Source organism: Trachurus trachurus (genome assembly GCF_905171665.1).
Source record: "Trachurus trachurus genome assembly, chromosome: 5".
In the NCBI taxonomy this organism is placed as follows: Eukaryota; Metazoa; Chordata; class Actinopteri; order Carangiformes; family Carangidae; genus Trachurus; species Trachurus trachurus.
Window position 1 is genome coordinate 27,663,648 of NC_139896.1, and position 60,948 is coordinate 27,724,595.

General features: G+C 41.1%; 2 protein-coding genes across 3 annotated transcripts; one reads left to right on the top strand and one right to left on the bottom strand.

The window, feature by feature from the left end:
* Positions 1 to 7,490: 7,490 nt before the first annotated feature.
* Positions 7,491 to 45,563, bottom strand: LOC310986407 (SLIT-ROBO Rho GTPase-activating protein 3-like). 2 transcript variants are annotated; one of them, XM_083972293.1, is made up of 22 exons: positions 45,335 to 45,563; positions 38,038 to 38,233; positions 32,582 to 32,744; positions 30,293 to 30,355; positions 26,314 to 26,505; positions 25,865 to 25,993; positions 25,540 to 25,761; positions 25,318 to 25,419; positions 21,898 to 22,095; positions 21,701 to 21,785; positions 20,329 to 20,356; positions 17,564 to 17,594; positions 17,162 to 17,222; positions 16,026 to 16,103; positions 15,547 to 15,681; positions 15,094 to 15,199; positions 14,793 to 15,020; positions 12,588 to 12,661; positions 12,323 to 12,503; positions 10,510 to 10,656; positions 9,684 to 9,999; positions 7,491 to 8,426 (listed from the first exon to the last, which is right to left on the bottom strand). In XM_083972293.1, the coding sequence occupies exons 1-22, from the start codon at positions 45,399 to 45,401 to the stop codon at positions 7,965 to 7,967; spliced, it is 3,264 nt and encodes a 1,087-aa protein (XP_083828419.1). In that variant the 5' UTR covers positions 45,402 to 45,563; the 3' UTR covers positions 7,491 to 7,964. The 2 variants fall into 2 exon arrangements, with proteins under 2 accessions (XP_083828419.1, XP_083828418.1); XM_083972292.1 differs by lacking the exon at positions 17,564 to 17,594 and adding an exon at positions 18,586 to 18,688.
* A 6,321-nt stretch (positions 45,564 to 51,884) lies between these two features.
* ptgis (prostaglandin I2 (prostacyclin) synthase) lies at positions 51,885 to 59,078 on the top strand (the record flags this gene model as incomplete). The annotated part of the gene is made up of 10 exons (XM_083972169.1): positions 51,885 to 51,955; positions 52,344 to 52,467; positions 53,010 to 53,185; positions 53,286 to 53,432; positions 53,521 to 53,633; positions 53,771 to 53,976; positions 57,319 to 57,481; positions 57,812 to 57,993; positions 58,162 to 58,313; positions 58,919 to 59,078. The coding sequence occupies 10 exons, from the start codon at positions 51,885 to 51,887 to the stop codon at positions 59,076 to 59,078; spliced, it is 1,494 nt and encodes a 497-aa protein (XP_083828295.1).
* Between the last annotated feature and the right edge of the window lie 1,870 nt (positions 59,079 to 60,948).

A 60,948-nucleotide genomic window follows, 5' to 3' on the forward strand; every position in this document is an offset into this window, starting at 1 on the left:
CACCGTGACCTTCCAGGAGTCAGACCTTCCTGTTTTGGCACTTTGGCGTCCGCCTCCGGTCATCACTTATTATCTGACTGTTTTCTCCAAACTTTCTCTTGGGCCAAAATTCCCATCTCCTGAAAGATCAGAGCCCCGTGTCTCCTGTCAGTTACTGCAGCACCTTCCAGTTGTTGTAATACCCAGCAGAGCCAGGGAGCAGATTGGAGCAGAGGGGGGGGAGTCACCCCACCATGCCCCCCTGATTGGAAACAGACACCTGGATATTGGTGCCTCTCAGAGGTTGCATGGCAGGACTCATTCCATTCACATTTCATCTCTAAGGTGTTTTAACAAAAAAGAGTCAATATTTTCAACTATCCTCGTCTTCAACTTGACTTCATGCAGTTGTGTGACCTGCATAGATTTGATTGCCTCTTCTCCTCAGCATAGCAGTGAACAAAATAATAATGTCTCCGCTCTTCAGAGCTTCTTCATAATGTTGATTTTTTCCCCCCAGTGATGTTAAAAAAAGTAAAGAATTTTAGCAATTAACCTTATAACCATCTCCCATTCACAATTTGGCAATCACATGCTAAGTGATTTTGTCCCACTAGTTGTATGACAAGTCTCATTATTCATTGTAGCTTCTCTTCTAATTAGTTTGAATAGACTTTGTTCCAAAAAATTCTGATGCAGCACCACTTTAAAACTCAACAGAGAGGTTTTATATAAGCACATTCCCATAAACGCTTAGCATTTGATTGTAAATGACAGTGTTTGGACAAATTGGTTTGAAGATTAACATATCACACCAGCAAATTTTTATAATGTACGATTTATAACTGTGTGATCTGTGAGGGTTTCCACAGCTATCCAACCGTACAACAAGCAGCTTGACCTGAGTGTTGCTAATCGCCTTAAAAGCCTCCTGTTCCTGGCTCCGTACTTAACAAAGATAAAACGTTATTGATCTTTTAATCTCATAAGAAAGTGAAGTATAGCTCTTAAATTGTTGAACTATTCCTTTAAACTGTCAAACACTGGCATTTATCAAAGTCTGTGTGTTGCTACAGTGAACTGATACAGTTGCTTTTTCACATCAGCTTCCTCTTTTGTTACCTATAAAGCCATGTTTAGGTTGTTATGTTAACGAATATTAACATCATAATAATGCATTATACCAGTGATTACGATTACGAAATGCTTATAAGATCAAGTATTATAATACTTGATCTTATAAGCAATTATAAAATGCTCTATGATGTGTTGTGCTTATTGTTATAAACCCTAAGGATAATTTCTGAGTGTTTATAATGATAGTTATACATGTTTATAAGCCAATTTACAACACATTATAACTATATTTATGATGCATTATCGATGTGGGCATTGTCAGCGAGTTACTAACGATTATAACGTATTATAATACCTGAGCTTATAAGTTATGATTATTGTTATAAAGCATTATGGTCATTTTTGAGTGTTTATAACTATAGTTATACAGTGCTATAACTGCATTATAACTCATTATAAGTATGTTGGAATAATTTAGTTTTCAGTCGCATTCCTCTTTTGATTCATATTATAAAGGTTGATTGTGGTTTAATTTCCACAGTGATATGCTTGAAAGCGATTGATAGAAGATATGCAGTTTATTTATCAAGAATAAACCACTTTGTCACAAGCATTTCACAAGATACAGTATATATCATATTCAATCATTAATCATTAATTTCATTTCATTCATGTTGTCAGGTTTCTCAGGTTTCAAAGTTTAATTTACCCAAAGATCTTGAGAAATTAAGGAGATAAAACGTATGAGTCTATGGCCACTATAGGCTTCCATGTATATTGATAAGGTATGTCCCAGAATAGCTTTCTGTTTTGATACTAAAACTGAAGGATAAGCCTGGCATGCCTAAATCATTAAACATCTGCATAATTAAAAATGTACCTTCATTTTTCTTTCTTTCTTCATTTCTTTTGTTCATCCCTGTGCTAAACTCTCTCATATGAATATTCTTTAAACTGCCTATTGTCTCCATCTGTCCCATATTGTTTGATTGAAATGATTTCCACAGCCTTCCAGAGTTATCTTGACTTTCTCAAACCGTCATTCTACCAAAATGTTGTGATTTTTGCCGACTTGCCTGGTTGAATAAATGTTAAACAAACAGATAGACAGCAGATGAAGACTTCCAGCGCTGACAGCAGCTTCGTGTTAAGGCTGGCTCGGTCAGCCAGTTAAGGAGGACAGAGATGAAAGGGACCATCCACAATTCAGACATGTTACTGCAGGGATCGGACCTGCTAACAAGACCAGTGTTGGCAGCTGTTTCTGACCATGACTGAAAATCATACTGTTATCCTCCTGACCTCCCATGTAGTGTAAAATACAGCCTTGACAAGGGAATGTATATGAAATTAGATACACTGTGCATCAGTCTGCATTCAATTTTCAGATCATTACAGCCTATATTCAGCATTTTGCAACCTTCCTGAAAAACATGGGTTATATAATAATCACAGAGGGAGAAGGGAGGGAGTGGGGGGTGACTGCACTACATATGCTGCTTACAGATAATGAAAGAGATAATTGAGGTAAATTATAAGGAGTCTAAAGAACTACATACATTATCACAGCACATGTTCTGAAGCATACCATCTTACAAAATATGGACAAACTCCCCAGTCTGTCAAAGCAGCCAGCGTGCAGAACAAATAAGAACAAGAAACAAAAGGAATGTATATAGCACCCTGCGAAAGTGTTACCAAGTTTTTCTGGTAACACAGTGCTGATGGTGCATTGTGTCATTTATCGTGCTCGACCGTGAGGGTGAGGCAGATGAAGTGTAACAGTGAGCACACACACAGGAAATGATTGATGCAAAAAGTTCGGAATGAGTCACAAAGTTGATCCGTGATCAACAATTAGTTCAGGTCAGTTGAGGCTATACGCTCCAAGGAAACCTAATGGTGTAGAAGATGGGATGTCAGGACCCAGGACCTGCCAGGAGGTGGGAAAACAAAATCCCCAACCTGCACAAATTGTTTCATTGGTTCACGTTGTTGAGGGGAAGTAAGTGAAACATAGTAAGTTGGACACATTAGAAAAAAAAGAAAAATGAAAGAGTCTTCTTGTTTTAATCATTTCAATTACTTTGAGGTTCGAGTGTTACAGTATGTGAATCAGAAACCCCTTTTTTTTATCCTGTCAGGTTGAACTTTGTTAAAATTGCACTGATCAAACATCCACGTGGAGTTAATCACATTTATGACACTGAGATGACTCTGGGGTATTTGAACTGGAGTCAGTTAGACACGATAGACACGTTATACACTGCACAACGGCATGAAATGGGAACAGCTGTGGGGAAGCACTTTTTATCTCAGTCATGTGTTTTCAGGAACAATCAGTGCAACTCTAATTCTGTAACTTACATGTTCGACAAAAAAAACTTCCCTCTGCTTGACCTGTGCTGCGGTGATTCTAGATGTAAATAACAGTAATGTTATGAGCAATCTGTTTTCATGTGGAACACTCAATTGAATTTAGTGTTTTATATGAAATCACTGATTAAACTGGAGCGAACAGGCAGCTGAATATTACAAATAACAATAACTAACTTAATAAACGAGTTTCCCACCTCGCACCAGAAGCTTTAACTGAAACCGATGTCTATGTGTGGGACTGTATGAGTTATGAACACGTCACAGTCTCACCTGTTAATTAGATTTTGAGAAGCGTCTTATCAATCAGTTGTGTTATAGATGAGCACAGCGGGCTCTATTGAAAGTCAAAAACTGACTGCTTGAATACAGGCCATTGGAAACCTGCGATCCCCCATGCCTCGGGGTCAAACAAATGCAACAACAAACACAAGCCTGCCTCTGAATAACATATAATCAGACCAGATCTGATTGCAAACAGATCTGATACAAAATAGAGAAAATCAATCGGAATTTGTAACAATTTAAAAATGATGTGGCTAGATGGATGGCTGGATATCTCAGGGAATTGATTTGCCGCAGCCTGTGCTACCATTAAAACTCATTTATTATCACAAAGAGGAACATATTATCAGTAGATCCCAACTGTTTTAGGGAAATGCTTCACAAGGAAATATATGCTTCATATGAAGGAGGGCTTTATCAATACAGTATGTTCATGTTCACAGCAGGTCACATGACTATTTGTGTATGAAAGAGGAAGCTAGCGGTGATAGACCAATACAGAGACTTCGCCCATCTCAGATACAGCAGAGACACAAATACGCCTCCAAACGATGCTAATGTTTTTAATTAGTTTCTATTTCAACTCAAAAAGTGCCAGAGCGTCAGTGTTGTGGGTTTCCACCTCGTGCTGCCCCCCGGTGGTCAAAATCAAACACAAAATAAAAAAATAAACTATGTAACTACAAGTTAATTACTATCAACTACATAAATGTAAAATAAATGCTTTTCATTTCTATCAAGTATACCTCAGAGAGACGGGTGCTGTCATCCCTAGCTCTCATGCAGTACATTCTGTGACAGTGTTGTTATTTCTTCTTGCACCAAAGGGATTGTTCATATGCAAGATACATAAATAAAGCAGGAAATTAAAATCTTGTAATGAATATTAAAATGTTTACTGAAACATTTTTCTTTTAGCCAGCCATTTATACCAAATGACCCCACAGAGCATGTTCTGTAACAGGCCAAGAGGTCACACAATAAACACATCCAAATACTTTATTTACTCATTTGTGCATTACAACATTTAGAAGCTAATAGCCTGTTTTCTGAGTGAAATATTGTTTGGGATAGTGAGAGGATTAATACCACAATCCCCAACCTCGTGTCAGCTACAACTCTGGTGGCCTTGTTAATCATATCAAAGCTTTAATGAAAAGGCCTTTTGAACTAGGAAGCAACAGCCGGAAAGCTGGGTGTTAGTTCATGGGTGGTCCGTTCCCTCTTGGCAGCCATTCAGGCCCCGGGCAAGGTCATAATCTGATTATATTCTCACTTTAATCTCAATAAATACACCAAAATGAATTAAACCTGACTGCAGCTGGCCATGGAAGAAATAAAAAGTCAACCAGAATCACCTAGGTCAGGATATGGAAAACAAAACATGTGAAAAGACAGGTTTCATTTTGTCTTAAGTTGTATTTGTTTTATATATTCAGATTGATTTCAATGCAAATTGTGTTTTAGATTTAATGGTAACACTTTACAATAAGGGTCCCTTAATTAACGTTAGTTAGTACATTATTAAGCATTAATATAATGTGTTAATTAATGCTGAGTAATGCATACATAATAACTAATTACATTATTCAACTTTTGTTATATCATTTATTAACTAACTTTGAGTAGTAAACATTAATTAACTGCTTACTAATAGGCTACATTAATTAATGTGATTCCTAATCCTAAGTAATACATAATAATGATTGTTAATATATCTGAAAACAGTTAATTAATGCTTAATAATGTACTAACTAACGTTAATTAAGGGACCCTTATTGTAAAGTGTTACCGATTTAATAACTCAGTAATAATACATTTATTCTGTCAGGTGTTTTATGTGACACTGGACCGATAAATAAAAAGTTTGGTTTTTGAAGCAGCAACAATAATAATCTAATCCATAATAATTATTAGGTAACGTAGTAATCATTAACCATCAGTGCAGCAGCCCCCCAGTCTCAGCCCTAATCAGCACAGAAAGCTTTGGAGACATCCTCTGTAGACCATCAGCCCTCACTCTTATCTGCAGGGCCACCCACCAACATTATGGTTTTACCATGAGCTCCTGCCAGGCCGTTTCTTTTTCACTTGCTCTCGTGGTGACATTTTTAGTGAGCACTTACTTATATGGTAAAATATTTATTTGGAGTTGAGACGGTCTGTTCAATCAAAAGACCAAATGATGAGACTTCTTGTTAGAGCACTGATGCTGCAATATCAGTCCAGACATCGGCTATTAAAAACAAAATCTTGGCTAATCTGCATTGAGGCTGATCTGGTAGCCTGTGTTGTGTTTTATGTGTGCCTTGTCCTAATTGCCACAATTATTGTTTTTCCAAGCAGAATACAGTGAAATCCACACTGACCACTGGGTGGCACTGCAAAACCACACAAGTTGAGTACATCCTGCGGTGAAGAGAACGTATATTCATGCAACCTGTAGGACACTAAAACTTCATAATGGAATAAAACTTCTAAACTACTGGTTGTGCGCATATGTAATAGTGTGGTGTCATTGTCATAACTGTCACTGGCTGTGACTCACCTTCATCCTGCACCTAACATTTCCAATCACCGACATAAAACAAAAACTTTCCGTGACGTTTCGTTTCTTTATTGTTTTGTTAATGTTTGTGCAAGGATAGGAATTACAAAAATCTACACGCTAGAGATGATAATATATCCTGTTCCTATCATACAATGTTATTTATACAAGTAACCTTTAACAGTATGTATATATTCATTCTGATGTACCTGTTACACTTTAAAGATATATTGATCATCCTCATAAGACAGACAACAAACATCACAGACAGTAAACAAGTTCATCTAAACACCCACAGAGCCTGAACTCACCGTGTGCAACCTAGACAATATGTAAGCTTCAATGATGCTGATGTGCTATATCATGTTTCTAGTAGGACTTCATCAAAATGAAAACATAGAAACTGCAGATGCAGCACAGTTCCCTGTAGTGTGTATAAGTGCATTAGTCACTTGAAGGAGAAAATTTTGCTTATTTGTTGAGGTAACAGAGCTAATTCTTTTTTTATTATTATTATAAAGAGACTATATTATAAGAACCTTTTTTTCTGCTTTACACCTTTATTTCCATGTATTAGTTATAGGAGTGGCATGTCTATAAATGTCCATAATAATAGTAACTGTGTTCTGGTTTACTTCTGCCGTCCACTGACGTAAATGAGATTACTGTAATGAATGGAGAAAAAAAAATGTTTTGGCTGAGATAAGTTCCTTGTCTCCTGTTATCACACTCAAGCAGCATGTTTTGGAATAGCTCACCCTTACTGACACAATAGTATGAAGGGCTTGTATGAGTCCTGAGGATATCTCAGTTTGTTTAAAGCCTTTTATGTGTTGAATTGTTAATTATTCAGTCGGTGTGTGTTTTTGTTTCTACAAAAAATGTCAAACCATAAATCTCAGTTCCCTCTGCTTTTTATATTAATATATATATATTGAAGGGTGCCAAGATTAGATTTTTTTTTTATTATTATTCTATTCTTAGTGGCTTTACTGTAACACATTAGAAATGTCCTCTGTAAGCAGCATCTGGTGGCCGTTAGAAGAACTGCAGCTTCAGGCCGTTCCACTCTGGTGTCACCGTTCAGTCCCGTGATCTGAATGACAATAAGTGGCGAGGCTGTCATTATTCTCTGTCATTGTAAGTGGTGCCTAATAAGTCACAGATATAATAGACTGCATGGACCACCAGCACACTACATGATGTGATGTGATGAAGTCCCCCCCCTCCCCCCTCCCCCACCGTGATGGCGCAGGAAAACAGACGAAAAAGTCGAAGCTCACAACAACTTTGTAACCTAATGACATTTCAATGAGATGTTCCACTGTCAGAGTTCAATAAACAGAAGTGTTTTTCCAGTGCATCCCTTTTTTTTTTCTTTTTCTTTTTTTTTTTAATCCAGCATGGCTATGCAGCATGGTAGCATCCTATAAAATAATTCTCATATATTTAAATCCCATTTCTGTGTAATATTTATGTCATTGTAATACAGTACATGGACTCCTCCAGCGAAAAGGTCAATGTGTGGGCAGGAACCAGCAGGAGCCATCCTAGGATTATACAGGAGTAGTGGTAATATTCATCGTACCGACCGGGTGTCTGGTGTTGCGTTGCTGTCAGAAGGAGGTGTAGGGGTGTGAACCGCAGTCGCTCAGTATCCACAGTGTTCTTCATCCACTTGGCTTGTGACTGGCCGCAGCTACATGTTACCTTGTTTGTCCGAGGAGGAGGAGGAGGTGGACGGCGACGGGGACGGAGCCTTAGGGAAGACCCTGTCGGTGGGGGTGATGCCCGGGCTGCCCAGACCCGAGGAGCTGGAGCTGCTGGAGCGGTGCGGCCCCCCCTGCCCCATCACGGGAGCGGGTCGGACGGGTCTGACGGGCGGGGGCCGGAGGGGCGCGCTCGGCCTGCGCGCCGACAGAGCGGGTTTGAAGGTGGTCATGGTCTCGGAGGAGGAGCTGCTGCTGCTGCGCCGCTGGGCCGCGTCCGGGTCCCGGATCACCATGGTGTGCAGGGGGCTGCCGGGCGGGTCCGGGGCTCCTCCCGGGTGTTTGAGCGGCTCCAGGGTGTCCAGAACAACGTCGGGGGCGTGTTTGGCTACATTCTGTCGCTCCAGCTCCCGCAGCTCATGAAGAGCTGTGTTCATTGTTTTCTCTATGTCCTGACAAACATGAGCAGAAGGAAGAATAGGACAGACTGGGTGTTAATAAAACATCAAATACAAAAACAAAAAATAATTTAAAAGCCCAATAAAAGTAGAATTAGTGTATTGACCCTTCAGAGTCTATGGCATTTTCTTCTGTATTTCTCTTGCCTGGTTTCTTTGTGTATTAAAGGAATATTTCACACAAAATCGATAATTCACCAATTTTCTACTCACATCATGCCAAGGAAGGGTTTGGAGAACTTTCAGAGTTATCAAAACGCTTTTGTCCTGAAGCCACCACATGAAAAAGTATTTGGATGTTTCATAGTGTGTGTTTTGGACGATTCAAAAGTGAGCTCTATCCACTGCCATTATATGAAAATCCCCCCCCCTGGAACTCCAAAAGCGTTTTGATAACTCCGAAAGTTCTCCAAACCCTTCCTTGGCATGATGGTGAGTAGGAAATTGGTGAATTATTGATTTTGGTTGAAGTATCCCTTTAATAAGTAACTAACATCTGTTTTTTCAGGACAACCTGGGCTTTCAGAACATTCATTCTGTAGTGGTGTCAAAAAGAAAGGAAAATAAAAAAACAAAAAATAATTTCACATTTATTTGTTGGAAACACAGAAAAATGATTATAAACTTCTTAGACACTATATAATTGTTCTTTGAGGTCTTGGGGATTAGGGGAAAATGAATAACAGCCCTAACTATGATACAATATATATTATTTACAAAAATTCCCCACTCTCCTGGCATGAAAACAGTGTGTGGCAGAGAAACACATCACACGCCTGACATTTCAATTGAGGTGCAGAGGATTTTTTTCTTGTTTCCTGCACTGAACAAACTTTCTCCTTCCATATGATCCCATGTCTTGGTCTTAGCTAGCGTAAAATCTAGGCATTATTTATTGCATTTATGGCTGATTTTCCGATAATCATGATCATACAAGGCAACAGAACAACCGTCTTGATGTAAATGAAAACTCGCTCCTATTGGAAACGGATGTTTGACGCTTCTGGGTGAGCTACAGACACATCAGTGGACTCTTTGTAAAGGCCAAAGTGTCCCGCTTCCAATAAAAAAAAGCATTCAGTCGCTATCATTCAGCGTTCCGGAGATAGACATGAAAGAGTAAAACAATGCCATCATACAGTATACGATGGCACAGACCTCAGAGGGTTGATAATAAAAAAGCAATTTCACACTACAATTCATTGAAAAAGCAGCACAAACACTCACTCATCACACTCTTCTGTTGCTTACCTCGGCCAGAGCTTCAGCTTCAAGAGTTTTGTGGTCTCCCAGACTGGCATGCCGGGTGGTGCTGGGTGAAGATCTCTGAGAGTGGCTGTCCACAAAGGCCTTTCTGTCAGGGTGGTTGATGCAGCCAGCGCTGCCGAAAGTGGTGAGACGCCGTTTCTCTGGACTGTCCGCGGGGCCCCTGCTGACAGAGACTTTGTGTGGGCTGCAGGGCCGAGGCATCACCCTGGGGGGCTGGTCCGCTGCCCTGGTGGGGCTGTGACTGTCGGCGCTGTTCCTGTGGCGTGGGACTGCAGCTCCATCTGATCGCACTCTCACTCTGACAAAGCGATTAAAAAAATGTACATTTAGAATGAATGACCAGCTGGATCCGTGTTGGATTAGAATGTCCCCGGCCATGTCATTTATACAGGATTGTATGTGATATACTGTACTGTATGTGTTTGTACATGTATAAGTATGAATATATATATGTGTGCGCGTGTATTTGCGTGAATATGAGCGTGTCCATGTATTTATGATGTGTGCACACGTAGGAACATATGAATGTTTTTTTTTTTCTTTAGTACATATACTATACGTATATGTGAGTTTACGTCAATATGAAGATACAGTATACACAGTACATTGCATTTCTTTTTTTATATGTTTATTTATTCATTTATATATACATTTTCTTCTTTGGCCTTGTGGGGAGTGGGTGGGCGGGGTTGATGTGTTGTTTTATGTTCTGAAAAAAGTCTATAAATAAAGTGCTTAAAAAAAAAAAAAAAACTTTATCCATGGTTTCAATGTTGTATTTTTTCTCACTAGTTGGACTACATCCTACCTTCCCAGTGCTGCTACAAAGCGGTGCTCAGGCGTGTGTTCACAGGGGGACTGACGCTCGTTGCGGGACGGGGCTCTGTCATCATGTTGCACTCCGCTGCCGGCCTCACTATCAGTCCTGTGATGGCTATCGGAGAAGGCATCATCTCTGATACAGGCAGACAGCAGAGGGTTGATCAATGGTCTCTGTCGTCGCTTTCACTTAAAGACACTCGACTTCAACGTTCAATCTCTTAAACGAATCCTTAACAACCACGTACGTGCAGGGTAACACGTATGTGAGCAATATAATGCCGTTATTTTTAGTGGAGGAAAGAGCAGTTAGAATCATTATGTAATAGAGCTGAATTTAGAAAACATACCAATATTTTATTCCTTAAGTCAGGGTTATTGGACTTAAGAGGTAATAGAAATGCAGAACACTGTTAAGTTATGTTTAAAGCCAAAACAAAGTAATATAAAAAAAATTGTTTGTGTTCACATCAGAAGATGAAAATCGTAGGAGGAGATTTGGTTTCAAGCATCAAGTTGCTCAGACCACCTTAAAACAAATGTGTACTTCTGTTGTCGGAGAAAAACTTGGAAATTCTTAAAGACCCCCTCCAATGAAAATCGTGTTTTTCGTGATTTCACATGTTCCTGTGGCATTTTTCTGATGTTAGAGGACATATCAGCAGAAAAGTAAGTGCAAAATTGCATTTCTGAGTTTTTCTGCTTTCAAATTGCTGTGAACCAACGGCAGACACAAACGGGCAGTTTCAGGCAGACTGGGGTTGACGGCGTCACAACCCAAGGGCGGGGCATTAGTGCTACAAGCTCCCGCCCCGCTCTGCATCTGGCTCAAAAGTGACAGGCTGGGTGCGAGGTGGGTGGCTGGGGGGGTGCAGAGCAGCGCAGTCTCCGCCCACCACTCAGAGGTGCATTGCTAATGAGCTGCTGGTGCTGTGCAGAAGGAGAGCCCTGGGAAATGGCACAGGTTTTGTGATTTTGGCTAAAAACTTCATAATCACAATTTAAAGACCACAGAGAATGTTTTAAAATAACCAAAAAGGGTCGTTGGAGGGGGACTTTAACGGAACGATTTGAAAAGTTGTATGGATATTTTTCATTTTTTTAAAATGCATAAAGAGAAACAAATTAGAAAATATGCATTGGAAATTTGACTGGATGTTTAAATTTTGAGTTGTTTTGGTCTGTTTTTTTGTTGAGGTAATCAAGGGTGTAGATGAGTGTGTAGGTAACTGGAAGTGACAGATCATCTAAGATTCTTTGAGTTTAAATTAGGGGCAGACATACATAAGAATTATATTCTTCTTACTGCTCCTTTCCAATCATTATCGCCTTGATTCTAATGTAATTATGGATTTTTTGTAACACCATATTGTATTGTACTCTACACTTTCATGGAAGGAACAAATAAAGAATGAAGGTATTACTGATCATTAATCACCACCACCAAAATTAACAGCTAGTTGGAGGTACATACATCACTATTACTCTTAATTTTGCTGTAATTTGGTCACCTCCTCTGAGGGGTTATCAGGAAACAGGCTGTTAGAAATTAAAGGCGGCATTTGAGTGATGTAAGTATTAGTAGTAAAAAAAAAATTGATTTGATTGATTTTGTCACAACTTATTTTGTAAAATGGGATGGACATGGTTCATAAGGCCAAGCACAGGATGGTTAGAGCGAGCACAAATAGATACATTATGGGAAAACAGACAAGTATAAATATTTCCAAGCACACAGTAGCTCTGGTTTGTCCTATAGCAGATCCAAGACACTGACTGCCTCACATATGGATCTCACTTACATGTCTTGCACCACAATGTACTGATGTGGGATCAGCCCGTCCACTCCGTTATGCCGGCCCTCCCACCAGTCCTCTGAGGCCCTCAGGTACAGTAACAGAGAGGCCCCCTTCTTGAAGGAAAGCTCTCGAGGACTCCGGCCCACGTAGTCGAACTTGGCTATGGCCTCGATCTGCTCCAGCTCTGCAACACAAAGAATACGGCAGAACCCCCGAGCTCAGTGTCTCTGCACCCGCTCACATAAGTGAAGAGAGAGGTACAACTCACCTTCATCACTAGTATTGGGCCCCGTACCATTGTCTACCTCATCAAGAGCTCCCGGCTCACTGTGGGGGCTCTCACTGTGTGAAGAAATGTTGAGTCAAGAGGTTAGAGATAAAAAAAAGAAACTACACAACACATAAATGATACATGAACTCTTATTCCCAGCAGTATAACGAAGTGCAAGTGAAGTTCAGTCTCTGAAGATTTCTCTGCCACTCAGACTGCAGCAAAACTGAAGAATTATTATCTGTCTATGAATTTCATCTCTTGCATCAAGCTGAATTAGGAAATTATCTCTTCACTGCCAGGAATTATTACAGCAATAATAACTCTTTCAATGTACACATGGGAATATGAGTGGTGTTGTAAGACGAACTGGACACATCCTTTTAATATGAGATATAAATATAAGAAACAAACTTAAACACTGGATTTGTCATCCAAATCATAAACACATATAGGTATCATGTAAATATTATGGGCCCTAGTTTCTTAGACCAGGTGAAGTCTAAGTTCAGCGCAGCTTCGCCACGCCAACTAGGCGTGTCCAGGTCCATTTCGCAAGTTTGCTGGACAGCGCAGTCCGACTTAGACCAGCGCAAGCCCGCCCCTCGTCCCTCCCACCGGCGCAAACGGCAAAGGGGGAGGAGAGAGGGCGGGAGGGAGACAGGAGGAGGAGAAGTGGGATTAACACAGCCGATTCGGATCTTCACCAATCAAAGGAGCTCCTCTCCTCACCTTTAACTGCGCGGCGGGCGATGCGCGCTGCAAGTTTGTCATTTTATACTTGGACATGGACGGAGGAAACAGCGACGCCAGAGGCCGAACCTCTCCCCTGAGGAAACAGCTGTTTCCCCGGAGGTCCGAGCTCAGAGTGGCCGAATAATGAGTTTACTAACATCCTTAATCAGGTTTGATCTGATACACTGAGAACCGGTGCTCAGTGTAGCCTAAGAAACAACAACTAATAAACTAATGAAGAAACTCACATTTATTCATTTCAATTTATTATTCCCTGTGTAAGACAGATGAGAGGTGTACACTAATCACAACATAAACAAACATGCGGGATGAAATCAGCGTAAAGGACGCTCTCTCTCTCTCTCTCTCTCTCTCTCTGTCCGTCTCTTTTTTTCTCTTTTTTTTTCTGTGATAGAGATGCTGAGTATAGGCTATATACTGACTATCTGATAGCGAGGCTGTTGTGGTGGACTAAGAGAGATGATGATTTGTGTTTTGTTTTTCAATACGGCTGCGTGATGCGGTAAATAAATAAATAAAGCGATCATCACAACGACACAGTGCGTATCTCAACACGGCAGCGACATGCAGTCATCCACCCTCAGTCCTGCTTGGGACATCCACAGCTGCTTTTCAGTGCCAGTTCGTCCCTGCTGTGTTAATTCAGGTGGAGTTTCCTTTACGCACCGACAGCCTTTGATCTCTGCTTTGATCTGACGTCAGATGTGACGGGACAATCTATATAGATATAAATCCACGTGTTGATTCCGTTAGTTGCATTAAATAGTGGTTATTGTGGATATTTATTGCATTGAAATGTGTCTGGAACTGTGGAGATCTGCCTGTGAGGTCTTGGTGACGTGTGTGCACTGCAGGTCAGTCAGCCAAACTTCCACTGCACCTGCTGCGCTCCGCCCTGCGCTGAGAATAGACCTGGCTGGAGGTGGCGAGCTTTCAGCGCAACCTCGGCGAGACATTTTCGCACAAAACTTCCACTGCACCAAGCTGAATCTGTGACGCCTCCCCCTGCTGCGCGGCCACGCCTATCTCAGCGCAGCGCGATCTACAAATCTTCCAATCTGACTTTGCGCTAGGCTGCGCTGGTCGAAACTTGCATTAGACCGGCTGCGCTACCTTGCGCCACCTGCGCTGCGCCAAGAAACTAGGGCCCTCTGTGTCATAGAAATAGCAGTAAAGCATTTTATAATTACTGAGTGTACAATAAAGTACAGTAGTAGTTGTAATGTAGTCCATTCATTCATAGATTCATAAAATAATGTCTTGATAAATGTATTCATGCCTGTTTTTATTGTGCAGTTATTCATAAAAGAATGACAGGCTTTACTACTGTGACATTTGTGGTTTTCCATGGAATATGAATTTATCACTTAATGTGCTTCACACAATTAATCACTTTATAAAAAATAGTTTCACCAGCATGCATTTGACACGTGGCCCTGTACTCACCAGTACTCCTCCCCTCCAGCCATGCACTTCTCATACACGGGGCCGTCCAGCTCTCGCTGGCTTGGGAAGATGACCTCATGGTGGATGATAATGGTCTTAATGACCTCGTTCACATGCGCCTGACAGGACACGGGGTCCTGCTCGTCCGGGATGGGCATCAACGTGGGGCCGAAGCAGATAGCCAAGTTGTAAGGGTCCATCATGTTCTCGTCACTGTACTGGGACAGACTGGAGAGGCCGCAGCAGTCAGTATAAATGATTCAACGGCGCTGAACACTTGGAATTCAGTGACGGGACTTACTGGTTTAGAAACGCAAACAGGTATCTCATGACGATGATCACCGGCCGCTGGAGAGTCACGATGATCTGCTGGATGTGGTGAGCTCTCTCTCCGCCCGGGTCAAGCTCTAAAAACAACAACAACAAAAAAAATTAAATAAGAAAGTGGAAATTACACTGAATAATTCTTTATTTTCCCGATGTTTTCCTGCACTCTTAGAAATAAAAGTGCTAAGTAGAACCATATAAGGTTCTTCGGCTTGTCCACATAGGAGATCCCTTTTTGGCTCCTGGTAGAACCTTTTATAAAGGTTCTCTGGATCAAAATGGTTCTTACTGGAACCCTTAGTGCCCTTGAAAAACCCTTTCTTCAGGAAAGGGTTTTTCAGAAGCAAATGGTTTCAGGTAGAACCCCGGCCCTTCTAGAAGAACCCTTTTTGAACCCTTATTTCTAAGAGTGTGACACGTGACTCACTGGTAGTAGATATGAGATCGAGGAAGCGCTCCTTAGGGAACAGTGGGTTTTCCAGCCCCCTGAAGTAGAGCTTGAGAACACCTGCCACGGAGTTGATGTCATGATCGCTCTGATCGTCCACCAGAGGATCCTCTCCTATAGAAAAACATACAGCACACTGAACCAACCCATTCATCATCCACTGCTGTCCATGTTCACGTTACATGGCACTGATGCATCTTTTATGTGTATTCCAAGTGGCACGGGTAATATAAACATTAAAAGTGCAGTTATGTTTGCTCATTTATTATTAGCCCAAGATACCGATCTCATGTATTATGCATCTTAAATGGTTTACATGTGCATTACAAGGTTACATGTCACATGCATGCTCTTTATTTGCACTTTAGAGGCCTGTGGGAGCGGCTGTGGCCTTTGAGGTGGGCAAAACGCAATTTAAAATCAATCAAGAGAAGATGGCTGAGCGCGCTGCGACTAACCTCTTTCAAATGCATTTTTAATGTCATTGACTTCGACCTGGGAGCCCGGAACCCGAAATATACCTTGCTGCTGAAGACCTGCAGACAGACGGAGGTGTTAGTGTAGAAAAGGAGAGCACACCCACACACAAAATGCACCATCATTAACTTCATATCATCTCTCTTCTTCGTGTTTAGAAGGATACTAACTAAACTGAAAGATGCCCTCATAATGCTGTATATCTGCAGTGATTAATAACATACTGACTGACGTGCTTGGAAAGCAATTACACACACAAACAGATTCATGTTTGACAGCCTCTGTGAGACCACATATCACAGCTCCACTGAGTCGTTACAGGAAAACAATAAGCACATCTCTGACTACACTCTCATGTGGTTGTTCTTGAGACAGTGCTGCATATTCATAATGTAGCAACGTACCACAGACCCTTTTTGCCATGAACAATTTGTTCTGAGCATCATGATGACTGTTAATAATTGTTATACAATATTATATTTTTACTTTTTACTTTTATTTGTTTATTTTCACAGGGACAGCGCACATTAATAGACTTTTCTTTAAATGCGCCAGTATTAGCGAAGTAGCTAGTTCTAAACTGTAGTCCCTGGGCAAGATGTTAACAGCCAACTGTAACTGTAATTGCATGGTATATCCCTAAAATAAAACATAAAAGCACATACGGTATGACTATATATTAGTGGATAGTTAAACAGGAACGACAAAATAAAGATTTTATCTCACTAACTCAGGTCATGTCTCTCCACCACTAGATGGTAGTGCTACAAAAATATTATGATGCACACTTTTTTTTAACCCCTAACTGGGTGTGTCATGAGTGTGTGTGTGTACTGTATGTATGTTTCAAACTGTCATTTATGTATTTTATGTATATTAAGGCAGCTTTTACCATGCACTTGAGTCCACAACAAATTTTCCCTGTGGGACAATAGAGTTTATTCTATTCTATTCTATTCTATTCTATTCTATTCTATTCTATCACACTACAGTCTGGTGTAATATTTAAGACTTTTGAAGATGGAGTGATCAACAAGTTATGCAAAAGTACAGATTCACACACACAACTGTGTGCCGGTTGTAGGAGGGACAGTATATCAGCATGATGGGGACCTACCGTACAGATTGATGTATCGAACGCAGCTCTCGACAACCACAGGTATAGGCTGACCTGAGTCCTACAGCACCAAAGAAGAATCAACTGATTATTATGCTGAATACATTAGCAAACAAAAAATATTCATGCGAGCAGAGTGTTATCATCACAAGCCTCTGGAGAATTAACTTCACAGAGTTGAGAGAAGTTTGTTTATCATTTAATGCTTATTACATAACTGATATTTAGTGCACAAAACAAAAATAAGCAGAACAAATGGTGTTAGTGTTGCACCACGTTGTATAGCACTAGCACTACGGTATTTTCACACATCAGAAATCCCGACAGCACAGAGGCACAGAAATGTTGGTTAGCATACTGAAAAACAGTGCGATGATCCCGCCCTGCTATAAGACAGAGTACCTGACTCCTGGCACGGACATTCCGTCTTCCCCTGGGCAGAGAGCAGTAAGGCACGTAGACAGAGGAAGAGAGGCAACAACAACCACAACAGGTTAGTGAGAGAGACAGATCTTACAGAAAGAGAAAAAAAAGAGGAGGTCTGGCCTCAGAAAATAGCCGAAGCATCAGTGCCTTGTGGGGTGTGAGACACCAGGACATGGCTCAGAGGAGACAGTGTAGGAGGGAGGGTGCTAACCAAGACGATGGGGGTGGGGGGGCGGCATAAAGCGTTTTTCCATCCAGAATGGACTGTTTGACCAAGACTGAAACTCTGCAACTCAAAGCTGAATTATATGGTTGCAACTAACAATTGTTATCATTATCAATAAATCTACTTGTTATTTTCCAGATTAGATTGATCATTTGATATGGATCTATCAGGAAATAGTGACATTAATTTGCCCCTACAAGCTAAAAACGATATTCATATTTCTGATTAAAAACAAGTAAAAGGAGAAAATCCTATCAATTTAATAATTGATCAATTATATTAAGTAGTAGCAGATTATTTAATTTCTATTGACAAGCCATGCAGGCTCTACTGGATTGCGATACTTATCTCCACTGCTGATGATGCACATTACTGCCTGTCCCCGTTTGATCGAGCATTAGAACGGCCATGTGTTTATTTGCATAGCCTAACATGGCTGGTGCACGGCCAACTGACAAACATAAAGCCAGATTCATTCAGTGTCTTGAGTCGTCTGGGTTCCCAATAGAGTAAAGCGTATCTAGCAGTGGAGTGCTGTGATGTTTTATTCCAGTCATCATCAATGCAACATGTTTGGTGGGTTTTCATCTGACCCTAGCTGTCTTTCTTTAATTGGAGGACTGTGGCGACAAGGCAATGAGCAAGAGGAAAGTCAGTGCATGAGTGAGCCAACGTTTTGGTAAAAGAGTGATAAAAGGCAAGAGAACCCCCAAGGACTGCTAGAGAGACAGCTGAGCTCACGGAGAGACAAAGAGCACAGATGGGCTAATACCTGAATGAAGGCCTCCATATTGCTGTTAAACAGCTTACGCTTAAAAATGGAGCGAGGTCTAGACTTCCGCATTCTCTGGGGTTTAGGGGGAAGAGTGGGGGGCCTGGGGAGATGGTGGGGGGTGTATGGTTGGTATATGGTAAATATGAATAATATTGCAGTTAGTATGACTACATATGAAAATACTGACATTCATTTACTGAAACATTTTTAGTGCCATATCTTTACCTCAGTAATTGAGGAGACTTACACCACTCTTATGTAGCTATACTATGTACAATAAATATGAAATCACTGCCAACAGTGTAAGCTAATTCTTGAGCACAACAAAAAACATAGTAAAATGATGTGTTTTACTAGTTGATTCAAGCTAGCTTTCCTGGTTGATTCTCTGAATTCAGTGCATTTTGGTTGTTTGACTTTTGAAAACGTTCAACCCTGTAACAATGACTAACAGTGTTTTTTGTTACAGGGTTGACGATGTTGGCTAAAAGTAGCCACAGATCCTTAATTAGCCAAGGCGATTAGCATCACATGACTTAGGAAATCATTAAATTATAATATTTTTTTCTACATGATTGTTTGTTCTTTCCAACTAACTATTATATATTCATATAATTGAGTTGAAAGGTTAGGCTTGACAATGTCAAGCTCACTATAAATCAATGTTAGTAAAGATACTAACACTTTCTTCTCTTTACAGTATGTTCTTCAAAAGACTTGAGTGATGTCACTCGTGTCCTCAATGCTGAGGATGTTGAACTGAACCATTATTTTTAAAACGAGAGAATTGGTATGTTGTTACAGGGTTGAACAAAACTGGGAGACATGATAAAATATTGCTATTGCTATAATCGATACATTTTTTTTCAGATTTTTGTATGTTTTACAGTAGTTGAAGAAGTCAGGGATCTTTTTATATTTACAAATAAATGTAGGTTAATTGCAATTTTTATTTGTTTTAAATTCAATGAAAAGATTATTCTGGTTAGCGGGGATATACAAATTTGGCTGTCTTCGACTCCTTAGCAACCTTCTACTGTTGTTTGTGTTTTATAATCCAAAGACATGGATCTCTCAATTTATGGCTTTAAAATGCAAAATAAATTTTACATTATTCGAAAATCTTTGAGGTAAACCTGAGGGATGCAAAGTGCACCGAATTCAGAGAATCACCCTTTCAAGCTAAGCTAAGCTAAGCTAAGAGGCTGTTGTGGTATCTTCACATTTAGAGCACACATCTCTTCACAGTGGTATCAGTTCTCTAACTTTACTGTCTGCAAGAAACCAAATGAGCTTACTTCCCAATATGTCACCCTTTATGAAAGACTACAAGGATTTATTACACATAGAATTCAATACAGATTTAAATGAAATGTTCCATAGATCAGAAAGGCAGACCCTTGTATTCAATTACTCATGAGCCGGCCTTGTCAATATTTGTTTTCTGCTCAATTATTTATTCCTTTTCTTTCAAAGGAAAAACAACAGGACATTATCCATCTCAGTGGCATTTCATTTCTTAGTGTTAACATACTTCTATAGATTAAAAGTAGGAACAACAACCTTGAACACTACTTTCTCTAATTAGGCTCCGACCCATTATCCAACAAGTAAGTAAGACGGAGGGACTAAACTCCTATTCCCACACTGTGGTCTCATTTCTGCCACATCCAGGGACTCAGGAAGGATTTTACACATCATCGCCTACTTTATTCAACTTCTTGTCAATGGACATCTTACCTTGTTGTTCCATATTCAGCCCTCTCCCCTAAAAGGAAAAAAAAGAGGAGAAAGGCTAAATTAGTATACGCTAGTTCTACAATCACAGAAGTTGGCGGTAAGGTTGAGTGCTGCTGGCTGACTATACAAGGCTGGCAGATGGAGACGGAAAGGGGTGTTATGAGAAAACGGCATCCATTCAGACAGCCTCAATGGGGTGAGCGCGATGGCTGCGTTTGACTCACTGCCAGGCAGCGGTCATTCAGCGGTCGCCCTAGAAACAGCACAAGAGCCCCAGAAGGGGATGGCCTGTCTACTCTGCTCTGCAAAGTGAAAACGTATCCAGGGGCAACCGGAGTGCGAGGCTGTGGGAGCTGATTTGTACAGTGCGATGATTTCATGATATGTGCGCCGCATTCACTCGCACGTCTCACTGTACGCAAACAAATTAAGGCCTCACTTTGATCAGTCAGTCAGAAATGTTGGTTAAGGGATCACGTCATGTGCAAAGCAGCTTCCAGCACAATCCTACTTTATGTCAAACACACATTAATTCCAGTCCTAGAGCAGACACAGGCATGAGTTAAATAGAAACACAATGACATAGAGCATGTTTGAATTCAGTGTTTGGGCTGAGGTTAATTTTAGATACAAGGCTACATATGAGGAATACATTAAAAAAGGTAGCAACAATAAATTCCCTTCATATACCGTGTTACAATTTCATGTCTATTCAAATTGTGTGACCTACTCGTTAAAAAAACTGTCAAGCTATCAATTGAGCGACAACTTCAGTATAACACAATTTTGTATTTCGTTTTCAAAGGATGAACAGAAGCAAAATTGGATCATTTACATTCCCCAATCTCCCTGCTGTAGCTAATTATCTCATTTTCCTAAGTAAAAGCTTCTGTGTGTTTTGGTAGGCAGCTTGAACACAAAGCAGTTATTTCTGTCTTTGTTGGCTGAAACCAATGCTTTTATCATTGAAATGATCATCCCTGTTCGTGGAGGCATGAAATATTTGACGATAAACAGTGGGGACTTAGTCACCGTTTTGGCACAGGTTACTGACAAACTGTGCGTATAAACAGCTACAGTATGACCTAGCCTTGAATGTGTGAAATATTCAACACAACATAACATTGTTTTCTAGCTCCGAAAACAGAAAGAACATTACATAGATGATATAGGAATGAATACAGAGCAGAATCACATCTGTGGTTTATTGCTCTTAAAAGCATCCATCTGAAATCCTTATGGCATCTGCATATAAAGAAGAAAACACCCAGAAACTCTCAGTATAGTCCTGATGACAGGTTTTCTGTCACTGGCACTTCACCCACTAACTTCGTAATCATAGGAGAGGCATTGTACAACACAAACATCTCACCTTCTCCCAGCGTCTGCTTCAGAAGGTCATGCTTGGCCTGCAGTTTCACAATGAGATTGCTGCCGTTCAGGTACTCCTTGTATTTCTGCGGATGAGACAATGACAGGGTTATCTGTAGCTATGCCGTGTTCTCTCCACGTCGGGTTGACTTTTTCGCCCCCCCACCCGCCCCCCGCCTCGCTTGTCTGCCGACTCACGGTGAAGTAGAAGCCCTCGGTCTCTTGCTGATTGGCTCGTCTCTTGGTGATGTTGGCCTTGCTCATGTAGGAGTCGGAGGAAGCCGATTTGACCGACTCCGTGGATTGGCTGTGCTGGAAGGCGTCCGAAACGTCAAAGTCTTCCACGGTGAGCATGTCCTGCAGGGTCTGCAGGGTGGCGTCAAGAGTCTTCCTCACCTGAGACACAAAGCAGCAACACAACTGATGTTAGGTTATATCCATAGTTCAAATCAAATCAAACTTTATTTATATGGCACTTTTCTTTTTTTTAATTTACCCTTTTATTGACATTCTGCAACAAATATGACATGTACATCTATTTCAATTATTAGTCATAGAGTATCAGCATGAATGTCCCTTTTCTAGTGATAAAAGAACATAACAAAAACATGAACACGTAGGGAGTGAAATATACAGTAGTTATTGCTACACACACAGCATATTATCTAGAGTCAAACAAGTCAAAGTCTGGCCTGTTGGTGTTATATAGTCATTCCATTTCTTCCAATGTGAAACCAACAAGTCCTTCTTTTAATTCAAATCTGCGGTTAATTTTTCCATCCAATGTTGGCCTCTCCTGTGAAAGCCATTTTCTCGTGAGGGCCTTTTTGCCTGCCACTACCAGAATACTATATATGGCACTTTTCATACTCAAAGTAACACAAAATGCCTCACAGAGGCTAAAAACAACAAAGAAGGAAACCCAACCCTTATGAAATCTTTGTCTAATACAATATCATGGAATCCATCAATTACTGACTGTGTGCATGAAAAACAGAGAATATTATAAATATTAGCTGTCTCTTTTACACATTTTAAATCTTTTTAACAGTGGCACACCTATTATATAGTGTTTTTATTTTGTCAGGCTTTTATTTTGTCATTTCTTTAGGCTTAAAATACCATAGGCCAGTGGATTTCACTTTTACTTTTATGTTATTATCATTGGGTGGGTTGTTTGTCACTGTTTTCTCCTTGTTTTTTGTATCTTAAATTACTTTTATCTGTACAGCACCTTGTCACTTTGTTAAGACAGGTGCTATATAATTAAAGTTTATCATTTATAATTATAATTATAATATACCTAGATACATTTCCAAATGCATTTTTCTCACTGTCACAAATGAGCACAGTCTATGATTATAACACTGCAGGGCCCTCGCACAGCAGTTTGACAGACACACCGTAAACAACAGAGTAATTAGCTTCCTAGCATGATGCGTCGTGACATGAAAGATTAACTAGGCTCCTTCCATGTGAAGCAGACAGGAAATGGGAGTGTGCCTTTCCATATTCATGACAGACAGCCACCGACACATATACACACCCCGGTGACCTTTAAACAGGTCTGTATGAGTCACGGGGGCCTCGGTCGACCGTCACTAGACCACCAGGGCCAGAGCTGCTACTGTGGGACCTCCAGAGGGAGCGAGACCCCCACAGGTCAGTGTCAGGCTGCAGATGTATATAAATGCAGGGTGACAGTCCTCGAGAGCGCTCACATGTTCGCGTGACGGATGTGAGGGTGTCGGCTGCCAATCTGGGTTTAAAATATAGCAGAGGCAGGGAGGCAGCCCCTCAGGTGCTGGAATGACCGAGAGAAATACAAGCCGACCGATGAGTGGTGCACTGTAGGACTGATCGATACAACTGCTCTGCTGCTCGGAGGGAGCCCAGAGAGAAGATTGATGTCGTTCTCATGTCTCCACAGTAAATAAGAAGCCACCACCAGCATCCTGCTGCCAGAACTCAGCTTAGTATAAACATTGAAAACGGCTAACCAGGTTTTGTCCAAAGGTAACTTAACTTAACATTTCAGATTGTGTTCTTTCTACCAGGGGAACCATTGAGAGTGGGTGCATCACTGTGGGTGCTTTCGGACGGACACGGTTCTGGCTCTGGCTCTGGTTCCGTTCTGGAGTCTCAGAGCCTCGGTGCTTTCTGTTGAACCAACAGTGTTCACACCAGTTAACCTTCGTCTTGTCAGCTTTCTGCTCCCATCTATTCTGTTAGGGTCGGTTTTGACCCGAGTCTTAAATCAGCTGTAAAACACACTAAAAACAATTATTTATCATCCCATTTGTTTCTCATCTCTTGGTTACGTCGTCAGGCTTCCTTATCCATGAAAAGCTTCGTTTTGCACTTATGATTTCAGTTTTAACTCTCATTATTGTTCTTATCGTTATAACCGGCCCGGGTCAAAACCGACCCTAACACCATAAATGTCATAATTTTAACCAGAGCATTTTAGAATTTTGGGGGGAACAAAAAGTTTTATTTTGTTTAAATACAGGCTCCTGACAAAGTCAAAAAGCCTTGATGCAATAAACAAATCTATGTGGTACTTTTATGCATTTAAAACGTCTTCTTCTTCTTAATATTAATATTGATTATTATTATTATTATATTATTTATAACATTTATTTTCAGGTTTGAGACAAACGACTTGTCGATTCTTATGTCCTAGATACAGAGATACCGAGTATTGACAATAAATATCTTTAAATCTTATCTGCACACATTTAGTGATTTTTAAAGGCACTGACCGTTAACCTCTGGTAAAAGTAAGCAGCTGTTCGTGCATATTCAATGGGCAGACATTATTGTGGCTCTTCTATCCGAGCCTGCTACGTAACACTGAGTCATGTGACAGACTGTTCTGCGTGTAGGGCTGCAGATATCCATCTTTAAATCACCTTCCTGTTCTGCTGCACCGTCGCACTAGATTGATGGTTTGATTGATGAGACACTGGATGAGTATCTTGCAGTCATCTATTGGCAGGCAATGGCCTCTGCAGTTCTACATTTTACCCAACAACTCAGGCTTTTATGTGCAGACCATGTCACCCTACAGCAAGCAAGGTTTAAGGTTTTTTTTTTCTTTTTCTTTTTACTTCAGTGTTCAAGCTGAATTCAACTGATTCAATTTCTCATTTCAGTTTCGGTGCACTTTGGTAGATACCGCTGAGGCACAACAGGTCTTTTCATCTTTGTTATCTGAAATACTTTTTTTTCCCATCCGTAACATTACAAACATTTGAATAAACCTTTATTCCACATGGCTACATCTAATGAGCGTATCCATTGTTTAGGCCATCATCTGATACAGTAACTAATGGTTATCATGAGACAGAATGTGTCAAGATTTGGGTGACTTGCAAAACACAGCTCGAATTTCCTGGCAGACCAAGTGTCTAAAAATTATGTAAGGACCTTAAGACTAAAATTAAGGACTAGCATATAAATATATAACTCTGTATATCTAACCATCTGCTCCTTTCTCAGCAGAAAAGGCTGTAACTCTGAACAGCACATTTGCAGTGAAGCGTCCTTCATTTTGAAATGAAATGCTGACACTCCCAGCTCTTTTGAGACCTGCGCGCACACAAAACCTCTCACCTCTTCATTTTCTATCTTCAGCGTGGCCAGACGAGACTGCAGCTGGTGGTAGCGCATCAGCAGCTCTGTCTGAACGGGCTGCTGCGCGCTCACCTGGCACACCTGGGGGGCAGGAGAAGGAATAAAGGAGACTTTACCCGGGGTGATTTAACACAGAGACGATGCACTAAGACCAAACAAACGAGCCATTCTCACGGTCCCGCCCTCTCTGCGGCGACTCACCTCGTCGCCCATGTGCGGCTGATAGTCGAAGCGTGCTGGAGGACAGAAGATCTGGCTGTGCGTGTCCATAAATTTCAGCTTGTCCCCCCTGATGTCCATAGCGTCTACCGCTCCCTCTAGCAAATCCAAGCCCTCGTGGCGCGACGTCTCAAGGCTGTACTCTGCAGACAGGTAGGTTCTCATGGTGCGTGCCAGGCTCGCGTGGAACCCTAAGTCGCAACACTGAGGACAGGAAGTGGAATATATCACAGTTATGAGCCAATAAAAAGCACAAAGGACTAATTTAACAATATTTGCATTTGTGATTCTGTCTGTGTTAACTCACATCTATCATATCTGATACATCATGGATGTAGTACTTTGCCACCAGGGCATTGGTGGCTGCCAGATTGAGAAGATAATCGTTGCGGGCCTTTGTGCATTTCAGCTTGTTTTCAGAGTACTTGGCTTGTCTCTGGGGTGAGAAGAGAAGAGAGTGTCCCATCATTGCAGGATGTAAAATGGATTTCTAGTGCACTCAAAGAAGCATTATAACAATAAACAGATTTTATCTTATATAATCAGTCAATATGTGTAATATTCTGCAAAAATGTGGAAATGGGTTTCTTGAGGCTTTAACCCCATCACTGGTGCAAAGGCCTTCAGCAAGTGCCGAAATACAACTGTTAAATGCATTTGCCGGCCATTTGCACCTGAATGTGGGCAAAATGCCTGTAATATATAATTGCATACTGTATGTCATCATGGTGTATGGACATGTCAGCCGGGACAGACCTTCTCTTTCATTTTCTCCATCTTCTTGACGGAGCTCCGTCGCTGCGGACGCTCGTCGTGACCGTAGCGCAGCAGGCCCACACCGATGTCGTTGGCCTTTCCGATGTGCTTCTCCTCCTGTTTCTCCGCCTCCTTCAGCTTGCTCTCAGCACTGAGACTCTCAGTGTGGTACATGTGGTACGTCTTCATCACCTGTGACGACATACATCACATGTCAAAATCCAGTATTATGGGCTCTACATTCAAACTAGCATGTGATTTGTTAAAAAAGGGGTAAAAAAAAAACAAAAAAAAACAGCAATATTCTCATGTGAACGAGTCAAAGTGGATTAAGTGGATAATCAGAACAGTCGTCTATATGTGCATCATAATGTGGACCATATTGTGGCTTATCAACATTATCTCATTATTTCTGACAACAACATCTGCCACAATGTACAGCATCATATGTTGAAATATTACATTATATCAAGTGTCCAAGTGCAAATGCATTTACACTGTTATATAATATAAATTGACTTCTAATGCTCAAACATGTCTTACAGCTTCTGGAATAAATCCAAACCTCTTTCTGTTTGTTTTATGTACCAGTAGGTGAAGATATAGGCCTATTCCTGTTAGCATTAGCTTGAAGAGGATGTTCCTGATCTTAAACAACTTTTCAGTGTGTCTTTGCAACGTCAGAGCTGAGCTTAATGACCTGTCCTTTAGATAAGGGAATGCCTACTTCAAAAGTGGGGAATATTTTCGATAAAATGATAGGGTTAAACTTCATGCTGTGTTGTTCAGTTATCAGTCATGTGTTTAGGATGTCTATTACTAATGGTTTGATTTGGTGTTGCGTTTGTAAATAGCAGTTTCAAATAAAAAATGTATGGAATTTTAATATACAGAAGTTTCAGACTGTTTTCTCAAAAAAAAAAGAGTTTTTCTTACAACCAAGATATGAAATCCCCATTTCCCTAGTACCTAAACTCACCAAACTTTCCACATTCTTCCTATCTACAGTATATCCTGCTTCTTTTGACCGAAGGGTTTGTTGATATATCATTTTATACCAAAAACATAGTGAAAATTTATTTTTTTATGACTATAGACGGTATTCCTGATGTATGGGCTGATAGCCACAATCCCTTTTGTAAAAGGATTCTTGTGGAATGTATCAACTAAATGAAACCAAGCTATGGAATCTGGCATCATCCAATCTGGGTGATTCTGTTCTTGGCAATATATGCAAATTAGTGCATATTTAATGAGTTAGCACCTAATTTGCATATATAAACATAAAATTCTGAAAACTTTCAATACATTATTTCTTAGTTTCTATGTACATAACAAACAGGGAAAGTTTCATAGTGATATCAAAATAGTTAGTTTTTTTTGCCTATTCACCTCGCCTTAAATGAAATATGCAGATTATTTATACAATCATATGATTAACTAAAAGACAAAGCTGTGTTCACCCTGACTTTAGTAACACCAGAGTGTTTTTTAGGATATGTCAGCATTAGAAGTGTAGTTCGCGGTCATCCTGCTCATGGGAGCGTCACACTTTTGATTGACATTTCCTGTAATGTGTCCTCACTGTCCTGTTTGTTTGTCTTCACCACAGTATTCCAGTTGGTCCACTACCACCGCAGCCGTGAGGACGATGCAGAGCAAAGTCCTGTTTGTGTCTTTTCACCTGTCTACATAGCTCTCCTTGTTCGGTTTGCTAAAGAAATCTCATGTAAACCTTTAATCAGTAACCCTGAATCAGCAGGAGAATTAAACAGCCCCTCCATCACTCGCTCTCAACTTCTGGTTTCCTAGCAACCCTGAATGAAACATGCAGAGGACAGAGAGACAGATCAGCAGGGGGAGGAAGGAGGTTACAAGGTGACACTGAGAAACCCTCTCTGGGTGAATGCACCTAATTTTATATTAAATCAGCAAGTGATAAACAAATTAGACAAGTTTGATTTAGAGTATCTAACTTCATTTAGACCAAACCTGAACACTCTTGATTTTCTTTCCTTATGCTGTGTGTGGGAGCTGCAGACAGGCATTTAATAATGGATGAAACAGAGAAGAAGAAAAATCAATATCAGTATTGCAGTAAAGTGCTGTATAGTGTTACATGTGAGTGTATTTCTCACGAGGTTTATTTCATGGGAGTATTTCTAATTCTTTATGTGTGATTTGCTGGCCTTTCACCCCTGAAGCTTCTTCTTTAAATGAGTGCCACTGGGTCAATAATCATGGCCATTATACTACAGCTCTGCTCTGATGTTAGGCTTAAGTACTCGCTATCTTCTCCCTTTCAGAAGCTTTCTTATGTGAACAAACACAAAACCAGAATCTGAATCCCATGTAGGCTACAACAATCCTAGTCCTGTTTCTCTGAAGGATTCAATTCAGGGCCTTATTATCTTACTTATAAACAATATGGAAACTGTCAAGTTTTGAAGTAATTATAGTCTGGAGTCACAATCAATTTGACCGCAACATGACAAATGTGTTTTGACATGCCGCTAGTTCTTACTAACACCTTAACTGACCCAAAGTTTTCTCATTATCTTTGATAGATCACCTACAATTAGTTTTCCCCCACACCTTAAAGACACGTTATGAATGATTAAGTGGCTAAATAAAATCATAGTAGTAGTAGTAGTAGTATGTTTTTTAAAGCTCTTAACGTCTTGGTCCTAATTATTTAACTGATTGCTTTGTATATGAACCCTCTGAACTCTCAGGTCTTCAGACAGTGGCCTTTTAATCATTTCAAAAGTTTGAACTAAAACGTCTGGTTTTATCATTACGGCCCACGTCTATGGAACAGCCTGTCTGAAAAATGATATTTTATCTCCATTTTCATTCCTTTGAATTATTTATATACAGTATTACACATGAATTTATACATTTTATTTTATCTATTCACTTATTTTATTTTATTATATTCTATTTACCTATTTAATCTCATTTTCTTAATCTATTTTATCTACTCAGTGTTCTCCCCACTGCAAAGTACAAATTGTTGAGTGTAAGATAGCTTTTCCTCAGTATTTTTTAACTCCTCAGTGTTTTAATTTTTGAGTGTGTGAATGCATGTGTCTATGTCTGTGTGTAAATGCCCTCTCTGTTTTTATTATTTTCTATCGTGTAAAGCACTTTGAGATGCTTCCTGTAGGAAAAGTGCTCTACAAATAGGGAGTTTGATTGATAGTAGTGATAAAAGTAGTAGTAGTAGTATGGTTGATTCAATGGTCTGATTCTACAGACCATTTTGGCAATTAAATATAATTACAATACAATCAGAATGTGTCAGTCTGACTCATGATGTGAAACATCATATAATACATAAAATGAAAATAAATTAAAAATCAAAGCAGACCGCAGTGAGACCCAGAATGAATCAGACTGCTGTGTGTTTGTGGTGCATCACTGCATCTGCCCAGTTTCAGTTCCTTCAGACAAACCAATAGTCATCTGATCCACAGGGAACAGCTGTTCTCTATCACCACCACCACACTGACCATTTCTGTAAGTTTAATGTTATGTGCATAGACACATGGACTGATTGACATCTGTTACAATAACACAACAACAAACAGCAATAAGCTCAATACCGTTACGGCAGCTCGAGTTTGCTTTAAGTACAGTCCAGCTCTGCAGCACAGACTGCTGAGTCTGCTTGAAGCACAGCCAGGGGCCCGACTGCCCCCCCCTCTCCCCCCTTCCCCCTTCCCCCTTCGGCTAATGTCGAAACTCATAGCAGAAGTTAGAATGCAAATTTTCTCCTATCACGACCTCAGGAGAAGGAAGGAACGACCTGTTAGAGGCCGCACTGCTGATAAGGCATATCTGCTGCGTGCAGTGTCAGACCAGCTGCTTCACAGGTTACAGGTTCAATTGTTGGGGGAAAAAAAAGAAGCTCAGCTTGAGGCGGCCTGCTATAGACAGAGGAAGGGCGAGAAGGAACAACATGTGTTGAACTTACAGTGTAGAGCTCGTTGGTGACCTTCACTAACTCTTCGTGCATCTGGACCCCGATGTCCTTGCTCTGCAGAGGAGAAGGCCGGTGAGTTTCAGAGAGAACAATGGCACGTCAGACAAATGAAGGCATGTATTCAAACATCTAAGCCTAGGAGCTGGGTTATTTAATAGAATTACCTCCCCACAAATGAATAGCTTGCAGGCTATATGCCAGTTATATTTTGTGTGTGAGGGATGTCAGCAGCCTTTGAAATGCTGTCATTACTCTGCACCAGAAAAGATCTAATACAATGCCTAAAGTGCAGAGGCAGACGAAAATAGAACGGCGCAGCAACTGCAGAACGTTTCCCAAAGAGTGGAGTCACAGTTTTTGCTCAGTTACAGGAGCTAAAGAGCCGATGATGAATTGAACATGTCCCATGACGGAGCTTATGGCCCCGAGAGTGGGAACTGAACCAGTGGAGAGTGACCCTGGAAATCCTGTTGAGGGGATATGGAGCAACGCTTAGGGCAATCAATCCTGTTCTCTGCCACCTCTCGGAGGGCCACCTGTCAAAACATCAGCCTCCACGTTTTCGCAGTCACACTCGAGAACATTCGGTACATTTAAACTTTAACTTAACAAACGCCAGACTTGAATCGCTCCCTTCCGCGACATGTGTAACTCATTAACAAGGAGACTGCACTGCAGCTGAACCAGGATGCTACGGCATAACAGGATTATTGTTTTGGAGAACTTTGTCACAATCCAGGCTGCAACGTCTTGCAGAGGGAGATGGTTTTTCTGCAGGCAGTTATTAGTGCTGGCTGCGAGCCATCCCATTCTCATCAAGGGGCTCCCATCATGACAGTGCAGAGCCCCCTAGAGGTCTTAAATTACCTCAGACCCCTGCTGCTGTCAAACCATATAGATCCAAGGTCTCCAAGGCAGATTCTTCATCACAGCCTCTTCCTGACCCAGAGGCTACTCTCACACTAACCATACATTAAAGGGATATTTCAACATTTTGGCAAATTCGCCCATTGCCATAATCCCTACATTCATAGCAGTAGGTGTGTTACCTTTATTTGTTGGTGCAAGCTGTTTTTCGATCGGCGGGGCAGAAACTCATCAAATACACAATCCAACAACTACAAAACACTGTCATGACCTGCACATTCACCACGCTATGAAATAATAATGTATAATTATGTAACATTTCGACACACGAGGGAAATAATCGGAACTACTTTTGCTTTTGAAGTCACTCTGCTGAGCAGCCATGTCTGGAATGTAGTTCCGGCTACACATTTGCCTCGAAAACAACTCATTCCATTATTATTTCATAGCGTGGTGAATGTGCAGGTCACAATTTTTGAGTTGTTGGATTGTGTATTTAGTTAAATGAGGGAAACGTGGAAATACCTATACGCCTCCGCAGCGTTAACTGAGCAGCTTGTTTCTCTGCCCCGCCGATCGAAAAACAACATGCACCGACAATTAAAGGTAACGAACCTACTGCTATGACTATAGGGATTATGGCAATGGGCGAATTTGCCAAAATGTTGAACTATCCCTTTAAGCATATGTCTAAGGAGATATGAGAGTGTAACTGAGACACAAACACAGTCTTAAAATAACACAGTTTTAAATAAAAGAAACAAGTTACATCTCGAGTTAATGTGTATTTGTTGGGAAAGTGAGTGGGAGAAACGTGCCAGGACTGATGAGGTGTGAACAGTATCAGAAAAAGGTTTATCTGAACAGGGAGCAAATTGAGCATGATACTGGGAGTGACTTTACTTATTGTGAAGGAGGTTAAAAATAGAAATGAAGTCTCTCAACAGCCGCGTTAAGCTTTGCCATAGATATTTGCTGCTCTCAGAACAGCGTGAGAATAAAGCGCTGTGACTTAAACAGGTAAAATGTCAGAGGTGGATAAACCTGATGTCCAGCTTCAAAATCAAGCTATGGAGTAGCTGAGGGGAAAACCACAAGCACTCATGTTCATGATAATCACAGAACTCATTAAATATTATTCGTCATATCAAGGGACAATGACACAATACACCCAGTCATAGGAGTCAGATCAGCCCTACGGAATGAATAAGAACCGCACTGCATGAAAAGCAGCGTACGTCCCGGTCCATACAAACGTACAAGACATCATTTTTACATATTTTCTTTGGTGCTGGCGTCAAATTCCCAACAGTGGGCATCAGTAATGCGATTTTGAGTGGATGATTTCTGTGACAGTGTGCGTTTGTGACGGTCAGGGTTACATGCCCTCATCCATTTAATTCCAATTCTGACCTTTTTGAAAAGTCTGATGACATCCTCGCCCACATGAGCCAGACGGACAATGACGTTGTTGTTGTAGATGTCGCTCAGAGTGGCGTGGTCTCTGCTCTCCCGCCTGGTCTGGTCCAAGACCAAATACCAGCAGCTCACAGTGGACAGGAGATTTTGGTCCTTTCTGAAACAGCCAAGGGAAGACTTTGTTAGCGTGAGTTTACCGTGGCTATTTGAAACTATCCAACCACGGCCACTTCACTGGACTCACAAAGGTGAAATAAATAAAACAATCAATAAAACAGCACATCTGCAAAGTTGAAACTGTGCAGTACATTTCCCACAGAAATGAAAGCAGGGAGAGAGGGGAGGCAACTTTTTCAGGCCTAAACAGGAACAATTTCATCACTGTCTCCAAAACCAAATCAGAAAAAAAAGACACTAGAGTTCTAAAAATAGCAACTGTTGCATGACTGAGTCATGAAGATACTTGCTGCTCCACGTACAACAGGATCAAATCTATCGGCTCTACCAACTTCGCATACTAGAGATCAAATAGACACTGCAACATGTGGTGAGGAAAAAATGAGCCAGCTGTACACACACATGTACACACACACACTCATTGAGACACACAGAAGACATGTTGACTGCACTTGCCTCCTTGCTCAAGGGAGCATATGAGTTCAATTATGCTCACACCAAAGAGTTTGTTTGTCTCCGTCTTCGTGTCTTCTTTTATCTTCAGAGAACATTTTAATGTTTTACTAACCTCCAACAACTCTGACTGCAAAATAAAAATGTTGCATCACATTACTTTCTATACAAAATCTGCTACAGAGCTTTAAAAACCAACCCGTGCTGCCATCCAGTCCATATCCAGCTTTAATTCGAATGACTGGTGAAAGGAGATGGAGTTAAGATGAAAGATTTTAACACTTGCATGTATTTGTCGATAGAGGGACATTTAAAAGACATCTAGATAACCATCTACTGCAGCCGCAGAAGCTTTTATTCTCTTACACAGGCACTGAGTGGTTACAGGGGAAGTACAGAGTTGTTTTGGTTTGTTGAGCAGAGCTGCCAAGAACATTTCTTTAACTAAGAACTCAAACAAACAAAGGGAAAAATATCGTAGTTGAATTTAGCTTTTTGTGTGTTTTATGTACATATATATATAAAAACATGCATAAAACATGCAAACTGTGCAAACTCACCAACCTAAACCTCAGATGGTATAGCATTCTGACTTCTGTATGATGTGGCCTATTGATTTTCATAAATGGCTCTGGCTATTGCCTACATCTAATCCTCCTCCTCTCTGAGTAGAAGCAGTCTGTTCAGACTGCACACACACTCACTCGCAGGATCAACAGGTTTACACACCCCAGGTCTACAACATCATCAATCAGACACAATATGACAACAGAACTTGAAATACTTTTAGCCACAGCTGCTAACTCAAATGACTAATGGATCCTGGATCGAGTAACATAACTCAAGGTCACATTACGAGCTACTGATTTCTTTTTCTAAGAGTCCGCAATTCAATTTAAAGAACATTTGGCAAATTTAACATGTTAAGTGTGTATGCCTGCTCAGGTGGAGAGGACCTTTAAGTTACAGTACAGTATGTATTACAGGCTTCTTCCTGCGTAAATCCATATGCCAACATTTTTACTCTGTGCAGCCATAAGGTAAGAATTAACACTGTCTAAATTCTATAATCTATCTGTAAAACAGTGTCTCAGAAAACATTCAAAATGATACAGACTTGTTTTGTTTGACTGTGGAAACAAGTTCCATGAATGTCACATTCAGAGCTTTCAATTCTTGGAAATTACTCTTGGCTTCTTCTCCATGCTTTGAATAACAAGTTTATGACTCTATCTTTCTGTCTGAATGGATGACGTCGGGGAGGAAAAAATGCACGTCTAGTATCTGAAAAGTTCTGTGTCAGCGATGAGTTAAAAAGAGTTGCGCTCGCGTCGTGCTACAGGAAATCCACAGTCCTGGACATCAGCATCTTCTCTCCGCTTCTCTTTTCATCCTTTAACACTTTGATAGACAAAAGAAAACATGGACGAGCCGTCCCTATAGGGCTTCCTTTCAAGCGGAGCAGGTGTTTGATCCTGGACACTGAATGCCAGGAAACCTGACTGTAAACGTTTGGCTGCTCTTGAATAAGGACGAGACTGTAGTATTCAGGCCACAGAGGAGTTGTGAAGATCACAGGGAGGGTTTTCAGCAACATCACTGCATTAATGAGTCCAGTGCAACTACAGTGAACTGACAATACAAAAAAAAACTCTCTGCATCTATTAACCATCGCACGACAATGCTGGATATTAACTGTCCTTCCAAAAGGCTGACAGAGCCATGAGGGTTTGAAAATGTTCTTTGACAATCACCTGCCAACCCCCTGATTAAATCTGACACCAGAAACGGAAATGCAAAAGGCTCATGGATAAGAAAGAAGGGCAGAGGTTTCACTGTTAAAAAGAAGAAGAGAATTAACCCTTCAGAGTCTACTGCTTTTTCTCTCCTGGTCACCTTGTGTATTCATGCTTGTAAAACCTCAACTCTATGATGCACAATCAAGTAACTGACATCTTTTTTTTCCCCCCCAGGACAACCTGGGCTTTCATGTGAATGTAGATGCTATATGATCAGAAAAAGAAAGGAAAATAAAAAACAGAAAATAAATTTCACTTAAATTTGTTGGAAACAGAAAATTATTTAAAACGTCTTTTTAGACACTATATAACTGTTCTTTGAGGTCTTGGGGATTAGGAGGGGAAGAATAAGGGCTCTAACTATGATACAAAATCAGGGTTTATGCAGGAATCCTGAAGTTAAATTTAATACTTTTTAAGACCTTTTTAAGCCCCTTTTTCATACATTTTAAGACCTCATCGCCACTTAGAGTTGCGTCTAGAGTGGCAATTGATTAGTTGCCAACTATTTTGATAATAATATTGAGTCATTTTTAAGAATAAAGTTTCCAAATTCTCTGATTCCAGCTTCTCAAATGTGAATATTTACTGGTTTCTTTAGTAGGCTACCAGTGACAGCAAACTAAATCTCTTTGGGTTGTGGACAGAACAAGACTTTTGAGGAAATTGTGAGAATGTGTGATCAACATTTTCCACCATTTTCTGACACTTTATGGACTAAACAACTAATTGATCAATTGAGAAATTTTTTTTTTAGAAATCAATAATGAAAATAATCAGTAGTCGCAGCTCTAGTTATATCAGCAACACACTTCAACTTACATTTACTATATGTTGATCTTGAGATAGCACAACGAAAGTTTGTGATAACTTCTTATAAATGCAAAGCACAAGAGAATGAACTGAGTGACTAACTATACATATTGGAAACAAGCTATCAAATTTAATACCTTGTAAAATTCAATTGAAGACTTTTAAATACTTTTTTTTTTTTTAAGTATATTTTTTGGCGTTTTTGCCTTTATTTGATAGCACATAGTGAGATAGACAGGAAAGGGGGAGGCACGCAGGAAAGGTCTGCCCAATGCGGGATTCTGCCCAATGCGGGATTCGAACCGGGGACGCCTGCGTTTAGGACTGCAGCCTCTACATGGGGCGGCCGCCTTAACCACTGCGCCACGCACCGCCCCGACTTTTAAATACTTTTTAAGGGCCTTAATTTAATTTAATCAACTTTTAAGACCCTGAGGACACCCTGAAAATATATTATTTACATTATTTACAAAAATGCCTGACATTTCCATTGGGTGCACAGGCTTTTTTGTCTTGCTTCCTGCAGTGAACAAATGTTCTCCTTCCACATGAGGCCCATGTCTTGGTCTTAGCTTACGTAAAATAGTAATCTATCCATTACTTATTGCATTTATGACTGATTCTTTCCGATGATTGCAATCATTCATAATTTCCCAGCTTGAGATCAATAAAGTATATCAATCTATCTATCTATCTATCTATCTATCTATCTATCTATCTATCTATCTATCTATCTATCTATCTATCTATCTATCTATCTATCTATCTAATCATACAAGGCAACAGAGCAACCGTCTTGATGTAAATGAACACTCTTTGGCACGTCGTGTGATGGCAGTCGGGACTTTGGCCCATCCTGTGATGGGGCAGGAGTTTCCTATTGGACACGGATGTTTGAGGCAGGACTACTCTGCTTCTGGGTGAGCTACAGACACACCAGTGGACTCTTTGTGAAGGCCGAAGTGTCCCGCTTTTAATAAAAAAAGAGTTACGTTGCTATTCTTCGGCATTCCGGAGATAGACGCGACACGAGTAAAACCCACCGACCTCAGAGGGTTAAAGAAAGAGGGAGAGAGCAGAGCCACTCTGAAACTCAAGAGGAGAAGACTGTGTGGGATTATTATTAACGATACAGACTTAGTCAGTCCATTGTAGTCTGCGTGTATGAATCTAGTCTTTGATAGACAGATATAATGATGACCATTTAATGTGATGGGGGAGAATCTGGGACAGTGGGCTGAGCAGAGTCATCATGCCATGTGAGTCTCTGACAGGGGGGTCTCCCTTTGAGGGAACGCTCTATTTATCAGTGACGGGGTCGGGGAGCTCTCTGCCATGATAACGCTTTATGTCCAATTGGCTGGAGAGGCTGAAAGAGAGACGGAGAGACATCTAAAACAAAAATGAAAGGGGGTTGGGGGGGGTATGTTAAGCATGACTGACACAGCCAGGTCATATGAAAGTGTGTGTGCAACTGCTCACATGTCAGTTGTAACGTCTGTAGAACAAGCTTCGGTGCCTGATGCTGCGTGAACATACTGTAACTCATCTGGATTATTTATGATCGCTGCTTCGAATCCACTGCGTGCACATGGGCGGTATTTACAATCAGAACATGATCTAAAAGTCACAGTGAGCTGCAGGCTGGTCACAGCGTCTGAGAGGAAATTCCATAACATGCTGCAGGGTATGTTTGTTTCACGACCACAGATCTCCCCGACACCGACCGTTAGAATGATTTAAATAAGTCGCTATAGTAAAATAACAGCGCCTATTGTTTCCTCCCCCAGACGCCTCAGTCAGTGGCCATTGACAAAATATGAGTATTTGGGTAGTAGTCCAGTATGAAGTTGTTTGAGAATGGAAATGAAATAACAGACACAGAGAAAGAGAGGAGGTGGAGGGGGGGGGGGGGGGGGGGGGGGGGGCTGGATAAAGACTCTGACCTAGTTGGGAGGAACACAGCAGCCTGAGGCCACAGGCTTCCTTAGCCCTGGCTTCATTTCAGGTCAATTCTTCTGCCTTATCCCTCCTCTCCTTTTTTTTTTTTTTGTTGCTTATCCCTCATGTCCACCCCTCGTTCTCTTTTTCCATCTCCGTGCCGTGCCGAGCGCGATCGGTATGAAATATGAAACAGTTGTTTATCAGCCGAACCCATTTGATACAGATGTTCCAGTGCTTAGCTAAACAGACAGTGGCGAGACTCACTTGAAGTGCTGGTGCTCTCTGGAGGTGCGGATCTTGGCAGAGTAGCGCTCGGCCAGTTTGTCCAGGCCCCTGGAGTACTCGAGCTGGAGCTCGGCTTTCCTACGGAAGAACTCCTGCAGATCCTGCAGCAGCTGGAGCCGGGACTCGGACTGCTGCTCCAGACAACGGAACTGCTCCACCAGCTGGTTACGGATCTCTGCATATAAAAAAAAAAACGAAGGGAGAGCACCTTTAGAATAAATGTACATGCTGGGCCTCTCTGCTGCAGGTCAGCTTTTAAGCCCACAGTCCCACAGCAAATTGAGCAACACACATAATAAAGTAAACACAAATATGTGAGGACACACTCAAGCCAGCACAAGCACTAATAAAAGAACAAAGTCATCATTATAATTGGATAAACCTGGATGTCGAAGTGCATTTGTCTGGTGTCTGTATGTTTGTGCATTTGTCTGTCTGTGTGTGTGTGTGTGTAGAATGGGAGGGAGGGAGCAAGGGGGTGTCTAAACGCTGGGGTAGCACACGTGCATATGAGATGCATGTCTGATGATTGCAGCAGACAGCACGGAAAATATAAAATAGGTCAGCTTCTCAAAATGCATTGTGCTGAGCGAGCCTTCAGAGAAGTTTGTCTTGAAAAAATAAAAAAACAAATTGTAGGCATTCTTTCGATTAAAAGATTGCTGTGGTTTTGTGCTTATGAGGCTTGGAAACTCGCTGCCGCTGTTCATAGTCTGAGAATGAGGAAAAATTATGTTTTTGGTCGACTTTTGAAAATTCAGTTGATATGGTATTTATGAGCAGACGTTTTATAGATGTCATATCCCACGTTTTTTATTGCTTTTATTTTTTTTATTGCAAGTGGGTATTAACACATACAGTACAGCGCAATTTGATCTCAAGTGGGCCGGAGCAGTAGAATAATAGCATGATAACCTATAAATAAAAATAACTTTGATTTTGTTCCCTTTGTTTTATGTTTACAGTTAATGAACTATCCTTTTACAAAACATATTATGAACAACCTTAAAATTTCTTGTTCAAAAAATCTGTGCAATTTCAACAATATTGTGACTCTTTTGTCTTCTATGTAATTTTGACACTTGGCAAATTCATCCTGAGGGCCGGATTGGACCCTCTGCCAGGCCGGTTTTGGCCTGCGGGCCGCATGTTTGACAACCTGGGTCTACACAGTGTTACACATGAACAATCAATGTCCAGGATGTTTTCTGTCATTGATTTCCTATAGTTAGTTCAAAATAAGTCAGTCATTTTAATTATGTCTTAAATCTTAGTAGTTTGTGTGTTGAAATGTAATTATCTACATTTTTCAAAATGACTTCTATTAAATAACTCCAGACTCCCTCTTGTATTGTGCAGCCGGTATAAGTACTGTAGTTGGCTGTGGCTAAATACCTTTGGGATTTCAGGTGATAAACATGTCCACTGAAGCAATAACAACACATTTATGGTTTTACATTAACACCAAAAAGATATACAGGTCCTATTTTATGTCATCCATATACTGTTTATGGCAAGGCAATCATAAATCCAGAGGCTAAGTGGCTCCTGAATGTGTGGCTGCAGACCAGCCATAAATCACAACCTTGGCCTGAGTGATACTCGCGCCCCAGGTTCTGTGAATGAACCATCACAATATTAATACTGATAGTCTCCCTCACACACTGTGTGTACAAAAAATATGGCAAAATGTGTGGTTGTACACACTCTCTAATATGCACACGGGGTTAAACAAAGCCTCTCTCACTGCGGGACAATGAGAAGCAGTTGAGCAACATTGAGATGGCTGAAGATCCCATTATGACAGACTGTTTCAACCATGCATATGATTGCTGTGCACTGAGAGGAACTCTGTAGAAATTTTATCAATGAATAAGATGGCCCGCTGGAAGAAAAGCCCTTTTGTTCCCTTCTAAATGCTGTTTCTGTATCTAGAATAAAGGATTTCAACAAAAATGCCTCCCCCATCGTCTGCGGGTGTGTGAGCGAAAATATGAATGAATGAGCGAGAGCGAAGACGACAGAGTAAATATGTAGTCCCTTGCTGTTTGGAGATGTACCCCTCGTGGTCCTCCATAGTTGCCCAGTTGCCTGGTTACATGCCTCTGGAGGCATCTCAATGGGAGCGGGCCAGCTCCCTTTTCTGACAGTCACAGCAGTCAGTCTGTTTAGCATAATGGCCAAGGACAAGGGCAACTTTCTCTGCTCCAAAGTATACTCAATAAACAGCCTGTGCTGATGAACGAGGCAGCAATCAAGTTGAAAATAGAAAGAAATGTCACTGCGATTGTGCCACTGCGCTAAAATAGCCCACTGATCAACACAATTTTGTCGTCCTGTGTGACTTTAATCATTCCTAACCGCAGAGTGACGATATAATGAGCAAAATCCAACTTGATTTAAGTGCAGAATTTTATCAGAGATACATCAAATAGACTTGTGATATTTGCACTCACTCTCCTGTGAGTGGGTTATTTTTAGAGCTTAAACTGTTACTAGGGACTGTGCAATCCTGCGCTACATTCAATGAATGATTCAGGCCTTTGCAGAGTAATGCATAATTACGAAGAAGCCGGCGAGGCGTTCGAGTGCATAGCAGAACAAGAAGCCTCAAATGCTAAATACTGTCTGCTTTTCTATCTTTTTTTTTTTATGATTTCACAAGTGAAAAGGTGTTCGTCAATGAATAGAGTGAGTCACATGCCACATCAGGATCTCTGCCTTTGAAAACAGGGTTTAGCCCGATTGAAAGATGATCCACACCCAGAGGCTTGTGGAGATTTTACTAATAGACCCTTAATCCATTTGTAATGTTTATTTTTCTCCTAACCCTATACCATTAACAATCTGGTATGTTCTGGTGACTTTAACAAGGGGTTTGAGCATAAATTAATTGTTTCCAGAGACTTGAAGGCAACATGGAAACATTGTAAAAAGAAGAAAAGGCCTTCTCTTCTCTTCTCTTTTCATTCTGTGACTGAATCTTAAGATGTGTTGCACAATCCAGATGTTTAATGATTTTAGATGTATAAAAATTCAAATCAAGCCACGCAAATACAGGCTGCACTGAAATAATACTCACTTCATCCAAATCTATTCATCAGCTGCAGATACAGTCTGAAGGTTTACTCCTTAGAAAAGTAAAGTACGTGTTTGTACTCAGCTGTTGTGAGGCCTTGACCTCCTCTTTTGCCCAGCAGATTGAAAAAGACAAACATGTCCGCCCACCAAGTTCAAAGGCAGCACGTCAGCAGAGGTTACATCCCTGGATCTCTGACTTCCAATGATGTAATTAAAATGGGGAGAACCTATTGGTTTGCTTTGCAGGGATGCTCCTGCATCACTGCAGCAGAGTGCAGCAACAATCACGTAGTGAGGAGTCATTGTCACCACGGTAGCCTATAACACAGCAACGGCCAGTAACAATCTCCGGGGCTGTGTCTGCAGTTTGCCATGCGTGGCTAGTCACATGCGGCCTGAGCCAGACTGACACGTTGACATAATTTGGTACAAATCAAGGCTGTGCTCCGTGAACACTTGTCTTCTGAATGCATTAATGACTATGGTATGCCTCTACAGTCTATTTGCTTGAATTCACATTTATTCATCTCTCTACACAGGAAATATTTCTCACAGGGAAAGGCATCAGTGTTTGTGCGGCCACAGGACAGGAACAATCCAGGATGCAATGGGCAGAATTCCAAACAGATCCCTCCGTCAGCACAGCGACACAGCATCTCATACATGTTGCCAAGACAAGGGGCAACAAAGATACTGTTTCACTGTTGTAACGCAACCCTGACATTGCAAGAGAGTATCGGTCTGAGCATTCTTTCATCATGATGAATACACACGGAGGGGTGTGTCTACATGCTCCTAATTGGCTGCATCAAACACAGTGGCAGGGGCAGTGCCTATAGGAAGATGCTATTGTTACAGTTACATTGTCAGTATGACAGTATAACCTGCCTTCATCTCTAAAACAGAATATCACAAAAAATCAAATTCAAATTTAACATTTTATTTCAGTTCTTTTCTGATGTTTGAGGACAGAAATCCCTTTAAAGACATGGTTAAATTGCTCAACTCCTGTAGTGCCGTAGGTTTCCTTAGCAACAAGAAATCATCCATTTAATGTTTTGTAACATAGTCGGAGGAATTTGGCCGTTTACTTTTGGGATTGGCAGGAAGCTTAGATACAGTTGGTCCCACACACCTTGGATGGAAAAACAATTGTCCTACAACATAATCATATTTCAATCAAAACAAACTAAATAATGACTAAATGGTGAATTCATGTTGTGATACAAAGCATTAGCCTATTTTCTGTCCATGAGTGACTACTCAGTCATCAATGAATCAGACGTGTTGTGATAACAACTCTAACTGATGCAGGCCCAGACCTGTGAAGCCACCAGCCCAGAACACACAAGCACAACAACAACAACAGCCAATACCCCACTGTTGCTGAAATGAGGCATGCTCAAAAAAAATACTGCAAAGTGCATTAGGTTTGCGCCTGAACTTGTGTGCAGTCAGCAACTCAGCATTATTGGAGGCCAGTGTCAGTGTCAGAGTAAAGCCCCCGCAGCTCCAAACTCATCTAAGCCCAGTTTGCAAATGAGCTTAAGATGTCAGCTTAAAAGCTTTTCCTGAAACTGAGACGAGAGACGGAGCTGTGATGGCTCTCTCGCCGCCGCAAAGCTGCAGTGAAGACCAGAAGAGAGTGAAAGAGAGAATGAGAGAGGGGGAAGAGAGAGAAAGAGAGCAGAAGAGAGAGTGTGACGAAGTCAAAAACAAATAAACAGAGATAGAGAGAAAGTAAACGGCACCTCTGCAAGATGCTAATCGTACCCTTCATTCCAGACACATGCTGTCAAGCTTGGGCCATTTCTGCTTAATGTGTATGACAACCATGAAATCTTAATTAAGTTCATAAAAAGGGAAATTTAAAGCACGTCTGCAAAGGTACAGTAATGACTTCATCCACATCTATGATGGCGTCAGTGACATCACTCTGGTGGTCTGACACCCTAAAGGACGTAGTTACACATGAACCACTTTTGTTTAAAGCAGTAATATGGGAAAATATGCTTATTTGTTGAATGAAATGAGAGGATTTATACCACTTTCACATCTGTACTCTAAATATGTAGCCAATTAGCATAGCTGGTCCCTGGCCCTGGCCAAGAAATAGTCTGGCTGTGTTTCCCTATTTCCAGTCTTTAAGCTAAATGGCTGCTAACTGGTATCTACTTTCATATTGGTTGGGTTAACACAAGAGTGAAGATGATCTTCCATTCCAACAGATAGGAATTAAATAAAATGGGCTTGTTCTTTGACTAAGGTAATCTTAAAGTATAGTAGGCTATACTTTGCAATGAGTCTGTGAACTATAATGTGAATAATGCTAACAAACTAGTTTGCCAGGAACATACCAAGGCCCAAAACCATACTCTCCCTCATGTTTGTTTTATGGCTGACCGGCAAAACAGCACAAGTTAGTTAAAGCAGAAGTAAGTGGTCCGGTCGTTTTCGCTAATGCTGCGTTCCAGGCAGGCTTTTGAAATCGTAAATTACAGCTTCAAGTCACAACTTACGACTTTGTAGCGTTCCAGGCAACCCACTCGTGTTTTTCCGACCTGTTTTACCGGTGAAAGTCACTATAACGGCCACTCGTAACTTCCGACCGGTGAACTCGTACCAGATCGAACTGGTACGACTTCGCGGTCGGAAAAATACGAGTTTCCTTGAACGCACCATAACAGTCCTCGTCCCTACGTCGCCACATTCACGGCGTCCCTTGGCTGCACACACAGCCCTGCATGCCGTTCTCTCTCCTCATTGGATAAAAACTGTAGGATACGATAAATGTTTTCTCCTCGGCTCAGAGCAGAGCAGAGTGACTGACAGACCCGTGTTTCAGACCAAACACTCTATGTAAGTGATTGCTGTAGGAAGATATAACTATTTAAGACTTATATTAACACAAATATATCACTTACTTCTGCTTTAAGGACGTTAAATGATGATGGCGATGTTCAGGCCCATGTCTTCAGTATTCTATCCAAAGCCATGAGTTATCCTGCTTTAAGGACTGTGGCTAGCAATCTATATTATTGATCAATATACCAGTTGTTTTCTCGATTATATGCTAAATGGTCTGATCAATAAAATCTAGGAAAATACTGAGGGGAAAAAAACCCTCATGTCCAAAATTATATTCATCTTGTGTTGTTTGGACTAAAAGTCAATGGGTTAATTGAGTTTAAAATGATAATGTACTATAGGGACAGGGTATAGAGAGCAAACCCACAGCTGTAAGAAGGTGATGCACACAGTGTGAACAGCTGACACCCCCTGAAGTTGTCTCTCAAAAAGGCTGAGAAGACAACCCACCTCCATACGACCTGCCTTGTATCTGCTCTGATCCAGTATCAGTGTTCCTCCTGACTCTCTTCTCTCTCTGGGTGGTTTATCCAGTCACATATTTAGCAGCAGACAGTAAAACCCTTTCATGGTTCATAATTCATGCAGACAGCATACATTATTTATGGACTTTTTGAACTGTTTGCTGTGTGACCTTCTCTAGCATTCCCACATCCTCCTGATCTCACACTTTGTCCAGAAACACTCACTGAAGAACATGTTATCTTCTCAGATAACACATACTGTATATCACCATTGTATCAATTAATGTGATTTGTAGCATTCTGTTTTGGTTTTTTCCCAAAGAGCAGTTTGTAAAGCAACAACACAGCTGTCAACAGGAGCCATGTAGGAGTACCTGGGGTGCATGACCTCCAGTCTACTGGGAGGAAAAAAAATGAATTGGTCCATTCCCCTTGGTGGGGTATTAGCACAGACTCACAGAAAGACCAGCTGCACTTTGAAACAGATTATGAAGCTCCACTGGTTTGCATGGCCACACATGCAGGGCTAGGCATGTTATTGGCTCTGGGATGGGAACACACAGTGAAAAAAAAAAAACAGCCCTGCCAAGTTACACATTCATTATTGTACAGCTGGATTCAGATGATAACCTCGGGCGGTTAATATGACTGAGTTATGCATTTACGAGACCTTTAGGAGCATATGTTGGGGAATAAAATTATTAAAAAGAAACGCCTGTCATCTACATTTTACTATACAATCAGTCCCACCCCACACAGCTCTGCACACAGAAAAGCCACATAAAGCTTGTGGTAAAGTTACGCAATAGTGCCTTGACACGCTGAATAACAACAACGATCAGGGGCCTCTATACGTTACCAACCTTTCACTTGGGTCTCATATTCAGCAATAATCTCTTTGTCCTTCTTGACTTTCGCCTGAGATGACATTTTGGGCCAGAGCGGATTGTGCAGTCCTCGATGGTGGTGGAGGGAGGGAAGGAAGGAATCAGCGTCTCAGTGTTGCCACAATGCAGCGTTGGCCCGTCTGCAGTCCTCTGTCCAGATAGTTGAGCAACAATCAGACGCGAATCATCGCCCGCTTTGACACAACTTCAGAGATTAAACGCACTTGAGGCTCTGCGATGTTGCTGCTGCTGCTGCTGCTGCTGCTGCGTTCACGGCGCCGTCGATCTAGAAGCGCATAATGCTCCCCGTCTCCGACCACTCCTCTTCACCACCAGTGCTCTTCGATGAATCGCGAAACAATTCACGTTTGATGTGCATTTCCCAAAGCCTGTGGTGAGCGATCGCAGCCTAAGCGATAATAGCAAAGGGTTGCTTCTGCCTTTTTTCTCTCTCTCTCCCTCCCTCTCTATCTGTGAGTTCAATGCTGCTGCAGAAAAAAAGACTGAATGGATGCGAAAGTCAATGTGAGACTCCTCCCATCAAACCCCCGTCCTCCCTTCTTCTTCGCCACTTTTCTTCACATGGATGGTTTGAAGTGAGTGCACTGATAATGCAAAAGCTTTGCCTCACAACACACGTGTTGTTACAGTAACTCATCTCAGTCCACGCAGCTAGCTACGTGGAGATTTTGCAGGCGTTCCGTATTTGATAGCTGCAGTTTCAGGAACAGCAACAGCAACATGAGACTGTAGCTGGCTGCATAACACAGGGATAGGATGGCAGGGTGGGAGCCTCTTGCAATAAATCAAATCTATCAACCATCAGATTTGTAATAATAGGCCTAGGCTACTAATAATCATCAGAAAACTGTATGATATTTGCCTTAGAATAACATCTTAAAAATCAAGCTTAATATTAGCTATATTTGAATAATGATTAGGGAATCACAATAGACAGTCTTTAAATATGTTTAGAATCAGTGTCAGTGATCATTCACCAAAAATATTCAACACTACATTTCCCATCGTAACCTCTCGCTGTCTCTCAAATGTCTCTGTATTTTTAGATGTCATAGTGTAAGCTCTCTATACAAGATTTGTATCAATTGTAAACCAAGACAGCCCTAATGACATCATAAACTTAAAACAGCTCCATCCAAAGCCACATATAAGAGCTTCCACTACTATTTTTACAAGCTGGTGGTACCAACCATGATGAGTCAACTGATTTCCATATGTAAAATCACTATTTAATAAGTAACTTGGACATGGTGTTTCATTTTAATGCGTAACACTGACAACTGACTGACACTGTCAGCCATGATAAATCACCACAAGTCATGTTTCTGACATTAGTGTGTAACCACTGTCAATGGTGAGGTCTTTGAAATCAGAAAAACTATTGTTCTCAGAGTGTGAACATGACAACATGTTGACATCAGTCAAACTTTGTTTCCAACTGACTGAGAATGAGGTTTTACGGAATAACCTGTGTGTGTATTGTGTGTATCCAAACCCATTCTACATTGATGCAGTTGCAACAACAATGTGTCACTCTGCCCTGCATTCACCCTCTCAGTACACCTCATTTTGCTGACAAAGTCCAACCAAACAACTTCCTTTGACTTCTCAACTGCAACAGCGTGTTACATCTTTGACCTTATATATCTCTCAGAGAACGCGTTTTTGTGTTTTCAAAGGAATGTAAACCGGTACACTGGACAGGGATAATTGAGCGCTTTCTTCTCGGGCCTATTCCTGAAAAGATTGCATTTCACTCTGTGTCCAAAGATCCCGCCTCTGCCTTTGCACCCAATTCTCAGGAAATCTGTGGGTTTGTGTCAGCATGTGACAACTGTTAAAACTGCACAGGAGAAATCTGCAGGAGTGCTCGGTTCTCACCATACAATCTTCACCCCATCTTCTAATTTCCTGAGCAAATGTTACTCACCAGCTCCTTGGCCACAGAGTGGATCTGATAAAAGTTGGGGTGGGTGTGAAAATAATGTGAAAAAGCTGTGACTAAGTAGGCCACGGAAACTTTAACACCATTCACTTATGAGCCTTTACTGGAGGAATGATCACTGCATGGTCCACCAAGAAAAGATGAGCTTCCTTCAGGAGGCTAACAAAGACCTCTTGCTGCGCTAATGTAATAATTACAGTAGTCTAGTTATTCAGGATTATGCAAACTGTTCACCGGGCCATTGTATAATTTAACCGTAGATCACTTTATACTGTTACCTTTACAATTAAGGCTCATGTTTTACCTAATGTCATTGCAGGGTTTTTGTAGTGGGTTGCATCAGATTACTTGTGTCTAGAATACAAATGATGTGTATTAACCGTGTTCCTATTTATACTGTGTTGAAAATGAGTTGTGGGAGGTGGAGAGTATTGAATTGCTAAGCACTTTACCTGATTTTTATTTGTAAACAAAAATCACCTTGACTTTAAAGTATATTTATTTCTCAACTGTCCACAATGAACAATTTACAATATAACATTTACATATCTTTTTTTATTTACATGTGTGTGTTGTGTGGTGTTAGTTTACCACAGTGTTAAAGTAATTTGTTTTCCACTGGACCACACCCAGCTTTTATGAAGCTCTTTAGGGTCATTAACATAATAACAGCATTAGCCCATACGCTGCTGCTGTTGGCTGACTATGCTGATGGTCCCTTGGATGGTACCTGCAGGCTGCAAGTACAGGACAGTTAATACCTTCTTTTTTAATTCCAGACTAAGGGATAAATTAATCAAATTTTAATATCAGCGGAACACCAAGAACCCAGTGATATTTGAGTATGACCCAAGAGATTAAATTGGTATAGATCAGAGCACATGATTTCCAAATTTGCTCTGCCGCAGGAAAATGTTAAATGGCAATATATTATTACATCTACTATTATTGGTCTGAAACACCTCAGTGATTCGAATAAGCACTTTTGAATTTGTTAGCAAGGCAGCACTTTAAGTAGACTATTTTACTTTTACTGGCTACAGTTGTCAGTGACCACATTGCCAGATGAGAAATCCGTGGCAAAATGCTTTAATAAACTCATGGGATTTCATCTGGCTCACAAAGATATGCAAAAGTGTGTTTCTGTTCCTGGGATTTACAGTCAGTTAAAAGCATCTGTATAGAGATTTGTACAGGGCTATCAAATGTCAATCAATCAATCAATCAATCAATCAATCAATCAATCAATCAATCAATCAATCAATCAATCAATCAATCAATCAATCAATCAATCAATCAAACATCTTTATTTATCCCAAATAGGGCAATTCAGTTTGCAGTCTCCAGTCAGATAGCACATAAAAACAGGGCAACACATATCAACCAAACAATTCAGTGGCAACAAATTAGTGTGAGGGTAGCAATAATATCCTGTCCCCTATGGACCATAGTGCAATGGATCACAGAGAATAATAATAAATACATTTTCACATTACGGCTGGATTAAAATGTCTGATCTGAGTCTAATGTCATTTAGCAGCTTGATAGCTGAAGGAATAAAATAACTAGCATATCTATTTGTTTTCCTTGGTGGGGAAAGATACCGCCATCCCAAAGGCATTAAATGAAACTTCTGGCTAAGGATATGGTCAGGGTGGCCCATGACCTGTCTGGCTTTCTGGACTACTCGCTTTTTCCAGAGGGAGTTCAGGTCTGAGTTGAACTCCGATGATCTTGGAGCAAACTTTGACAATGCTGCTGAGACTATTTTTCTCCTTTACTGACAATCCATAAAACCAACTAATAAAAGAAAACACAAAAAACAGACATGTAAAGTCTGTGTTTATATCAAACTTAAGTTTGGAGTCAAACATGGTTCCCATTCCCAAGTACCTCTATGTCTCAACGATCTTAACATCATCTCCATGGATGGTGTTGGCTACTGGCTTAGGGCAATTCCTGCTGAAATCAAACCCCTTAGTTTGGATCACATTGAGATCACACCAGTTCACAAATGAAGAAAGTGCACAGCCGTGGTCTGATTGGGCCCCCTGAAGAAGTGATACTATAGGTCAGTGTCGTCCGAGAACTTTACAATGTGTGGATATGTGATAACATTGTGATGTCAATACTGATTATTTCAGTCAAGAACATATTATGGCATTATGAACAGTATTACTTTCAAATGCAAGTCCAATGCTAATGCAGTGTCAAAGGTTTGATCAAGTGCCCACATTATGGTTGCCTTTAGATGGTCGTATTGCAATGCGTTGACTCAGTTTCAATTTATATGAGGAGGGTGACTAATGATAGAAATGTACACTTCAAACTTCAGTGGTTAAATGATAATTTTAACCTGATAGATTTATGTTACCATCAGACCTGGAAATAAAATGATATGGACATTTTCTCTTTATCACATTTGACATATTTTATTGTCTTATATAAACTTTTATACTCCATATTTCGTTAAATATTCATCTCTTCATTTTAGGGATGAGGGACACAAGAATATTATATGTCTTCATGTGCCACGTGTGTCATGACAGCCATGTTTGTTTTCTATGCATTGGCTCTCAACATATAAGCGTCAACATGTTCTTTCTTTCGTCCGTTCCTGAGATTTATCATGTAGAAGCTACATTTTCATGTTGCTGCAGTTAGTAGCCTAGCTATCTAGTATTGATTAGCAGTGTTGGTGCTTGCTATAGCAAGCTAACAGCTTCACCTGACTTCAATAACTCTCATATTAAAGCTAGTGTGAGGATTAAAGTTGGGAATTTCCATTTAATTAGTCTATTGTTTAGTCGTCTCATTTACCAGAAAAACACATTATTGTTGTATAGAATTTAAAATAGTGTGGTTAACTTTTCAGAAGCAGGTGTAGTCTTATCTGCAGATGGCCCAGTTCGAATCCCGCATCGGGTGGCCCTTTGCTGCGTGTCATTCCCCCTCCCTCCGCCTCCCCATTTCCTGTCTCTCTCTACAAGGCTAACCTGTCAATAAAGGCAAAAAGCCCCCAAGCTACTTAAAAGGAAAGAAAGAAAGAAAGAAAGAAAGAAAGAAAGAAAGAAAGGCAGCTTCCCCCCTGTTAATACCATGGTTTTTCCAGTTCAACAAAACACTGTGCCATCCTTAAAGAATCCTTGAATAGGCTACATTGTAGGCTACATGACAACATTAGGCTATTTGTATCACTAATGTAGCCTAACCTTTCCCGCCGAGCTCCGCCATATTGACGTCAAGTGAGTTTCACTTGGATATGTAGTTAGGCCTATGTGTCACTTTTATCAGATGTTAAGTGGTCATGAGGGCTTAACGTGCTGCAAACGAGGAACCCCCATGAAAATAAGCGCACTGGAAAGAGTTGTCACAACAGAACTCCAGCAGACGGAAGTGGGTGGGGAGGTGAAGGGTGAACCATGAAAATTCAATCCTAACCGCAGTCACAGGTTCGAGTCCAGCCCACCCTAGGCAATTTGAGTCATGAGTATCACTCTCTGGATGAAGCAATAGCCTATAGCAGCATTGACCCATGGTTAAGTTTAGGCTTCCGATGTAGGCCTACTGTAGCTACTTTTTTCTTTTCCACAGCGCACATTTCAGTAGGCTATATTAGGCTATCTGCAGTTTGTTTGTGTGTTTTGTGAAGTTGCAGTGTATTGAGCCCCCTAGGCCACCGTACAAATCTCTTGCTGAACTGAACTCTTCTCCTGCTGCTGCTGCTGCTGCTGACAGGCGAAGCTGCCGTAAGTACACGACTGCCCTCTGCTGGTGTCCAAACCAAAGAGCCACATTTAAACTGCTGAGTACCCGCACCAATCCTGTCTGCTCAAAAACTATCTATTGTAATTTACACGCATTGATTGTTTTTTTTTTTTAGCCATATAAAGTTTCCAGTTCGTCATTCATTCCAAAGAATAGGCTATGGCTGTTCGAGTGTCACATAAACAATAGGAAGCAGCCTTCTTCAGAATAGACAATTAGGCTAATCACTGATTTCAACGTGACAGGTAGGTCTATTATCAGCAGATACTAAGCCAATGACTGTGCAGACAGTCATCGTGAAGGCGAAAAAAATAAACACAGGAAATTGGATGTTGTCACATCATCAAACCCTGAGGATGTGTTGGGTGGGGCTTCTGATAAAATATGCGAGTCATGACATCACCTTACTAAATGAAACATGAGTCCCTCTACTTTGATGATGTCACTGCTGTGAAATGTACCGACAGGTGGCTCTTTAGTGGAATATTTTCGCCCCAGCTGTTTGACAGTTATTGTGAAAGCTCCAGCTCCAATCAGCCAAGCTGCAAAGGAAGCAGAAGTCGAGTTTCATCTTGTGTAATCTCGTGTGATTTGTTGTGGACGCGGTGGTTTCTGTCGTGGCTGAGTCTGCTGCTTCACTGTGGTGCAACACTTTTTTGTTTCAGCGGACACACCTTTCCACGCCCCCTAAACAAGCGACAATTACAGCTGAGACAGAGATATAAGGGAGTTTCCTGCCGCCATGGAGCGCATTATCTGTGGGACAGCACAGGTGTCAGACAGCACGGAAACATGTTATGGACAACACTCTTACTTGTTAGTGGACTGCTTATACTAATTATCCTTTACTCCACTCGTACAAGGTAAAGACATTTATCAGTATGTTGATTTTTGCAGCTGAGATTCATTTCATATTTGTGTGAGTAAGGAAAATACTGCTAAAAGTACATTTTTGCAATTTAGCACACCTTTGCTATTGTTAATATCTTAAGTTAAATTTAATTGATATTAATTACATATATTGATGAATGGTATGGGGTATAATTTAGTTGAAGTTTTTTTAAACAACTTTATACAACAAAAGGGAGTATTATTGTTGTTACTGTGGGTCTGTGGTGCATGTGTTTTCAGCTTCTGAAAAAAAAGTAAACGCCAAATTTGTTGTTTGAGATCTGTGAATAAATGAAACACAGATAAAGCAACTCTATCACAGTGTTGTTGAATGTTAAGGAATTTCTTTATATCCATCAGACAGGAAAATGAGCCACCTCTGGACAAAGGCGTCATTCCATGGTTGGGGCACGCTCTTGAGTTTGGAAAAGATGCTGCAAAGTTTTTGGCCAGAATGAAAGAAAAACACGGGGATATCTTCACGGTAAGTTTTGATCAAGATTGTCTGGCTGTGATAACGAATTTCCATCTACAAAAAAAGAGGCAATGTGAGAAGCTGTTTTGAGTATGATGAAAATAATTTGACTATCAAATACAGTAAACATGGAATTTTTTTTTTTTTTGAAGGACAGGACAGGAGTCTTTGTTTTCTTGCATCCAAGAATAGGATATTCAAAATGTAATCTAAGATAGACTGAAACAGGGTTTTCATGTCCAAAGGGGTTCATTATGTCCGTGTTCTAATAGTTCAATTAAAGCGTCACCTGATATGACGTGTCTTATCAGCTGATGTTTTCATGTAACTGCAACAATAGTCATTTTAAAAGGACATCAATAGTCATGAAAAATGTAATCTGATTATATATATACATTCTGCAGAGAAGCAAACCTCTTATTTGTCCAATGCAGGATAGAATCTCGAGCATTAACCCAACTATTACATCGCGCTTCAAGTTAAAAGACATTTTTAAAGATACAGGAACTCTAATATTGATAACAGAATATTTGAAAATGATGTCGCTGCAGGTCCGTGTTGCCGGTCTTTACGTGACAGTTCTGTTGGACCCAAACTCTTTTGATGCCGTGACGAATGACACAGTGTCCTTGGACTTCACCCGCACCAGAAACCAGCTCCTGAAAAGGATCTTCGGTCTGCAGATGCCAAGCATCGAGCCTACCGCAGCCAGGAGATGGATGGAACAGTAATTAAAACATCTTTTAAAACTTAAACAGCAAAATACTGTTCTTATGTCAAGTTAACATTGTAAATTTTAATATACGGCTTGCTTTGCATTTCCTCAGTCACTTCCAAGGACTTCAGCTGTCCAGTCTCAGCAGCTCCATGAACATTAACCTTCAGAGCATTCTCCTGGAGGACCAGACCGGCTCTGGCTCTTCGCAGTGGAGAGAGGACGGACTTTTTAGCCTGTGCTACAGCTGGCTCTTCAGGTAACACACAGCATGATACAATAAAGTACATGTCATCAGCATTCATATCATTAGAAATATTTTCTTAACCCTATTATTTTTTTCCCAGGGCTGGATACCTGACACTGTTTGAGAGGAGAGACAATGTTGCCGCAGTCTACAAAGAGTTCCGCAAGTTTGACAGCCTCCTCACCAAACTGGCTCGCTGCTCACTCAAGCGAGGTGAGTTGCACAATAGTAAAAGTGAAATTGTGTCACACACTGTATTGTATGTGTAATGTAATGTATTTCTTTGATTTCTTTATGTCTTTATGGTGCAGTAAGATATTAATGAAGTTGTGTTGGGTTTCAAATAGGAGAGGAGAGTGAAACAGCCAACTCATCACGACAGCAACTGTTGGAGCTGCTGTCCCCAAGCCGGCTGAGTGGGGGGTCCGAGTCGGGGTCCGAGTCGGGGTCCGAGTCGGGCTCCTGGCAGCACAGCTACCATCACTTCCTGCAGGGTGGAGGGGTAGATGCAGAAATGCAGAAAAGAGCGTTGCTGTTGCAGCTGTGGACCACACAGGTGAGATCTGGTTCATTGTCTGAGTCACTGACTCTTTCTCATGTACTGTACACACAAACCACAAGCGCACTGAATGGTTCCAAAACATATATACACACACACACACTCCACACCCAGACCGCATGCCTGAATTCCACTTCCAGCCTGCAAACAATGGATAAGTGAGTTACCTGCCTCAACCTGCAGCACGCAGCGCGGTTTTGCCGGATGGAATCACATGTATCAGGTTTCCATGACACCTCAGTCCATGTTCACAGTGCAGGTTTACTGTCTTAGTCAGCTGAAGCTACTTCCTCTATTCCTTGCGTCACAGTTTTTGGGTACTCAACCTTGACAAAACGGTCGTCTGAGTCAGACACACCTGCCCTGAAGATATTATCTGGATAAAATTTAGTTTCGCACAATATATTTAGAATATATATTCCTATGTAGCCTACCTACAGCCATTAGCTCTTTAATTTTTCTGCAAATGGTAGATGAGTTGCCAGACAAATTAATTTCCCTTTGGGGATTAATAAAGTAATTCTTCTTCTTAATCGTATTCTTATTGTTCTTAAGGGATTGTTCAACATTTTGGCAAATTGGCCCATTGCCATAATCAGAGTAGGTTTGTTACCTTTAATTTCCAGTGCAAGCTATTTACACAATCCAACAACTCCAAAACGCTGTCATAGACAAGTTGTGACCTGCACATTCACCACGCTATGAGATAACAGAACGTTACGAGTCAGAGTTGTTTTCGAGGCAAATGCAAAGACTGCTTGCCGAAAAACTGTCCCCGACGGGAATGCACATCAGCGGTTTTGCATGAATTTGCCTCTAAAACATCTCTGTCTCATATATCGTTCTGTTATTATCTCATAGCGTGGTGAATGTGCAGGTCACAACTTGTGCACCAGAGCCTTTTGGAGTTGTTGGATTGTGTATTTGATGAATTTGATGAGGGGAAACCAAGAAATCCATATGCCTCCATAGCATAGCTCTGAGCAGCTCGTGGCTCTGCTCTGCCGTTCTAAAAACAGCTTGCACCTACAATTAAAGGTAACAAACTTACTGTTAAAACTATAAGGATTATGGCAATGGGCTAATTTGCCAAAATGTTGAACTATCCCTTTAAAAGTCAATACTTTTCTCTAAGACTCCACCTTGGGTCGATCACTAACTCTAATCTCACCCGTGAACAAAGCCTCTTGTTCACATAATCTTTCTTCATTTAGTTGGAAGTGGCTGCAGTGGACAAAGTTTCCAGTGTGAGTAATATTGACACAGGTGTGAACACAGTCCAGATAAATGTGGAGCAACATGGTGTCATTGCTCAGTGCTGCCAGGTGGGGGAGATAGCAAGCTGGCTTTTGTTTTTTTGTATCTTCATGTCTGCTGTTCATTCTATGCTACATTTTAGATGTAGCAGTTTTACCCCTCAGTTAACCAGCTGCTCTCGTTTGAACAATGACTGTTCACCTGTGCAGTATACGTGCAGTATTTAAGCAGAAAAAAAAAGAAACACCCCCGTCCTGGCCCATCTGTAGGCTTTCTCTGCTGCTCTGCTGTTTTTCTGAAAGGCCGCTGGTCCTCCAGCGTGTTTGTTTGTGCTGTGTTATCATGTCTGCTGGGACACCGGAGCGCACGGTCTCAGCCTGGGACGGAAACTAGAGCACCACTGCAGAGAATAGAGGGATTAGACGTGAGACTAGTGAGAGGTACCACAGTGATTATGGCTTATATGTGTGTTAAAGCCGCACTGAGGTATTGCAGAGTAAAGTACAATTGAAGGATTTCTCTAAAGCCACCTACCCCGCACCAGCTCGCAGCTGCTGTCATCTTCCTCTATGTAAACAATCAATGCTATTGACTGAACCATATGTAGACTGTTATTGATTTATTAGACATTTTCCTTGCAGGAGGAAAGGTGATTCAGTATGTTGTAGTGTTGGTACGCTCTCACCGCCCCCACACACTTATTTGCATATAAAAAGCATTGCCGATCACATGAGGAAATGAACTTTGTAGAAAATAAGGCAGACATGCTGCCACGTTGGTGTTTAGTAAGTCTTGCAGTCAGTGTAATAAACAGCTGCCAGTAAATCAACTAATATAACCAGAAGAATGAGTTTGACATTTTGGATGCTAATTAAAAAAGTTGCAGAGGGTTAGATAAGAAGACTAACATCCCCTTCCGGACTGCATGCTAAATATGTAGCTGGCTCAGCATGAAGACTGGAATCACAAGGAAACAGCTAGCAGCTAACAAAATCTGCACCTGTTTACCTAATTAACCTTCCTCTTGTTATCTTTCTGCTACCATCTCTTGTGTTAGGGTCGGTTTTGACCCGTGTCTTAAATCAGCTGTAAAACACACTAAAAACATATTTTTTCATCCAATTTGTTTCATCTCTTGGTTACATTGTTAGGCTTCCTTTGCACTTGTAATTTCACTTTTAACTTGTTCTTACTGTATCGTTATAACTGGGTCAAAATTTTCCCTAACACCACAAACGTCATTAACCAGAGCATTTTTGAATTTTGTAAAAAAAAAAAAAAAAAAAGAAAAAAAAGTTGTATTTTGTTTAAATATAAGCTCCTGATAAAGTCAAAAGGCCATGATGCAATAAACAAATGTATGTGTTATGCATTTAAAACCTAAACACAGGTCATTGGTGACCTGAACACAAGAGGAAGGTTAACATGCTTGCATCCCCACCCTCAGAGCTGCACGGCCATCAGATGAGCAAACACACATAAACATCATGACATCAGGGGATCAGAGCACTTTCTTGTGCAAATATGTGAATTTGTGTCATAAAGACTATTTCTCATGCTAATAATTATAATAACTTCACCAGCAACCAAGGCTAAGTGAAAAACCAAACCGCAGTAACTACACATTTAGCCTTGACATTCAAATTCTATCAGTCTTCTCATTATCTCTCCAAGCTAATATCGAATCATGCTGTAAAACTCCCCATACTGCAGCTGATAGCGTACCCAGAATAATATAACTTGAGGCATCGGATGTGATCTAAACATCTAAAGAGAGCAGAAAGACAATGTGATGCGCCTCTAATCGCTTTTGGGTATTTGCCCTGGCTGTCAATGGAGAGCTAACCTGAGATGTGCAGAGGTAAGAAGAACAACTCCCTTAACCCACAGCAATTACCTCCTGACAGGCTCAGGTGTCTCTCCCTAAGAGGCTGACAGCAGTGTCTTACAAAACCTGGATTGATTCACCGTCTCCTGCTTTTATCAGTCATGTTCAGACGGCAGGATACAGAGGAACCGTCGGCATTATCTAAACAAAACATATATGCAAGTGTGCTTAGTCGGGTGTGTTTTTCTTTCCAGTGCAACGCCGGACCTGCTGCCTTTTGGCTCCTGGGCTTCCTGCTCACTCACCCCGAGGCCATGGAGGCCGTTAAGTCAGAGATCAGATGCCTTACTCACCGGGACGCTTCCCTCCAGCATCCCCCCATCAGCGCGCTGGGAGCGCACAGCACACCTGTGTTTGGTAGGTAACAGCTGGTAGCTGCCTTTTCAACCAGTCACCCGAGCTCCTGCACCTCCAGGTTCAGCCGCTTCAACGAGATGGAAAAACAAAGGCTCATTTGACTTGTCTGAAATAATGAGATAAGCACGGGGTTGGTGGGGCGGGGGGGCGCCCAAACAGTGACAGGGACAATAAAAGTTTGACCTTTGATTCAATGAAATAATGATCGCCTTCCTCATATCATGAACAAATGTTTGCACATCCCCAAATTACGCCCGAGGCCGCCTCTGATTTAACTCGCGCTGACACCCCTGTGACATCATCCTCTCTGCTGTCCTTTCCGTTGTGCAGATAGCGTCCTGAGCGAGACCCTACGGCTCACTGCCGCCGTGATGATCAACAGGGAGGTGGTGCAGGACAAGGTCCTACGCATGGCCAACGGACAGGAGTACCATCTGAGAAAGGGGGACAGGGTGTGTCTGTTCCCCTTCCTCAGCCCTCAGATGGACCCAGAGATACACCAAGACCCTCAGGTACTGGTCTCAAGTGTATGCAGTAACCTGCAACCTAATGCAGTACTGACAGAATACATTATGCATACAGTACATGCCAATTAAACAGCTACAAGAAAGAAAGATCGATTCCCAAAGTTGATTTCTTTTATATGTTTTCCTCATTTTTCTCTGGCCTCTTCTCCACAGATCTTCAAATATGATCGGTTCTTAAATGAAGATACTACCGTGAAGGATACATTCTACAAGAAGGAAAAAAGACTGAAGTACTACACCATGCCCTGGGGTGCAGGGAGAAGCATGTGCGTCGGGAAAGAGTTTGCTGTCAAAGCCGTTAAACAGTGAGTGCAAAAATTGCAAAAGCAAAATAAATAAATAAAATAAAATAATCCTTTTCCATGATGTACATTAAGTTTTAAAATGATGCATTCATGATCAAAGTATTTCCTGCAATTTCATCCCAATTACCAAACCAGACCAGCAAAATCCATCTCCACATAATATCCCCCCATTATCATTTCAGTGTTTGCTTTCATGTCCTCTATCATCATTAGCAACAGGCTGTAATATAGTAATGGCCTCTGCTCTGTGGTGATGTGAATGAAAGAGGACTGTCAGCTGGGAGAATATATTTGTCAGACATCATATCCAGTTACAGAGGTTAAAGGTCAATCCTTGTACTCCACAACACACAAAAAAGAAGGGGGTGGTTATTTAATACTGTTGTTATTTTTAGACACGCTGCTCTTTTTATCTGATACATTTATTTACTGGATGAGATTATCTGTCACACAACAATTTATGGATTTAACTGGATCTGATGTGAAACCTTTGCAGGCTCAGTGATACAGATATGAGTCTCTCTCTCCCTTTCTCTCTCTCTCTCACACACACACGCACACACAAACACACTTCTTCTAAACTGCATTACCCTTTGTGTCCCTAGATTTGTGTTCTTGCTGTTGACCCATCTCGACATGGAGATGTGTGACCCCGAGGCCAAACTGCCACCGGTTGATCCCAGCCGCTATGGCTTTGGGATACTCCAGCCAGATGGAGATCTGCAGGTTCGATACCGACTGAAGAGGACCCCGCATCATATGTGATTCAACAATTTGATTACAAATTGTTGATTGATAACACTTTTTTGTCAAATGTACTGTAGGTCTGTCACTATTTATTCAATGTTTTATTTACTGAGTGCACCTATTAATATGATATTTAACTGTGTTGTGTAAATAATATAATGTGTAAATAATATTTTTAATAAAAATAAATAAAAAAGTATTTTAACTTGACATTTCTCATTCTTGATAAACTATAAATGACCCCAGAGCTTTTGGGCTACACAGCTTAATATTTCTTTGCCTGAGCAAAATGTGGAATACAAAATGACAACATTATCAGCTGCAGTTTAGAGCTATATGCTCTTGCCAAGTTTATCTTAATTAGAGGAGACAGGAAAATGCAAGAGGAGTCATTTAATTGTCCACATACGTGCGTACATTTAGTCCTACTCCAGTACTATCTGAGGTCCTTGATTGTTTCCATTTCATTCCACTTTATATCTTATGTTTTTAGACTGAAATATTGTAGTTTTTACCCCCATTTTATTTGTTTTAGATGAAGATTTTAAATGGAGGCTTAGAAATTACAATGTATTGTTAAAAATAGGCTTTCAGCTTATGGCCACTTACAAAAAAACTAAAGAGCTACACACACACATGCAGCTGTTTTCATGTACATCATTACATGGTGCTTTTATCACACAATGCAGCCTATACTTTAACCCCCCCCCATCGTGCTCATACAGTGTCTTTTTTTTTCTTCCTTTTTTTTAATGATCCAGCCAGGCGTCGATGCCTGGTGCTGAAAGAGTTAACGAGATGTGGAAGAGGGCGCTGAGCTGCCATGGATCCACCTTCGGAGAGATGCGGCGCTTCCTCACACAGCTGACTGGGAACACAGGTAGTCCTGTCCGACCGACCGGGCTCCCCGTCATACTTGTTGATCTTCGGGGGCGAAACAACTGGGCGATAATGCGGAGCGGCGGAGCGGAGGGTAGGCAGTAGATCGTGCTGGGGATGGGGGGCATCCCTCTGCCATGTCGGAGGCAGAGGAGGGGGAAATGGATTGGCTTCAAATCCTGGCAATTGTAAACCAATAACGGCGCCTCCTTTTTTCCCTTTTTTTTTTAATGCTCCTGCTTCATCTGTGTTTGTGCCAGCGGATTGATTGTCCACAGAGCGGTATGTGCCGGTTTGATTCAGCGCAGCATCACAACTCACTACGGTATTTTTTTTTTCTTTTTAAAGCTTGTTTGCATCTGTGGACTTTGATATGTAACCTGTAATAGATGATCAATGGCATGTAGGGCTACTCCGCTGCGTTAAACCTGCACCAATATGGAGCCTGCGAGCAGCATAAGGAGCGCTTGGCGATGGGAGGATTTGCATTGACAATATTGCTGTTTTACATGATCAAAACATGATCTGACTGAGCTTATTAGGATTCTCAGTTTGGCTGCGCAGAGGAGTAGGCTGCAGTGTGTAGGCTGCACGGGAGGGAAGGAGGTTTGTTTTTGTGCTTCGTTTCATGCTTTTTTTTCTCCACAATTTCCTTTTTAGCGCCACATCCACAACCCGACATAACAGCATCATCAGGTCTATACATTGTCTGTTAATGTCTCTGTTTCCTTTAGGTTGTTGTGCTGTGAGAAATGTGCTTATTGGGGTTTATTGTGTTTGTGAAGTATTAGAAACTTTGTGTGACAGTGATCAACGATCACATCTGCAGGCCTGAGGTGTTGCTGGGCTCATGCGCTCTAATCACACACTGAACAAAAATAACACTGTACTAGAAAAAAAAAACTGTGAGATGTGCAGCTTGTGCCACGTCTGCGGTCGTTTATCCTTATCAAAGATGTTTAGATCCTCGGTCGTGGGGTGAGAAGGGGGAGATGTAGGCTAAAATCCA

What these genes read in the sequence shown, in the direction of transcription:
- LOC310986407 (XM_083972292.1), bottom strand. Translation starts at nt 45,401, where the DNA reads ATGTCATCTCAGGCGAAAGTCAAGAAGGACAAAGAGATTATTGCTGAA. An exon ending in ATATGAGACCCAAGTGAAAG is followed by an intron (nt 38,234 to 45,334) that starts GTTGGTAACGTA and finishes TTTTATATGCAG; the next exon opens with AGATCCGTAACCAGCTGGTG. An exon ending in TTTGTAGCAGCACTGGGAAG is followed by an intron (nt 10,000 to 10,509) that starts GTAGGATGTAGT and finishes TCGCTTTGTCAG; the next exon opens with AGTGAGAGTGCGATCAGATG.